This window comes from Fundulus heteroclitus, chromosome 24 (assembly GCF_011125445.2).
Source record: "Fundulus heteroclitus isolate FHET01 chromosome 24, MU-UCD_Fhet_4.1, whole genome shotgun sequence".
Classification (NCBI taxonomy): Eukaryota; Metazoa; Chordata; class Actinopteri; order Cyprinodontiformes; family Fundulidae; genus Fundulus; species Fundulus heteroclitus.
Window position 1 is genome coordinate 15,993,001 of NC_046384.1, and position 72,089 is coordinate 16,065,089.

At 40.2% G+C, this 72,089-nt stretch overlaps 1 protein-coding gene and 1 long non-coding RNA gene across 2 annotated transcripts; one reads left to right on the forward strand and one right to left on the reverse strand.

The window, feature by feature from the left end:
• Positions 1-7,089: 7,089 nt before the first annotated feature.
• Positions 7,090-48,772, forward strand: LOC110366702. Its single transcript, XR_002426904.2, has 3 exons — positions 7,090-7,353; positions 7,467-7,629; positions 48,463-48,772. It is a non-coding gene; the product is annotated as an uncharacterized LOC110366702 (long non-coding RNA).
• Positions 35,259-41,526, reverse strand: LOC105915934 (SLIT and NTRK-like protein 5). Its single transcript, XM_012850214.3, has 2 exons — positions 41,089-41,526; positions 35,259-39,724 (listed from the first exon to the last, which is right to left on the reverse strand). The coding sequence occupies exon 2, from the start codon at positions 39,663-39,665 to the stop codon at positions 37,053-37,055; it is 2,613 nt and encodes an 870-aa protein (XP_012705668.2). The 5' UTR covers positions 39,666-39,724; positions 41,089-41,526; the 3' UTR covers positions 35,259-37,052.
• Positions 48,773-72,089: the final 23,317 nt, after the last annotated feature.

Here is a 72,089-nt window from a genome sequence, read left to right on the forward strand (position 1 = left end):
GCAAATTTATTTATATAGCACAATTCAGTACAAGACGATACAAAGTGCTTTACATGATTAAGATATAGCAAAATAATAAAATGTAGATAGAAAATAGAATAAAAGCAAGTAGGGATAGAATGCAGTAACAAAAAAGAACATTAAAAACAGTAAAACTGTTGAACTAGAACAGTCAAAGGCAATTTTAAACAGATGTGTTTTTAATCTTGATTTAAAGGAACTCAGGCTTTACACACTTTTACAGTTTTCTGGAAGTTTGTTCCAGATCAGTGGAGCATAGGAACTAAATGCTGCTTCTCCGTGTTTGGTTCTGGTTCTAGGTATGCAGAGTAGGCTGGAGCCAGAAGACCTTAGTGGTCTGGATGGTTGATACACTGATAACAAGTCTGTGATGTATTTAGGTGCTAAGCCATTCAGAGATTTATAGACTAACTATTTTAAAGTCTATTCTCTGAGATACAGGGAGCCAGTGTAAGGACTTTAGAACTGGGGTTATGTGCTCTACTTTCTTAGTCTTAGTGAGGATGCGTCTCTGCTCCTACACCTGAATCAAACGGCTGAATTGCCTCCTCTGCGTGTCTTCAACTTCTGCAGAGGCCTGACAATGAGCCAGGCATTTGATTCAGGTTGGATCTAAAAGTTGCAGGACAGAAGCTCTCTGGGACTAGAAGTGGAGACTCTTTCCCTGGATTGTTTGTGCTTGACTAATTGTTGACCTTTAACCCAAGTTATACGTTTCTGCTATCCCTGCAGAGTTATTATCGGCCTCCTGACCACTTCTCTTATTATTGCTCTACTGGTATGGTAGGTTGACAGTCATGGCAGGTTTGTAAACGTGCCACGTTCCTTTCGATTATCAGATGACGGATTGAGCAGTGCTTCAAGAGCTATTAAAATGTGATAAAATGACAAAATACATTGAAGTCTGACGGCTTCTCTCTCTCCTTTATGTTCTACCCATGGATGATAAGTAAAGAGTTCAAATTGTCTCCTTGTTTGAGTGGGTGGGGAGGAGATGGAGGAAGAGCATAATGGCACAGGAAGGCTGTGTGGGCAAGACACGTGCTCAGCTGTGTGTGTGTGTGTGTGTGTGTGTGTGTGTGTGTGTGTGCGCGCTCGCTCCTCAGACAGTGAGGAACGGTGATGTGTGTTTGCAGAAAGTGTTTGCTTTAACTGCGAAAGTAACACCGATGATGTGAAAAAGACAAAAGGAGCAGGAAAAAAAAAAAAAAGATTCTGTCCTTTGAGCAAACATGGCATTTAATTAAAAAAATCTTAGTGTGAGTAAACCAATATGGCCTAGAAGGTTTTGATGGTCTATTTTTAGCCATCGCGTCCTACTGATATCTTTAAATACCAGACATGTGTATACTATCTCACTTGGACCAGATAGATATTTTTAAATAAAATACTATATGTGACATTTCCCCAAGGAGACTGCTTTTAAAAAGAGGACACTTTCTTTTTTTTTTCTGTCACAAAAAGTACTCACTCATTGTCTTTCACCCTAATTAAGCCATCTATCACTGGCTGACTGATATAAGAGAATAGTTCAGGGCAAAGGCACGAGGAGACGGTGGGGTTAAAGCCGGACAAAACTCCAAAATGGGCATCATTAAAACAAAAACAACCAGAGTTGTTTTTTTTTTTTTGTTTTTTTTTTATTTGTTTGTTTCGTTTTCCCCCCCCAAAAAAATCCATTGGGAGTATTTGTTGCCAATCAAAATGAAAGGAAGGAAAGAAATTAAGCAGGATATGATTGCCACGGTGCATGATTGTGGCATCACTTGTTTGCAGCAAGCCTTTTATTTTCCCGTCAATCATCCGCCTCAGAAGCTGCTCATGCATTATTTGTTTGGGACCCCTGCTGGGAATAAGCACTTAGATATATTCAATACACAGGGTCGAATACTCATACAACGAAACACATATATGAAGAAAAGCACATAACCTAACACACAGTGTGAGCTTTTGTAGTGAAAATCCTAAGGGAATTTACCTGCTTTTTTGTTTTTTTTCCCCCCTGAGAGACATTCATCACCACCTGCCACTGATCAGATCAAAGTAAACGAGAATAGATTGTGTAGAATTCAGTCCTCAGATTTGTCAAATTGCTATTTTCAACATCACCTCGTACCTCTTTTACCCTGTTGAAACCTGTCACTCACTATTACTTAGCGAAGGTGCAACTCAGCAGGAACGAGCGACGACGGAAACTTTTCCCTTTTTTTTTTTTTTTTTTTTTTATACTTATCCTGTCAAGACCTGAGCGTCATATCCACTAACCTGTCACCTGCCACTCACGGCTCAATCAGAGCTTCATTGATTGTTAGCATCGCTGGTGACGCGAGGCATCTGATATATTGGTAACGTGCTATGTATTCAGGTCACTGACAAGATGTTGAATGTTGTCTTTGTCCGTTTCTGTCACAGAATTTCTAGCAGAGCACAAGCGAAATATAGAAATGCATCACAGCAGCGCAGAATATAATTTTTAAAAAAAATAATTTTTCACCAATTCAGAGGGGAGAGGGAAAACTCATTTTCATTAGAGTATGAGTTTAAAGTGTGTTTCCAAATAATATTTATGATTATGGATTACAGCTAAAGAAGTTCAAGAGCTAAACAGCAGCTAAATTGTAGGTTCCCAGAATCTCTGAGCATAACATAAGAGTATTTATAACAAAGAAATCTTATGTCCATTTTTGACCTGCACACTCATGTGATTTGCTGTTTTGTTTTCCAACAGATAACCTCAGGAATGAGGAGGGTAAGCCACATTGGTTGTTTAGAATTTTTTTTTTTATCCAAGCATATAATTAAAAAGTTAAGTGGAAGGAAAATTTCTAGTACAAAAAGGTGAACACATACTTGGGATAACCACAACCTTGGGATTGGGAAGCAAAGCACATTCAAGAATTTTGGGACAACTCACGATGAGGGCCGCTGCTGGAGGTTTTATGCTAATGACAAATTCAGCAATAAAGAAAAGATTTCTTGCTTCATATGCTAACACTCCAGAGCTAGAATGACAGTGGAAAGCGCTGCTATATTGTCATCCAAGCAGTGTATGGGTCTGAGGAAAACCCTTAACCCCCAATTGCTCACTGGGCGCCGCACAGTGGCAGCCCACTGCTCCCCGAGGGGATGGTTTAAATGCAGAGGACAAGTTTCATTGGAATATATGTTGCAATGACAATAAAGATGATTGTTATTAATTATTATTATATTATTGCATATTTGCCTTGCATTGCTTTTTTGTATGGAGATACACCATACAAGATTAAGTTAATAACGACCCTAACGACTCCCTGTTGCAGAGGAGTGGACCAGTTTTGGTTCAATCTGCAGGCATGCAATTACTTTAACGACTCCCCATTACTAAGGTGGGTGAACCTGTTTCGGTTCAATATGCATGTTATCTAAGCCATTACAAGGCTTTTCTTGGGCAGTAGTATAAAGCTTGCAACTCCACATTACTCCAGACTTTTTGAATTGACAAAGCTTCTGGGATAGGAAGCGAAACGTCTTCAAACTTCGAAAAAAAAAAATTCCAGTTGTTTTGTTTACTTTTTTGGAAGTGGGTTTTTATGCACTTTTCATGTCTATCTCTCACAGCACAGCATCCGAATCAGCATTGTAAACAAAAGCCATTGCCCCAGAAAATGCCAACCTCATCCCACAATCCATTGCAAAGTCACGTGCCCTTTGGAGCCCCTATGAGATTCAATTTTCTCCACCTAAGAAGGGATGACAATGGGATGAGTAACAAAGTCAGCTCATGACTCTATGACCACATAGAAATTGCACTTAGGGCACCCAAATTGCTAACGCAATGATGTAGCCACACATTGAAAACAACAAAGTTGGCCTCTTGTATTCTGGTGCTGTACTGTGATGAATAAATATACCTCCTTTTCCACTGGTAAAACTCCTGCAACCATTCTGCACACTGTTTTTTTTTTTTTCTCAGCTGTGGGTCAACTAAAACACACCAACAGACCAGATATTGATCATGACCTTACTTGTTTTGCTCATATTGGTGGCAGCACACATTAACATCACTGTTGATTAATGATTCAATAAAGTGGGGGGTGTTACTTTTTCAGGTTTACTCAGGTTTATACATTGTCACACAGTGTTGAGACACTTTGTTTTTTTACATGAAAGCAACATTTTTAAAGAAGCAAAAAGTTTTTCACAGCATTTCATTAGAAATGTAATACTATTTTAAATGCATTTAAGTCCAATAATAAAACTTACGATCAAACAATTGAGTTTTGCGTGTAAGTGTCTCGTCCATATCAGATGTATCATGCGTTTTGAAGAAATTACTTCCTAAGTGTATGTGCATTTTTGGTGAACAAAATATCTAACTAGTAAGATAAGGTAAATTATCCTCTTTATAATTAACTGTTAACCAACTTTCTCAACAATGGGACTAAAGCACCAAATGTTCTTTTCTTGCTCTCACATTGAACCATTTAAGGTTTCATTACCAAGAACAATACCCCAGTTTTGCACTCATGCTAAAACTTATACTATAGACTGGATCTTTGATTTCCCTTTGGATTTCTGCTTTATTGGAGTGCAACACTATATGGGCTTCGAGCCATATGCACACCTATAACCATATTAAAGTAAATGTTCACTAGCCACCAGAGTGAGATTACACCAGCGAGCCCTTTTACTTTTACAGATCAGCACTTATGAGATGGTGTGGAACTGCAAACCGATGTAGGCAATGATCCGCAGACAATGTGCAAGGGGAGGGATAGACAGCGGGTGGGATAGAGGGAAGGAGGAGGCAAGGGGAAAGGTCACTTGTTCATCAATTTGTTACCCTGTAAGTAACGTCAGTGGTGTGTTAAAGCACAATACTGTAGCAGCAGGCATTTGTCTTCTGTCTCCCTCTATGTGTGCTGTCTCCACAGAAAGCCTACATAACATAGCTGAATACGCAAAAGGTTGTTCATCAGTCTAAACTGAAATAGTCTGAAGTTGACACACTATTTATAATACATTTTGACTTCAATCTTTGGATGCAAATATAGGTGCTTAAAGACAAAATGATAAGCAACAGAGTGTAGAAAAGTGTGGTTCAACACTTGATAAAGTTTCGGAAACTTTATCAAGGGTTTCTTGAGAGTTTGGCATTGCAGTCTTTATTATATCATTTCTATATCATTTCCTCACATTATAAGGACTTGGATCCTTTAGAGGTGCATAGCCACGTTATTTGACATCAGTAACTCACTCTGGTTGCATAGGTTTTTATGAAAGATTATCACGTCCTGCTGGCGTATTAGTTATCATTTTGCCGTCTTACGCTGTGTTTTTGCTCAATTTGTTGGCCCATTGTCATTCAAAAGCAGAGTTGTGAAGGTGGAGAAAAAAATGTCCAGTGAATTTTCAGAAGCATTGCAGAAACTTTCCATAAGTAGTCAAGCTGGGTAATTGTGAAAATATTCCAAATAATATCTGTGATGTAGCTAGACATAAATATTAAAATGGTTTTACCATCAAAGGCAGACATCCGTTACATTTCAACAGATTTATTTGTAACAAGATTTTATCCTATTTAACAATAAATTAATTGAGTGAACAAAAAAAATATGAATATCATTCAACCCTTTTTTTTTCAATTGTCAATCAATGCTATGGGATCATAAATAAATCCTTAAAGTTCCATAGCGACATTATTTGACTTTTTTAAATGTATACGTCAGTAGCTCACTCTGGTTGAATGCAAAGTTTTTTTTGAAAGATTATCACTCCTGCTGGTATATTAGTTATTATTTTGCCGTTTTGTGCTATGTTTTTACTTTTTTTGCTCAGTTTATTAGTAAATAAAGCCATTTGCGTTTACTTATAATAACGGAAGTACGATACTTCGCGTTCGCCGCACACTCGACAGTCTGAAGTAAAAACATTGTCAATAGATCGATCGGTTCTTACTTTGATGCTGTCTCCCGCTTTGCGTTTATGAATGGGAAATTAATTGCTCCATGATGTTCTGATATAAGGCTATTAGAGTTGCTGTTAGATCATTTTGTTTAATTAATGGTTGGTCTTTGATCACACTGAGTGGCCACTTTACCGCAAGAAATTTCAGAGAGTCAGACTTGTTCAGCATTGTTATTAATAGTGATTTATTAATTTTTATTTTTTTTATGATCATGCTTTCTTATTTTTCTGCGGTACTCCCGGTTGATGACGCCATGTCTGTTTATATCTGGCCATCGCGGCTGGTACCTGGGTTATTTTTAGGCTCAAAAAGGCCTATTTATACACTATCAGGATGGACGCTTGGTGTATATAACTTTATTTTAGCACGATCAAACGGTTTTTGGTCTTTTTTATAGCCATATGATGTGGCTATATACCTTTTAAGACAAACACTGATGCAAAGTGCGATTTAACTTATGTTATAAATAGTTCACCTTCTGAATAACAAAGCAACATTTTGTTTTCATTATTTCTTTAAAGTTTAACTTCATAAAGTATACTTTGAAAACAAACCAACGGCCATATTATGCGTAGATCACTCTGAGATGCATCAGGTCATAGGTCACAAAGTATTGCTAGGCACAGCTAATATTCCTTAAATCGTGACTATTTGTGTTTTTATCAGTGTTTTGTTAGATTTGTTCTTCATTGAGGTTTACCTGTATTCTGTTCATCTGCATAAAAAAACCCTAAGTCGTATTTTCAGAACACTGGTTAGATTTGTGGCTAATCTGGCCTAAGTTAAAGAAAAAAATACATTAGCAAAATACAATATGTAATTCTGATGCTAATGGTGAAGAAAATATAATGATGAATCCCCATTTTCTCCCTTTGAGCTCTCATACCTCAGCCACTAAATATATAAATTAAGTGTGGAGATTAAACGCAGTAAGAGTCCATCCAACTGGCCATGTTTTATATCATTATGCCTCACACTTGAAATATATCCTGTTGTAACAAAAGCTTATGTTATTGCAACCAGTGACAATAATAATATAGATTCAATATATTGTATAGCTCTACCTTAAAATCCAGGTGACCTGGTTGTTATAACTGTAGGTAAATCATATAGTTGTCCAGCCTGTTTTTTTTTTCTTTTTAAATGCTGTATTTTTTTAAACCATTTTGAATATTTTGTTTTCTGCTCTTTTGTTACCTATAATTCTTGGCATATCTGGATAACATCCTTTTGCAGATGTGCTGAAGACTTGAGATGAAGAGTGCTTAATATTTTGGACAAATGCTCAAGATATTCTCAAGAGTTTCTCTGCTCATATGAAAACTCTTCCATTTCACAGGCTCCTCAACTAAAACCAATTGTTTTCGTCGCTCTTCACCTTGCTTGTAAGTATATATTTTACTACTGTAATAAAATGCTGACCAGTAAAGTACCTCAATGCGAGGAATTTATATGCTCCTTTGAGATTTGCATGAAATTAAAAACTCACTTGTTACAGGATTGTCACTGACAATAGAGGCCATTAGAGCAATGCTTCTAAGAGGATATTTGATAATCTGGAAACCGTTATCTTTGCTGGATACACCAAGGCAGTATAAGACTCGGGGAGAATAAGCCATCCCATCTATTGTCTCCCACGGAGCAGGAGTGAAGGTTTTATGGTAAGCGAAAGCTGGAAATGATGTAGAGCAAATGGAGATTAACTTTCCAAAACGAGTGGGGAAAAAAAAATTCCTCCTATGTAGCATTTCATGTGTACTCGTACTTCAAATATATTCCTTCCTAGAGGAATTCCAAATTATAAAGGCAGAGGCTCCATCCGAATACCCGTAATAATAACTTCTAGCTTCTGTTCCTTGACCTTTCACAGGGTCAATAGTAAGAACTCTATTGTGGATAGGAAAGGAGCTTCGGACCGCTGTGCTGATTTCAGACAGCCTTTAACTCCGACGTCATTACGTGACAGAAACGCTCTTTGATGACGCAAGTCAAATCCGGTCCTACAGCCTTCTGAAAATGAACTACAAAGTGCTCACTCTCTTCTCTCTGGACATTTGTGTTGATTTCCATGAGGGGGCTGTGCTGATACGTTATGTCCCACAAAGGATTCTGGGATACCTTAATGCTTCGCAAAACTAGCCGCGGCCTGAGTCTTGGTTTCATATCACTTTTTAGACTTCCCTCATAAGGTACGTTCACATTGAATGCGAATTTGGCCACAATGTCGGAGTTTTGCGTGCTGTCGCTCGCCTAACATATCGCCGGCCGTCTGCATGGTGGGCGACAGCAATTGCACTGTGGGTAACAAGCCAGAAAACAGGTAACAAGCTTTCACTTACCTGCCACTCCAGTCTCCTCACTCTTTTGAAGGTTGGTCCTTTCTGCACTTGTCTCAGTCGTAATAATTGATGGAGTCATACAACTCAAGCCGACCGCAAACTGCCACTATCAGCTTTTCATCCATGTTGAATGAAAACTGCTTTATCTCCGCCGCAATCCTTCGTCACAGCCACATCAGTTCAGGATTGGTTGTTGTAATGCAACAGGACGCAAAAGATCAGAGTTTTCAACTCCAGCAACTGTCGCTTTGCATCCATCTCAGGTGTCGTGTTGCTCTGGCTTCGCTTTAATCTCCAAAATCGTGTCTGGTGTATTGCTAGAATCGGCGTCTGACACCTGACATAGCGTCATTTTGCGTTGCATCGCTACTGTGTTTCACCCGGGCTGCCTGATTTAGGTTCCTTCCTATAGATTGAAGTATATGTTTATGCATTTTGAACAAACATTTCCTAGAGATAACAACAAAATTCCCTTTCAAAGTACTTTATAGAATAATTTGCATTCTTTGTCAGTTTTGTTTTATTTATATATATATATATATATATATATATATATATATATATATATATATATATATATATATATATAGTTTTTTTTCTGTTCTGATGCTTTTCGATTGGTTTGATTTGTATATTAATAATTTTTTTAAGCTTATTTGTTATCTATAGCAGCTGTGTCATTGTGTGCAATTAACAGACATCTAAGGATTTTAAATATACAACTTAATCACACTTGATTTAGGCGCAACATCATGCTTACATCCAATTTCTGACGTGCCTATCTCCAGTTGTCATTGGACGAGAGGCAGGGTCAACCCTGGACATGTTGTCAGTCCATCTCAGAGACTCAGAACCACTCATATCTTAGCACTATTAACCTAACAGGATAGAACAGGGAGAACATGCAAACTCAATGCCAGAACCCCAGTCTGGGATTCAAACCCAGGACCTTCTAGCTGCAATTGTTACCACCTGCCCTACCATGCAGTCCATCTTAGATGATTAATTTTTTGCCATTTTTGATAGATTATTGGACTAATTGGTTTCTCGAAATGAAATTAAAAATCTCACTGTAATATTCTCATGCCGTTTAAAGTATGCCTTCAAAACAAATAAACACGCTCATCAAGCTTGATTTGATCTTTTAAGACTTTGTAGCTCAGCTGTGCTGGTATGCTTTCGCAGCATATTTGTGTCCGTATCAAAGCACTTTCAAGCAACTACCCATGCCATTTCAATGCTCATGCTCGACTTGGCTCGAATGGTGGAAGAAGGTTTGAATTGTCTCCGCGTATTTCGCCCGTAGCTGCTTCCCTCAACACCCTTTCAGAGTGAAATGGTGCATTTTAAAGAAGAGGTGAAATGGAATCCCTGGATGCAGTCTCAGAGGTAACATTGCCTGAAGAAAGAGAGGTCGGTGTAGCGAGTCCTTTGACATTGCTGTCACATTGAGTGAAAATCTCAGCTAAATGACTTGGATTCTGTGATTCTAGCTGTGTAGTCTTATACTAGCCAGGTGTTGTAGGCAATGAGCATGGAGATGAGTGATGGCCAATCTGATTAAATGTGACTCAGCCATATCTGCATTGGTAATAGAATGATAGACAGTACATTCTAGCAAATGGCGCTCTGTGGTGTCCCTATGTGACCAAGGAGACAGAGCGGCCTTGGTAATACTGGGGGAAAAGAATTTACGAATGCAAAGCCATTTAGAGCCTCTGCCTTTTAATTTCTTTTTAATTAAAGCTGATTGATGAAACATAATTGCATCATAATAAAGCAGTGTATGCAATATCCATATGAATAACTTCATCAGTTAAATAAATTAGGTGGGAGCTCGATTGATCCAATTTTACACATCAAGTTTGTTTCAAGGTCTTGGGAAGTTCTTTCGTTGAGGGAACTGGGAGCTGTTTAAAGCGTTTCTGACTCCACAGGGATGTCATTTGAAGATTAAAGGTTTGAAAATGACAACATTTGACTTTTTGGTTTACTTAAGTTGTGTAAAATGCTCTCCTTTCGCACTTCTTTACCACAGAGGCTATTTGCATCACACTGAAAATGTGCTAATATGTTTCTATTGAACATCTCTGACCTTTTTTAAGTGTTTTTGTTGCTTTGTCCTTGCATTCAAACTATTTTAGGAGCACCAAACCAATATTTCTAAAAGGTAACATATCTTGACATGCCACTATTGTTTCTTTGTGTGTGTGCGTGTGTGTTGGTAACCACACACACAATTATATATATATTTTCTTCTTCTTCTTAAAAGCCTGGATGTCATACACCCACCTCTATTCTAAACCCCAAACGTCCCTTGTTCTGAAATCTTTTCTTTCTTCTTGACAAATATCTATGGCAGCGTTGCTGGGACAATTGTTTTTTTTTTTGGATAATTTCCACTGTTTCTGTGTGGGTGAAGACATCTCTAGCTGTAATGTTGTTCTTTATTTGTGTGATTTGGCATATTTAAGGCCCTGTCCACATTTGGCCTTTAGCCACACCACTTTGGGTAGGGTTAAACATATTTATTTATTTATTTATTTATTTTTACTATAAATATATCTGTGTGTGAATCAAAAAGACTGTAATGTCAATGCTCAGCTGGCAGGTGACAGTAATCATTCCATTCATAGATTCAGAAGAAAAAGATCCCGAGTAAGGACTCTTTAGCTAAAGCAAGAGTGCATCAGTGGTCGCCATGATAAGTCCTGTCCGACTAGTGTAGTCAGCAAGGAAGGAGGTAGGAACATTAGCTTGTATGCTTTCCCTCACAGCAATTGTGCCTAGGAACTCCGCAATGCCCCTTACTGGTGCTAAGAAGCCTTAAGGTATCCCATAATCCTTTGCATGATGTGACGTATGTGCACAACCCCCCTCACGGAAATCACCGAAAGAAATCCAGAGAGAAGAGAGCGCACACTTTGTTCTTCATTTTCAGAAGGCTGTAGGCCCGGATTTGACTCACATCGTCCATCGTTTCCATCACATTGGTGTTAAAGGCTGCCTGAAATTTGCACAGCAGTCCGAAACTCCTTTCCTACCTATGTTTAACTGGACTTTAGCTTTCTTCTGTTACTGTTAATTTAAAACAAATAAATCCACCATAACAAATCCAAATTCCCTGTCATAATTTATAGTGTTCCAGATTCCCATATGTCTGAAATCACAAATCATAAAGGGATATCCCACTCTGGTCACTTGAACAGCTTGGAACAACGTTCAACAAAACCCATTTATGTGTTTGTGGTTAACCAGTTATAAAAATAAGTGAATAAGTTATAATTTTAACTAAAGCAAGACTAGTAATAATGTGGTGATGCTTTATTTGGTGAATTTGTTTGCCAGTAGTAATAGTCTTTCATTTCTGCCACTTTGTCTTTATTCCTATTTATTCTTCAGGTTAAAAAGATTCAATTCAAGGTAACATTGGACGTTGCTACTTTTTCACAAACGGCCCTAAACGTGAATTCAATTTTCAATTCAATTTTATTTATATAGCGCCAATTCATGAAACATGTCATCTCGAGGCACTTTACAAAGTCAAATTCAATCATATTATACAGATTGGTCAAAAATTTCCTATATAAGGGAACCAGTTGATTGCTTCAAAGTTCCGACAAGCAGCATTCACTCCTGGAGGAGCGTAGAGCTACAGGGAGAGTCGTCTGCATTGTCCATGGCTTTGCAGCAATCCCTCATACTGAGCAAGCATGAAGCGACAGTGGAAAGAAAAACCACCCATTAGCGGGAAGGAAAACCTCCAGCAGAACCGGGCTCAGTGTGAACGGTCATCTGCCTCGACCGACTGGGGGTTACAGAAGACAGAGCAGAGACACAACAAGAGAGACAAAAAAGCACAGAAGCAAACATTGATCCAGTAATCTGTTCTCCATTAGATGATACATAGTGGATGATCTGTCTTCCCTGGATGATGTCACAGTTAACAGAACAGCAGACCAGTTGTACCTACTATGAAGAAAAAAAGAGAGAGAGCAAAAAGTTAAAAGCTGAAATGACAACAGTCATCTCAATGTAATACAATGCAAAACCAGAGAACAGTAGACTGGAGAACAGTAGAAATCAGTAGAGTGAGAAAGATAGGCCCTGATGTCCTCCAGTAGCCTAAGCCTATAGCAGTATAACTATAGAGGTAGCTCAGGGTAACATGAGCCAGTCTAACTATAAGCTTTGTCAAAAAGGAAAGTTTTAAGATTAGTCTTAAAAGTAGACGGGGTGTCTGCCTCATGGACCAAAACTGGGAGTTGGTTCCACAGGAGAGGAGCCTGATAGCTAAAGGATCTGCCTCCCATTCTACTTTTAGAGACTCTAGGAACCACCAGCAGACCTGCGTATATATTCATATATTTATTAGGATACATTCTTGTGAAGTGAATGGAAAAAGGGAAAAAAATGTTTTTTAAATTAATACGTACATAAATTGGATGCATTAACTTTGGTTTGATCAAAGAAAATATAACAAAAAGCAATTGCAGTTAAATAGATTGAAGTTTGTGTTTCTTTTTATCTAACAAAATGTGGAAAAGCTGTTTAACAAAATTAAAAACATATGTTTTTTTGGTGTATGGAATATAAAATGTTACAAAATGTTAGACGAATGTTTGATAGAGAACTCTAATCCACCTTTAAAGGTGTGATTCAATTGCAAAAACTAACATCTCACTTGAATACACTGAAACAATAATCCACGAAGCTCTTCATGAGGAGGAGGGAGTTTATATGATTTGGATCTTGTGCAACATGCTCTGAGGATGTGGCGGCGGCCATCTTAATGAGTTCGGAGCTTATCACTGCTCACGAGAGAAACCAAATCAATCACTACCCTTGCACGGTGATGGGTATGTGGGAGGGAGAGCGGAGCGGGAGACAGAGAGAAGTAGAGATGTGACACGAGAGAAAGCTCCTCAGTCCTCCGGTGTTGTTTAGCACAACAGCCCATTGCCAGGGATTTTCCTGAGGGACACTTGTTTTAATAAAAAAACTGGGCCCATATTAAATTCTAATCCATTAGTCTGGCTGCCGAGCTCTGACAATGTTTTATCAAACCACTGGAATAGATGAATGTTTCTTCATTATCACAACTGGAGCGTTTCAGTAATTTTCCTCCAGTACTTTCTTAGACCAGGGATATGTTGGAGTTTACCGCACATCCTTATGTCGGTGCATGCTATATATGGGCTAATTTCTTTTCAAATGGTTTGCGTTGCAGCTTTGACTACATGGTGTATGTGCTAATATAAAGTACACTTCCTGTCAGTTTGTAAATTATATGTATCAGAACCTGTGAATAGAATATTGAGTCCTTACCAGGCTCTTCATTGTTTATTTCTAAGCTCAAGAACAAAGCAACTGGGTCAGGCTTATTAAGTGTGCTTGACAGGCTGTTCATTACTTTTGATTGCTAATCAGGAGAATGCAGTTGTGTTAACACAATGCAAAGGCAATAAGACAGCAGCAAATGACCTTAAAGTAGCAGTTGTTGTTACCGATCATCAATCTGAGTTGTTTTAAGGCTGCCGTATCATGCTTTTAAATCTTTCCATTTCGTTTTAAGCCTTTCAGCTGTGGTCTATATAAAGTGGAATGCATGATTACATGTTTGGCAACAACCAAACTAAAGCATATGAGTACACATCTTATTTCAAACGTAAAGCAAGGTAGTGGAAGGAAGGTTGATCTGTCGACGTTGCGCCATTAACTGCTCTGCATACCAAAGGATTCCAAAGTCAAATGTGAGACTATCTTTCTAACAGCGCAAGCTTTGACCAAAGAATAAAAACTAAGGAGTTGAAATAAACCCAGTCAAAATCCAGACCAATATATCTCAAATGCGCTAAGAGAGTGATCTCAGTTAAACTGGATCAATGTTGTAAATAAAGAGCAGAGAAATATTTTATAAGCCCTATAATGGAAATTTATAGAATCAAAAGGCAGTTGGTGTATATGTTTGTTTGTTTGCAGTATTCAAATACATGTATGGAGTAAAGTGAATTTAGATATGCAGGATAAGAGCTAAAGCTAGGCTTGACCTGGTGTAATCACTGCATCCTGGCTTTATCCGTTTCATGAAGGCTAAACCAGAATCAGGAGGTCTGGTCAAGCCAGCTATATCAAGCTAGGTTTAAGGAATTCAGGTAAACGCTGCTTTCTTCAAGAGACCCTGAGGTCAATTATAGATTCACTGATGCTGCAATGGATAAGTTGCATGTGCCAAATGTCACACCAAACAAGCAACGTTTTTTGATGGAGGCTTATGAGGAATTAAAGCGCATCATACTCAGAGAAAACCCTGCTGCTTTTATAAAGGAGCCACAATATTTATACAGAACAAATATGACTGGAATATGTTACTAATGCATGTTACCTGCAATGTTGTAGAATCCCTCCTTGATGTTTCATCCTTCCGTGGCCGGGGAAGGTTATGAAGATGCACGTATATCTCTTTAATGCCAAATACACAATTCTGAGGGTGTGGCAAATTGTGGCTTTGCTAAGATGTTCAGCATCACCTACTGCATGTAGCAACATACCACTAGTGAAAAATCTGAGCCCAGCACAGATCATCCGTGCAACAATCAAGGCATGGCTCTGTTTGGTGCAGTGCTGGATGTTGGGACCTAGCAGTCTGCACAGGTAGCGGGTGCCATCCCCAGAAAAGCGGCAACGCTCACACAGGCAATTGTTGGGAAAGGCCAACCGGTCGGACCTATCCCAATAAAGTCTTCCCCGTCTGAAGACCCTTCTCAAAGCAAGCACGTCATCAGCAAGCAAGGGTCAGGAGGTACGACCAGGTCAAGCCAGGTTTAAGTAATTCAGCTGAATGTGCATCCGCGACTTTCTCCAAGAAACCATCAGGTCGAGCACAGATTGACTGATGCTACAATGGATAATTTGCATGCGCCATATTTAAAACCAAACGAGCAGCGTCTTTTTATGAGCAACTGAAGTACATCATACTCAACAAAGGAAACACTGTCGCTATTATAAAGGACCAGACATGCGTTTAAAGCTACTTATATGGCAGACAGGTGTCACCCTAACTTTCAGCACCTATCAGATTCTGTGCCTCTAGAGGGCACTGTTTCGCTGACCCCTTTTCGTAACTCCTAAAAAAAAAACACGGTAGAGGGATGACACTTTTTCAGCTGGCTGACCAGATAAGGCACCAGGGTTAACTAAGCCTGGCTGTTACACGGGTCTGAAGCAGGCTAGCTGCACAGAACCACCATGGTAACCTATGTGCGACTGCGTTTGTCAAAGTGCGTCAAGTCATAATTCAGCCAGGACATCTGGAAAAGCCTAACCTCCTGAAAAATCCCTTAGATCAATAAGAGGTGCTTGCAACATAATCTTTCCATATGCCCTTGAACCTGGTCACATTTTGTTGAAACTTCACGAACACAAGTCATTTTCATGCATAAAACTGAAGAGTAGGTGGTTCTGACATTGTTGTTTCACAAATTAAAATTGTGGCATTTGTCTTCATCCCCTTTTGTTTTGTTTTTTTTATACCCCCAAAGGTTCAAATTAGCACATTACCCCAATTATGACAGATAATAGTTGCAGTATCATGCTCTGGGCCATGCTTTGATAATATAGAATCTGAGGCAATGCTTGAAAATTGCTTGTAATACACACTCTCCATCTTATCTGATGGAGACTGAGCTATTTTGTTGGAATTAAATGAAACTTCCAAGATACAACAAGGGGCTGATAAATAAGGTGTTTAATATGTAAGCCAAACAACATTTTTCTCTGTTCCTTGATTTTTATAGATAGCTGCAGGAGAGAAGTTAGATAAAAGTAAATGGAAGTTAAATGAATCATGTCAGCGCTTTAGTGACTTAAAATTTCATTCAATCAAAGTTTTGCCTCAATTGCTTGGTTCAACATTACCTGAACGTATTTAAGATTTATCAGAAAGCCTGGAACATGATGAATGCTGCTGCCCCGGGCTCTCCTTTCATTAACTGAGGGTCAGAACATTCATTTTGAAGCAGACTTGATAAGTGCAGACCTGGCAACTCCTCTCTCACCAGATTTGTTGGTTTCTGTTTTTCTTTTTTTACGGTAGTAAACAGAAGCAGATGCTCTTGTGAGCAAACACCAAAAGAGCCTTCATCTTCTTCTTTCTTCAGGGCAGATGACCATTAGAGTATTTTTTTGTTGATAATCTAGCTCTTAGTGTGATGAGAAGAGATGAAGAGCAGGACATCGATAACAGGAACTTGCAGTGGAGTGGATAATTAGCCTTATAAAGGAACAAAGGATCACCCACGCCACCATCAACCCCCCCCCCCCACACACACACACACACACACACCCGTCCTTGCTTTACAAACCATTCGTTCATGGGGAAAACAGGTTTAGGCATTGGGTGCCGAACCATCAGCTGCAAAAGGTGACACATGGACACCAGGCAGAAATGCTCATCTATCAGTCTGACAGCAAAGGCTTCCACTGTAACTGATGAAGAAATATATATGTATATATATATATATATATATATATATATATATATATATATATATATATATATATATATATATATATATATAATATTTATTTATTTTTTTGATGGGAGTGCCACTTCGGAAGTCGGTGTCAGTATTGCTTTTCACATTGCTTATGCTTATATTCATAATAAATTTAGTAAGTGTGCTGACTTGGAAGATATAAGGATATAAGGCAAAGGAACAATTGTTCAGCATGTTCCCCTTATTAACTTCATACATGATTAGATTTGGAATATTATATCAAATAACTTTGTTTCACGTAAATGCTGCTATTAATTTTAGTTATTTGAAACATGTTTGCATTTTTTATGCAAATGTTCTGTCCATTATGGGGTTTATTGAGGTGTTCTCAAATAATTGTCCTGACACGGAAATAGCGTTATATCTGCACCTAAGCTTTATGTCTGCACCTAACCTTGCGACTGAACAGTTACTTTACATGTTTCTAATATACCAAGTGGTTGCTTAATGAGTTGCATTTTTCATGTCCTTACTCATCTTATTTTACCCTTTAAGGGACAGTTCATAACTTTTAGAAGAGGGTTTTGAAACTCTATTTGCATCTGGACTCTGCTCCAACAGCGATATGCTAACCTGTAGTTAGAGTGCAAACAAGGCAACAGCCAATTTGACATTATGTTTTGGATCATTTTTCTGGTTCATAATCAAAGTGCGACTTAGGATGAATTCATTAACTAGTTTTCTGAGAGTGCATGATTACAATTTTTACAGCAAGTCATCTAGACCCAGAAGCAGCCCAGCCCCCAAAAAAAGTCGATCAGTCAGCTGCAGCTGCTGCCAGCATCCTCACTAAGACTAAGAAAGTAGAGCACATCATCCCAGTTCTAAAGTCCTTACACTGGCTCCCTGTATCTCAGAGAATAGACTTTAAAATCATCCCGTTATTCTATTAATCCCTGAATGACTTAGCACCTAAATACATCACGGACTTGTTATCAGTGTATCAACCCCCTAGACCACTAAGGTATTCTGGCTCAAATCTACTCTCCATACCTAGAACCATAACCAAACACGGAAAAGCAGAATTGAGTTTTTATGCTCCTCTTATCTGGAACAAACTCCTGGAACACTATAAAAGTGCTGAAACCCTGAATTCCTGTCAGTCAAGGTTAAATAGCAGTTTGTTTAGAGTTGCCTTTGAATGTTAATGTTGAAGTTTATAGTCCAACTTGTCTTACATGACTGCACCAACTATTCCACTGTAATGTTTTTGTTTACTGTGTGATGCTTTCCTTTTTTTTTTTGTTCATGTAAAGCACTTTTAATTGTCTCGTTACTGAAATGTGCTTTATAAATAAACTTGCCCAGCAGTCCCAACCTATAACAATAGCACCGCCGTGCTTCACTCTGTACGGTGTTCTTGTTCTGAAACGAGTGGGTTGGTTTTCTTGTACAGCAGATGTAACAAGATGCAGACCTTGCAAAAAAGTTGCAACGGTCCACAGTGCACAGCTACTTTTTGAGCCAAAAAGTAGGTCCTTCACAAAAACAAAAAATTGTGAAATAGTTTTGAATAATGTCTTTTGAATAATTCATTGTGACAGAAAAGAAAATGTAAAAAAACAAAAAAATTCCACCACAGGCTTCTTAATAACAAAGATATTTTTTTGTTGTTGTTACTAGTCCCTACTTGTACATTATATATGAAAACATGAGCAGCACACATAGCTTCATACTTTTAGTAGTACAGTATTTACAAGAACATATATTGTTGAAATGATTTGTGATTTTGCAGGCAGGCTCGCATAAATAGAGGAACAGATGAAAATCAAAATTTTCTGATAGATCGTTTAAAATGTATCAAATTTCATGAGTCTATTTTCCCAAATTTATGTTACAAGCCGCTTCCATTCTTTTTGTGAAGCTTTAAGCAGCTTCATATTCGGGCGCCTCAGTATTTGATGATATATGCACTCTTGCAGGCTTCTCATTCTGGTTTGGAGAAAATCCTATGCCGCAACAAATGCCTGTAATCTTTATACAAAAAAAAAAAATAGGTTCAACCAGCAGGAAATGGCATCTACTACCAATTTGGGCACCAGCTTTATTTTTTTTTACCAGCAGATTTTGCAAATTAATAAGGTAACTAGAACTAGCGCACGTTGTTTGGCTCATAACGCTTAATTAAAACTGCAGAAGTATCTGTTTTTCATTGTCGACAGTAAAAAAAGGACAAATCTCTGTAAAAGACACATAGAATGGGGAGGCAAGGATAGACCGATAAGATGTGGGGACACGATTATTGAAAACACAAAATAGAGGATCTTGCAAAAGTAATCACAAACTCATTTTTTTAAACTTTCTAACATTCGAACTGCAAACTTAAATGTGTTTTTTGGTTATTTAGCACTTAAGATGAAGCAATATTCTTTACTATTTTAACAAATAGAAATATTTAAAAAAAAAATGTGCCGTGTATTTGTATATATTTTGCTAAACGATCTCCAGGGTTAACAATGCTGAAGGTCCATGGGCTTAAATTAAAAATCTGTGGCAGAAAAATAACTCCGCACATCACCTTGAACACACCATCTCCACAGTGAAACATGACGGGTGGCAGAATCATGCTGGTGTTCGTAAATTTTTTCAGCAGGGTTGGGTAAACTGATTAGAGCCAATGGGAGCTGAATGTAGAAAATTCCTGGAAAAAAAAACTGTTAGAGGTTTGAGTTGTTCCTGTGGGTCACCACTTGGGAGGAAAACAACCCTAAACGTGCAGCCAGAGCTACAATGGAATGGCTTAGTATGAAGCATTATTTGTATTGATGGCCCAATCAAAGCCCAGATCTAAGTGAGACTGAAAATTGACGGAAAGGTCTGATTAAAAAATGTTTGTAGATGCTCGAGGTCCAATCTGGCTCATCTGTAAACTGATATTCCCACCTGAGCTGTGGATCTCTGCAGCTCCTCCACAATTAGAATTGGTTTTCTTCTGAAATAAACATAAATAAACTCACTCCACACTTATCAGATTATTATTTGCAAAATACTAAAAGCCACGTGCCTGCTTCCTCCAGCTCAACATTTATACACTATTTTCTCTTGGTAAGGAGATAACTTTGAAGTAGTTGTTGCAACGTGACTAAATGCATGCAAGTTCAAGGTGTGAGCGGGTGGTCTACGCAGAACCGCAAGAAGGTGAAAGCCCCCGATTCAAAGCAGGGAGGCGTGTTGAAAGGCAGTTGCATATGAAGAGACAAATCTATAAAATCAAGGTTAAACCACCAGCAAAGACCTGCGTTTATGACGGGAGCACCCAGAACGGATGCTCAACTTAAACTGCCATCAGGGCCAGAGAGCCTCATTGACATTCAGAGGACATCAAGGATAGAAAGCGAAGATGATCAGATACTTAAAATATTAACGGGGGCCTCTTTTCAGGCATTGTCCTCCTTTACTTATTCCTGATGAATCTCACCAGCCAGCGATCCAGACATGAAGCATCACCTTTGTTGTCCAATATGAAAAGGCCTTTTCATCATTAACATTTTCGCCAGGAGATGCGGTGTGATTAGTTTCATTGATGAGCTGTTGCATCAAAGACAAGAAAAAAAGAATTAGAACCAGAGAAAGAAAAGAAAAGAAAAAATGGGGAGAGGTAGCTTCACCAGGAATCAAAAAGCTCCAGCCACGGTGGGCCTCGTGTTTATGCCAGCCTTTTTCCCCGACTTTAATTATTAGCACATAAGTAATCTCAGAGGCACAAATTGATTATTTGAATTTTCGCATTAACTCGGAACCTACAGGGACCTCAATTTCCACCGCATCGGAACGTTATCCTCGTTTAAAATCAGGTTTTATTTAAAACCTATTACCAGGTTTCCAAAGCGCGCGGACGGCTAAGGCGCAGTAGTATGTAATTATCTTCGTATGAATTATTAATTTCATTACACTGTGACTGAATAAATGTAGCAGGTTCAGTTAAGCACTTTGACGGTGACAGCGGAAACATTACATTTTGTAACACCAAAGCCGGTGTTTCAAAGGCATCTATTATTCATGGCATTTATTTATTTAGTAAGTTAGAATATTCTCCCTATTGACCTGATGGAGATGTACTCGTAGATTATTGTCAGATTTTTGTGCTGTTTTCCCACATATGGGTAAGCAGTGTTTTGCACTCTGGCACGCCTGTTCGTCAAGTCCCCTTTTACCGTGATGCCCTTAAACGCAATCCGGTTAAACCCATTTGCCTTGAGTGTTCACCTGTGTCTAATTTGAGCTTAGTTTGAATGCAGCTGTTCTGCGAAGGCCTCTTGGGCGTGGGGTGAACGTTACCGAACAAACTCAAGCCACGGACGTCTCGCTGAGCACTGCTAAGTTTATCGTCCCGAAAAAGTTGGAAACAGTACATGGCTCAATTGCAGAAACTGCTGAGACATGCAGGTCCAGCCACATGGCAAGCCAATCAAGCGGAGCACCAATCAGAGACGCAGCCCAGAAGTCTCTGTTGACTCTGGAGGAGCTGCAGAGCTTCCTTGCGCAGGGGGTAAAACCTGTCGAGACTACATTTTTTTTTTTTTTTTTTTTTTTTTTTTTTTTTTTTTTTTTTTTAGATCACCCAAATTGCTGTGGAATGTTTTAAGCCGTATGTGAAATTCTACGTGTGCTGAAAAACTAACACACTAAACACACCATCCCTACAATGAAACAGGGTGGTGGCAGCATCATGCTGTGGGGGGTTGCTTTTCTGCAGCAGGGTCATGAAAACTGATCAGAGTTGATGGGGAATGTGGACGACCAAATTTAGCAGGGGGGGGGGGCAGGGGGGGGCCAATGTTTTTTCACAAGGGCACAAAACAAAAGACTGGGGGGGGGGGGGGACTTAACAGGTCAACATTTCATCGTTTAATATATTAAGTAAGCCAAAGAGCCAATTGTAGCTCTGGAACTGCAGGTTGCAGATCCCTGATCTTTTCTCAATACAGCGGGAGCTTAACGTGAAACAGCTTAATTTTTAATTATTGTTATTTTTTTGTTTTATATTTATTTTTTAATCATTTAGTTATTTTATTATTGGGTAAAAACAAACACAAAAAATACAACTGATCCAAATGACCAGTCAGTCACGGTATCTTTGTCAGCATTTATCATCCTAAGAAATTTAATATCATGTTTTTAGTACAGGGGCCATAACAGGAACAGTTTTACAGGGGCACAGGCCCCTGTTGGCCCCTGTCTAAAACCGCCCCTGGACGGACGGCAAAAAAAAAAAAAAAAAACTTGTAGAAGGGTCCAAAAGATTTGTGTCTGGGGCAGAGGTTTACTTTCCAGCAGGACCCTGACCCTGACCCTAAACATACAGCCGAAGCTACAATGGAATGGTTTTCAAATGGCCTAGTCAAAGTTTAGACTTGGATCTAACGAATAATGTCTGGGACGACAACCAGTCTGATTGAGCTTTAGATATTTTGCAAGTATCGTCAACAACTTTAGCCTTTAGATGTAAAAGGCTGGCGGAGGCATGGTTTAAAAGACTTGGAACGTGAACTGGTGCCACAGGGAGGCGGACGCATACAAGCACGGCGTTGTGTTACTCTGTTACACAAAATAGCAATAAAATACATTAAACGTTTTGGTTGTGAACGCAAAAAAAAAGCAAAAAAAAAAAGGTTAAAGAGGTATCATTATTATTGCAAGGAATTGTAAACTCTGGGCAGTTTTTGGACATTTTCTTTAGTGTAACTGTGACTGGAATTTACTCATGCCCCATTGGCAAATGGATCCTTTACAAAGCACAAAGGTCATACGCTGTAATCATCAGATTAAAAACCGGCCAGCTGTAAACTGCCCAATCGTGGAGCCATTAGCCGTTAACATCCTGTCAGCAGAAGGCAGGGAAGCAGTTTGAATTTGAATTGACTAATCTCTACGGTGTCTTAAACAGTAGGGAAACTAGAGGAAAAAGAAAAAAAAAAAAAGCTTAACCGTTGGTGATTTGTCTTTAACTCCAGTTAAAACTAGCACAGTTGTGCTGAAAGAGTCAAAATTTAAAGCTTTAACATTTAAAATTGGACGGACCTTTTACAGCTGGCCAATTAAAGCCCTTCTCTTCTTCCCCACCCAACAGAGGGAGACGGGATCCTTTTATGTGGCTAGGGTTATAGCTACCGAAAGATGAAATTGTTTGCACCCTTGGAATGCATTTTTACTACCAGTCACAGCATAAACCCATTTATATTGCCTTTTGAGCCATTTTTCATGTAACAAAGCTGCAGCGTCGGCTCCAAAGAAGACAAAGAAAAAGAGGCTCGAAGGTGTCCCTCAAAAAATGTCCCCAACAGAATGAAAAAATCTTTTTTTTTTCCCGAGCCGAGATGACGCCGTCTCCAGTCAGATTGATTCCTCCCTGCTAATGGGTTAATTCTGGCATAATTCAATAAGCGCCTTCTCCCATGATACCTTACACATTTATGTGGAGTCTATAATAACGTCCTGACAGTTAGAGGAGTCGGGAATCTCTGGTGGTTTAATTTGGTTCTAATTCCTCCTGTTAACACACTTTAACAGGGCAAATGAGATCTAATACACGCCGCCGACTTGTTCCTGCCGTTTGCATCATTTGGCTTTTGATCAGGTGCGGCGCAGTCACCTGGGGGCAGGAAGGGTGGAAATGCAGGATTCTTTAATATGAAGTTTCAGTTTTGAACCTGTGGATTTTTTTGCGGGCTGAAGATGGGAGGTTAATTGCTTGTGATGCGGAGTAGAAAATGGATTATATCAGGTTACGCTCGGGTGTTCGAGAGCGTAAAAAGAGGAAGCATGGGAAATTCGATGAAAATGATGACTCCGACAAAAAAAAAAAAAAAGATGTTCAACCTTGGAAAACGGAGCTAGTTTAAACATCTAGTCGTCTATTTGTGACGCGAAATTTGGATACATTTCTCATATGAAGAGAATATAATCAAAAAGTAGATCAACTTTTTTTTTTTAAATCTCTGAATGAACCACTTAAATAACATGTTTGGGATCCAGTTTGTTGATTTCGTCTTAGGTGTTATGATTCTTATTGGAACTTACAGGGGTTTTCAAAAGTGTGCACATGCCTGTTAAAACAACACATTTTTATAGTGTAAAAAAAACAGTTGTGCTGCTAGCTAATTTCAACACTTTCCACACATGAATTATGCTGTTTATCTTTTATATATTAGCTGGAAAACAACCAAAAGTGTTAATCGCTAGATTCCATAAATATGCCTTGAATAACACTTAATGAAGCACCTTTTCAATTTTAGCCCAGCGGTCTATCACTTTTTCACATCTTGACTTGGCATTAATTTCCCACTACTTTGCCAAAGTTTCCAAGTCGACCAGATTGTTAAGGACACCTCTTGTTTGAAAAGCAACAGGGTTATTGAAGCTTTTAACTTGTTATATTATCATTAAAAAGTATTTTTTTTTCACTTGAATTGTACTTGATCGACATAACACTGTGTGGAAAAAAAAGAAGATGTTTAAGCATTCTTTACACCACAATAACCAGATAATTCAACATGGCTGTGTATACACTGTTGAAAGCCAGTTAGAATGAAAGAAATGTGCCGGGTTCGAATTTACATGCCTTGCATATAAATGAATAAATTTCTGGGCAATTATCGCCCACTCTCCTTCAATGAGTAATGTGTGTGTGTGTGTGTGTGAGTGAGTGTGTGTGTGTACACAGATTGCTGTTTAAAATTAATTTGTTATTGCCAGCAATTATTGTCACCGCTGGCAAAAGCAAATAAGTTGTTTCAACGGAGACGTCGGTGGTAAGATCCACTTGGGTCCCAGTCACAGTTCCAGTTGTATTAAAGATTCTGAACGAGCTGTTCTCCTGTCTTTCCCACTTTATTTATATATATATATATATATATATATATATATATATATATATATATATATATATATATATATAATAAATATGGAATAGTCACCATTAGAAATGGTCATTATTTTTTCTACCCTGAAACAGAAATTAATGACTTGATGATTAAAAGTTCCAGACATTTTGGTCAACAATTTAAAAAAAAAAAAAAAAAACATTTTAAAGATACAATAAAGTAATGGCTTTTCCCCCCAAACAAAGGCAAAACAGAGCCAGGTAATGAACTATAGATTTCTACTGCAGGTTTTGTATAAAACACAAAGATTTTAGAAAAAAAAATGCACTGAAGGAGCGAACAAATAATGATTCGTGTGTGTTTTACTTGATGACATCACATGAGGCTGAGAAATAAAGCTGGTTAGCTGGTTTTAGTAAAGACTGACAGACACGGGGCTTTTGACAGATTTTGAGAGACATTTCAAAGCACTCAAACTCTATTCTGTCAGCTTTTTCAAGCCTTTCTTCAAAACTCATCCCTCAAAGCAGCGATACTTGCTCTTAAACCCAGGACTATAATAGCCTTAATGATGCAATATTATTGTTTTATACTGCTTTGATCTTGGTTCTGTGCTGACATATCTTTGGAAGGCGACCTAGAGTTTCTGAAAAGGCTTGCTATCAAGAACATATATTCTTTTTATTCCAATTATTATTGATTACACTGTTCACAAATACTCGGGGAGAAGCTACGCAATGTTCTCTCTTATCGCTTCAACTATTCGCTGCAGCCAGAAAAAAAAACACATGTTTAAAAGGACAAATTTGTTAAGATCATGTGAACAAAAACTGAAAAAAGAAAAAGACAATATAGCAATGGGCGATGTGAAAAATCCCTGATTAGTTGTCTTTTGCCTTGTGTGATGTCACCAGGTGCTTTTTGGTGGGAGCTTGCTTTTGGGGGGTCGGTTTTATTTTAAATAAATGTTTTAGAGCAAACATAAATAAAAGTCTGACCATGCTATGTTGCTGTGTAAGTGAAAGACTACAGCTGACATGCAAGGCAGATTTCACAGAAAAGTCTGGCTAATAGTTTTAACAGATCATGCGACTGCTTTAAAAGATGAATGCATTTTAAGGCTTTTTCTTTTGCATGTTTAGAATTCTGAATGTGAGAATTACACAAAGATTTAATGAAATGGAACAAATACAGTAATATATATATATATATATATATATATATATATATATATATATATATATATATATATATATATATATATATATATATATATATATATTGCATTTTAAAGTGAAGTTATTTCCCTGTTGACCAACTTAACACACTTCCTGGTTCTAGAAAGATGGGAAAAAAAGAACATTCCCTGCATGTTCGACTACAAAGCTAACGGAAGATGACCTGTTAAACGAATAAATGCCTCATGTTGCTTTTTTTTTTTCTCCGTTTTTGTTTGTTTTTTCGTACTCATCATTCACCCACTTTTTTTTTCTTTTTTTTTACACCAGTATGACTCTCTGCTTTTCATACGCGAGGCCTACACACACACAGACACAGAGATTCGCAGGTACACAGAGAACATCATAAGTAGCTGACGTCAGTAATGCTGTAAGAGCTCTCAGAGCCCTTCCACAGTAGCCTTTTTTTTTTTTTTTTTTTTTTTTTTTTAACAAGCACACCCACACTCTGCCAAGTTCAGCTTCGCCCATTGTCCAAACACAAGCAAACTGTCACTCGGAGCGCTCCGGGAGGACGACGTGGTTGGAAAAAACAATAGTTTTCCCGTCGAGGCCAGTCCATTTGGAGCGGTTAGAGTTGGTGCCAAACTTCATCCTTTTTAGCGGCTCCATATCTCATGAGCTGAAATCAAATAAGACTGTGGGATTCTGGAATTGTCTTTTTCTTTCTTGTCAGTGCTATTTTCAATGGACACATTAGTATGTCTCTCTCTCTCTCTTTCTCTCTCTCTCTCTCTCTCACGAGTGAGAAAATTAGTTTTTCTACCTCCCACCATTTCATTATCTGAGCGATCTCCCAGCGCACAGCCTAATTCCTTTAGCGAGGCCCCGGTTTTTCTGCAGACTCCTCGCCGCGCTTTCAAAGCCAAGGAGATAGAAACAAAATGGGGACAGGATAGAGAGGGAGAGGGCAATGGATATATAAAGAAAGAAGCAAGTGGAATTTTACAGTAAATCAAAGGGCTGGTGAAAAGGATACAAAGGCGTACGTGTGCACCGAAGACCCTCAAAGATGCAAACCACCCACACGCCAAGCCTTATCTTCTTTCTTCAAGCTATCCCACTTTGGAGACACAAGCACGCCGCTAAAGAGCCAAATTTACCAGCGACAATACAGTCTAATTGTGAACCAAACTCAGACTGAGTAAACACGTTTCCGCTTTGAAGATAACTGGGTTGAACCTGACGGGCAAATAATCTTGTTCCACACAGCACGGAGTCTTTCAAAGGGGGAAAAAAAAAAAAAAACAATCACTGGTGAAAGAGACGTGAGGACTGCTTACTTAAAAAGGAAGTAATTGCAAAGCAGGAATTAATGCAGTCTATATCAGACTTGACTTGTCACTTTGATTTGGCCACAACAAGATATTTAGGCTAACATCACAGATGCAGATTGGGGTATTTGGACACCAAATGAATCCACCGGGTACATTGGAAATGTGTTTTGATCTTTATTGTTACTTGATAACAAAATGTGAGACTGGATTTGATAATCTAATTGAGTTTAGCTTACATAACCATTATTAATTACCCCATCTAAAACATTCTGACGCAACCTCCAAATGAAAATCATCATTCATGCTAATATTGATATTTTGCAGTATATTTTGCGGTCAGGTATTTGTTTAGCTTTGGAACCTGACTCTATTCAATTTAAGTATTGAGCTGAAAAGCTTGATTTTGACAGAATATAGATGATAATGTAAAATGTTTTTCAGAAAAAAACAAAACAAAAACTTAGGGGATTTGTTTTATCTTACATAGTCCTTAGCCCAGTGCAAATATAGCATTGGGCTAAGGACTAGCTAAACTCAGAAGGTTCTTCCATTTTTTTTTTTAACATAAGGTTCATATACAGTCTTGAAATATATCAGATTAAATTATCGTTTTCCAAGTTGAGTATAGAGAACTGAAAATTATTGATGGAAAATGGTTTGTTTCCCGACTTTTTATCTATAAACGGTTTTATATTTTGTATGACATTTGTTTTTTGATTTGCTCTCTTCCAAATTAAGCTTTTTTTGTACCCAACTTTTCAATCATTTTAGTTGTTGAGTTCCTGGCAGATGTAGCACTCATAACCCACATTCCATCAACGTTTTTTATAGGCATTATGAAATATCACGTTAGAAAAGGTTGACTTAAACGGCAGAGCTCGAAAGAAATACTTACATTTCTTAAAGCTTTTATGCCACCTTGAGGTGGATTTTTAGCGAAAAAGAGTCACCTTGGAAAACGGGAGGTGGGGACATTTGCCGAAGGAGTTCTGATGTGGCGAACGTTTAGCATACATGACTGATCAGCTATTTTTGCTGTCTGCATCCTTCAGGATATAGAATTGTATTTCTTTCTCAACATCGTCAGACTACCTGTAACATCGCCAGTACTAGTTGACATGAAAGGACAATGGCAACTTGCCCGATAACAACGCTTTTCCGAGAACCTTTCGCCTTGCTTTTAGACGTGTGGTCCATGCTAGTTTGCAATCTCTACTTCCTGCTTATTACCGTCATGTGTAACCTCAACTTCTGACAAGTACATTTTCTGTAGCCTGATTAATTGACTCCATACCAGTGAATTAACTTTTCTGCGACATTTTAAAAGTTTGCTCAAAATCCACATGACAATTGGAAGGAAGCATTGCTATATTCAAATGACAAAAAAAAGAGCAAAACGCTTTGACCCTCTAGATGAATATTGTAAAGGGCCATCTGTGGCCCTTGCAATGGTTTTGTGTGTCAGTGGACCAAACTACAAAAACAGTGAAAACTTTGCAAAGCAATTTGATGCAGATGGATACCTTTATATTTATTTATCACAGACAAACAGTAATTCTTTGAATTTAGAATATTGGACACAGCAAGATTTATTCAACTTTTTTTGTTTTCATTAAACTAAAAAGAGTGGCCAACATACCATTCCTGTTTGTTGTTTTTTTTTAGAAAAGAACAAAAATGTTTTTGATACCAAATTAGTAGAAAACTGTCAATTAAAAACATTTTGGAAACTTTTTTTTGTGTTTTGGAAGTTTAATGATTTACAGATTCCTTTCTCTGAAGAAATGTATATTTCTTCATTTCATTATAATATTGCATATTTATATAATTGTTGACCAAAGTAAAATATATGTTTTGCTTTTTTTAATGATCTTTTATACCCATAAACACTTTGATGAATTTGGCCTTTGTGGCATAAAAAACATGGGATTCTACATCATCTTAGATCAGGATTTCAAACTTTACCCATGGTTCTAAAGGGACTAATTTGAATGCCATAAAAAGCTATTACCCCTCTTTTTCATTTAAAATAAATGTATTACAGATCGCAAACTATCCTTTAAAGAACCTGTATTAGGAGTAGGATAATAAATACCTGATTTTAAAAATCTAAGTGCTGTAGATTTTCAAACATTGCTTAAACAATTTGGTCCAGATGTTAAGAGGTAGTGGTAAATGGCTAGAGGTGAAGTTAAGGTTGAACTTAATACTATGACCCTTTTTTCAAAGTGCATATTCCACCACTTTTGGGAATTTCTGGACTGGACACAGACTGCTATCATTTTGACTTGAAAATGAGCCCATTAACTACCAAGGACCAAATGTACTCTTAAGCCCCCCCGTGGAGTGTTGTTGGTGGCCATTGCAATCAACTATTTTATTTTATTAATTAAAAAAGGAAAGATAATGTCTTATGTGCGTCGTCTGTGTAATTTTGTGCGTTGTCACCAAAAATGTCATCATGGTAACACATAATGACAATAAAGATTCTTGATTCTTGAGATTGTTTTTAATGGCTCAAAATATACCCAGAGTACAACGAAAGCCAAATCTTTATATAAATGTCCTTTGGCCTTTTGTACCCCCTGTAGTCAACTTGCAAAAGCACGACAAAAAAAAAAAAAACATCTAATAAAGTCGACAAAATCTGCATACCTCCTGCCTTAGCAGCTGCTGTTCAGCATTGAAATCAATGACACATACAAGGCAGGGCAGGACGTGGCGCGGTTCCAAGCAAATACAAGCATACAGTAGAAGCCCTGAGCCTGGATGGGCTCTACTGAAATGACTTGACAGTCTAAAGGAAGCCATACATCAACCTGTTGTTTTTTTTTTGGCCAGGCGGCACCGGGCTCGGCTGGGGAGTCAGTAATGCTATGGTTGCCATTTATCAAACGACAGGGTTACTGCGGCTCCGGATCAGCGGGCGCAGCCGCCATAAACAAACAAACAAAACGGGGGAGGCCTGATGAATACGGCTGTGCTGCCCAATGGGAACTGAAAAAGGAGGGCAGGCTGAGCGGGAGGAGGTTGTCGGGGAGGCTGGAGAAGTGGGCTGGCGGTACAAAGTGGAAACCGTGACACAAAGAAACAAAACAAAACGAAGTGGAACATAAAACGACATTGTTCGTAATATGAGCAGGCACTGTTATAAAGATATTTGTTCAAACATTTCTGCCCATACCTTGATATTACTACGGACATAAGTATGCAACAATGCAAGAAACTGGAAACAGACACTTGTGCATTTGAAACGATCGCTCCCATGGCAATCGCCATCAGTTTTGCATGAAGGGTTTCCATCTCTATATTAACTTCGTCGTCCATTCGGACTGCACTAAAAGGTTAAGGCGGGATTGCAGGAATTCAATTACGTCCATCTGCATTGATTTAGCAAAGGGAAAAATCATGAGCACCGTGTGCTCTACACGCTATTTACTGTCCTATATTTAATATCATTTAAAGGCAAGAACGGCGTTGGGACAGCTTGATTTCCAAAGCTTTGTAAACGAAGCCAGTTTATTCCCGTGATCATCGGTTTTACACAATTTTGATAAATAGAACAGCCCATCCTGTTGTTTAAAATAAAACAAAGGAATAACGATAAATGTTGAGTATTGCTGAAACACAAAAGACACATTGTTCCTTTATCCATACTCTACAGTTGGACATTGATTAAAACATTAAAAAAAAGCAAAGATAAAAAAAGAACTCATACATGAACTCATACATGAAATGCATTATAAAATTATAAGTAGTAATTTATATAATTTAAAAAAATCCACTCATTTTATACTAACTTCTAAAGCTACATTGTTTTACTTAATTCAACAAACCAATCTTATAATACTAAAAATAATGGAGAACTGTGTTATACAAAACTGCTGAGGAGCTGAAGTTATAGTGTTGTATTAAAGTACCATATTTTCTGGTAGATGCAGGTGAATTTGAATTACTTTACCCTGGAATTAAAGTGGTAACGTTTCAGTAAACTCTAGTGACTGGCAGATAATTTCAGTTTTGATGCTTCAGTAAAATAGTATATTTTTCATAACAGCCAGGAAACTGAATTTATAACGTCATTAAAGTAACATACTATCTCGAACAGCGGGGGGAACCTGTCTCGTTCTATCCAAACTGAGAAATGTAATTTTACGATGCCGGGGTCAAATACCATTTGTCTGGAACTGATGGGGACTTGAACCGGCGGAGCTTTGTCAAAATGATTCCTTCCACCAATCACAACAAAGGCAACAAGTACATTCCACATTGATTGTGGCTGTCGCATTTTTCAAAGCGTGTCCTACACATGGCACAGAACGACCTTCAACAGCATAAGGAGAGTGTATCGACAACAGCAATTTTTTAATTGGCAGAAGGCATGATGGCGAGATGCGATGGCAAATCAATCAAAAGTGGAAAAAGCTGAGTAGCCCACGGAAGTGGGAGAGGACATAAATTTGTCAAACTGACAGTCCTGATAAATCAGCGGCATCAAATAAGGACCTATTTTCTTAAAGCCGAGTTTAAAGCCCGCCCTCTTTATTCTGCATTCACTGGAAAATACAAGCATTTCACTTAAACCTAAAGTGCTTGAAAAATATGCTTGAACAGAATTCACTGTGACCAAGTCCTTGACTGTCCCTATGTATGTTAAGAGCTTTACCGTGGCGTTTTATGTTAAAACGCTTCATCCATAATGCATTTTGGCCATAAAGCAGCCCAGTGCCCCGACATAACGATTCCCACTTTGGATTTAAGATCACAGGAACAAACAAAAGTGCAGATGATTGGGGTTACACAGAAAGCAGAGGCTGGAGGAGGAAGGAGAACTGATCAGTAATTATGGCAACGTGAGGTAGGAGAGGAGGCGTTGGCAGCGATGGGGGGTAGAAATCGGTTGAGTGCTGATGAACATTTGAGCATTTCTACATGCCTGAAGGAATTCCATTAACCACTCTGATTAAAGTAATCATTGGAGCCATCGGTGCCTGTCAGATGCCATCCCTGCCCTCTCAATTACCCAGATCTCCTTGAACTCAATTGCTCACATCATCATAGAGACCGGGTGGCAACAGGAAAGCTAGGCGACACCGAGGAGCGAGGCACCATTGGCCGGGAAAGGGAAAGGGGCAGCGGTAGGTGAAGCTTCGCTCGAGCATATGGAAAATGTCCACCCTCTGGATCTCACAGCGTGCGGGGGGCAGACACGTTATTAGCGTGATTATCATTTACACGTTTGGTTGCAGTGTCTGGTGTTGAACCAAGGGCTAAAAACAAGAAAGCTGAAAAGTTGAATTGAGAATTATCTCCAACTGAATTACCGAGGTCTGAATTGTGACTAACATGCAGCAAAATATACTGATATATGACATTTGTCAATTGAAAGAGCAGAAAAACATAAGAATAGAATCATCAGAAACAGTAAAATACACGAAAAATCCCACAAAACCTCCCAACTGAAGAGCTGTTACTATAAACTTGTATAGCTGCAGAAATTGCCACCGATCCGTTGACCCTCTCATAATATGGAAGATTTTAATGGTGCAGTTACACATTTAACTGTTAAATCCGTTGCCATGTTTACAGTCCCACATTCTTTTGAAGTACTTTTGACATAAAAATGTTACACAAATGAATTAAATAGGAAATAAAAATTAATTAGATAATGCGCCATTTTCATTTTGTCACCCATGAGACAAAATATGAGCACCTTTGTAAACAATCCAGTTGGTAGAACCCCAGTAGAACCATAATTTGACAATTAAATCGGCACAATATAGGTACAAATGAAGTTTGCTGGGGAAAACTGATGACTGATGATTACTAGTTAGCTTCCTGAGGCTGCAAAAGGAAATTCTCCCTTTTTTTCCCCATTCAATCTACTTGGCACCTGAAAACCAAAATAAATTAAGCTAAAAAAATATCCCATCTGTACTATAAAGTTATTTTGAAACAGGTGCAATATGCATCAAAATTGAGTAAACGTGATTGTAAAAAGGGGACCTTGAGCTCAGTTTTGCCCCCAGCCCTTATAGCTGGTTAACACAGCCCTGCACATGGTGGCATCAAGCTGATTTTATTTACCATAAACATGCACTTCTGCCAACACCATCTGAGAAGCCACGAAATATGATTCTGAGCAAAACCATCCAAATCAGTTCCAGGAAGAAAAAAAAAAAAAAAGTTTTTATTTTAATTAGCTCTTTTTTTAGAACACTGTTCGAAAATAATTGCTGGGCAAGTTCAACTCCACGCACTGAAAATAGCAGAAGTGATGAGCCAACACTTGGTGCAGCTTGGACAGGTTTCATGCGCTGTGCCACTCTGCTTCCGCATTGATTAGCTCTCAAATGGTGCGAAAGCAGAGAGCGTACGAGAACGCCGGCTGCCCATCAACCCGTCTCTCCCCGTTCTCCCGTCTGAGAGGGGCCTCGGATGGAGCTGCCGCGCTGATGAGCTCTCTCTGCTGCGTTTGGAGCGAAGGGGAGGGGAGGCTTTCACCTCCCGGCGTCCACACCTGCATCGCAGGCCTGCCTTGCATCAGATTCTGCACAATGAGCTTCTGTCAGAAATTATCAGGGATGTTGGTCAGCATGGGTGGGGGGGGGGGATGCAAGACCATCTGGAATGTTTCACCTCGCCGCCTCCTCTGAATACCGAAGCTCACCACAGACGCTCGAAGATTTTTTCTGATCAATTTCGGTTTTCATCAGGTCTAACATGCTAACTGGAATTTCTACCAACTGGATGTTTAACGCACGTGTATTGCACTGGCGCTGTAAGCTGGGTCATGGCAGAAATAAACCACTCATTCTGGGATACATGGATATGCGTGCCCACACACACACACGCGCACACAGATGACAGACCTATTTGGAACACACGATTAAATGATTTCATCAATGTGCTCGAATAATTTATCATCCGACATGAAAAAAAAAAAAAAAAAATCTATAACTCAAGGATATTAACACATAATAATACCAAACCCCACACAGCCATCTGCGCCACATTTTTAAACACTTGCCGCTGCGCTGCTCAGGTGCAAAGTGTTTTGCAATATAAGCGTCGCCAAAAATAAATAGAATTGCGTGTCAGAAACTATGAGCACCCCACAGGCCACCAATGCCAGGCGAGTGCACACACTCCTTGGCTATGATTCACATCTCCCTGCAACATGTATGACACATCCACAGTTACACTCGGTTCCAGGACTCCTCATCTCCCAAATGGTTGCCTTCTGCTCTCATTCTGAGCTTCTCTGAAAACGACGAGGACCCAGAGCCTTACATTTTTTTTTTTTTTTTTTTTTTTTTTTTAACAAGGAGAGGAGCAGGCACCATGATGGGCTTTGGTAGTGGAAAAAAAAATGTAAACAGTTATATAACAGCTCTTTTGCACACTGAGAAGGTTTAATTATAAATTCATTTAATTCCAAATAATTCCCTGTGAGTTGAGAATTAGTCGGCAGGCCTCCTCTCCGGAAAGATGCCGTCTGTCTCTGCTGAGGGAGCGTTTGAATTCCTAAATGGTGACGCTCGCTGCACACTGAAAATGGTGGCACAGGGGCAGTCTCTTGCATTTTTATGGACCCTGCTTTGCATTTTTCAAGGAAGGGGACGGACTGTGGATTAGCCGAACACAAAGTGAAACAAACACTTCAAATGCTGCCGAAAAACAAATAGATAAATACTACTTTGAGGTCAAGACCTGTACTGAAAAGCTGTGCTGTTAATTGAACCCAGTGCTGTTAATTGCAGTTTTGCTCTTTTCGTGTGGAACCTTTTCTGTGCATAGAAAAAAGAACAACCTGTCTGAAACGGGACGTCGCATGCCGCATCAATTCATGCATGAATCAAATCTTACTCTAAAAAAGATAGGCACTCCTAATCTTTCAGTTTTTTGTAAACTTTAGCCACTAAAACAACACATCTGCTATGGACATTAACAGCAGTTAAGAGTCTAAGCAACCTGCTAAAAATATTGTAGATATGCAGAACATTAAAGCATGACATTGGTCATGCTTCAATGCCATCCAAGCAGCTTGTTTTTTTATTATTAAAATATTGCATACTCTGACACTTTCGTGATGATTGTCATTCAATATAATATGTAGCTCTACTCAAGGGTTTGTTTCTAGGGATGAAATGTGAACGTATGACTCTGATAAGTCAGCCTCCGCCAACAGAATGTCACCTGTCGTGTTTGATTTGATCAGTGGTCATAATGTGTCATATCCGACCAGACTCAACCGGCCCAAACAGGGATCAGAACCACAATCATCTGAAAAAGGGTTTAAGATAAACATCGTACTAAAATATCTACAGTTCAGTTAATTATATTTAAAATTTGAGCTTTCTTATGACTATCTTAGCAATTCTTTAAAACTACCTAAAGTAAGCACATGTGCAGAAATCGACCAAGAGGGCTAACTGAGCAACAAATCCAAGTACCTTAGCCTGAACGCTGTCAAAGTTGATACCCACTGGCTTTGCAGGAGCTCCAAGCCGGCTCCATTCATGTTTATATAAATGACCTCCTTGTCGGCTGGCAGGCAGTAATGTAAATGCAGTTGTCATGGTATAATTGCGAAGGTTTAATGCTCATTGATTGAATCCCCATCGATTCTAGTCCTGTCTGAGGCACTGGCTGCCCCTTCGTCTAAAGCACACACTGTATCATCAGTCGCCTCTTCTTAGCCAAGATATAATGTCGCCTGGTTTACCACATTAAAGGTTACACTGAACCCAACTCAGATGGTCTTCTTCGTATCAACCAAACACTTTACTTTTTCCTCAAAAGCACAACATGTGAACCTGACATCCTTTTTTTTTTATTTGATGACAATAACATAGTTTGGTCAATATAGTGCAATAAGTGCAAAGCAATCAAAACAAAGAAACTAGTAAGGGATAGAGAATCTGCCAATGCTTGTATAAAAATAGGTGTTACATTGATTAAAATATCATTATTTCACAACATAATGAATAATTCAAATATCATTTATGAATTTAGGTTTGATAACATATCATTTCTAAATATTAAGAATGAATACTCATATTCATTTTTAATATAATAATCTTCTTTATGAGAGCTCAACGAAGGCAAACCCGCCTTCCAATTTCAAAAAGTGCAGAAAGCATACAAAGACACATTTTTTTTCTCGTTTTTCTGAAATCTTCAAATGACGCAGTCTGTTTTTGAACAACTGGGGGGTGTGCCACTTTCAAAAATAAAAAAAAAGCCACTGTTACAATGCAGAGCTACAGTAAATGAAACTACAAACATAAGCCTTTTTTTTCCGGAGGATCATGGAATATGATGACACAGGTAATATCTGATGTAGAATCAAAGATTTTTTTTTTTTTTAAAAGACATGGCAGATTATATCAATAAATACTTACTTACAGACTACAGCAGAAAATAGTCCTACACAGTTCTTATCATCTGCTGTACAAGTGTTTCTTTTCTCTTTTTTGTGTCCAGGAGGGATTTTATAAACATGTTTTCTCTTCTGATTCACAATATACCTTTTTTTTATGTATGGTTATATTCCTGAAAATGAAGTTGGATAGGATTTACCAGTAGTTACATTTTGTGTTATTCCATCTTCACCATAAAAAAATAAAATTTGCATCATCAGTGGAGTTTGTTCGTCTACGTGTCAGAAAGCTGTATCTGTTTTTCGTGCTGTCGTGTTTCAGAAAGAATTGATTGTTCGGCACACCCCGTCCTACCTCGCTCCCTTCTGTGTTTCTGTGCCAAGGCACCCTATATGAAACTGAGCCACTGTTTCAGGAAGGAGCAACAGAGAGTGTGTCTCATTAGCATTAGCAACTGTGTTGCTCAGAACTGACTAAAGGTGGTCTGTTTCTCCAGGACCTCGAGGTAATCCGGCTCAGACTGCAGTTTAGCTTTTAGCTCCAAATATTCGTTCCTGTTGGGCTCCACATAAACAGTACTGGGTGCTGTGCCGTAGAGCACTGTTTCTCTTATCCTGTCCGGGTGCAAGAACTGCCGTCTGACATCGAAATTCGGGTTGTACGTGTACGACACAGGCCCAGTGTACTTGTACTCTAAATTGGCTGCTGGGATGGATGGGATGGACTGGTGCGGGGATTGCTTATCGGGTTCCAGAATGCCCCGGAAAAAGTGGTCTGCATCCTGGACGGGGGAGGGGTTGTCGCGAGGCTCGATGGTGCTGACGCTGTATGCAGGACTCCTCAATGTGCTACTATCCCTTTCCTCATCCTGGGTACTCCTGTATGTCACCTTGAGCTCGTGCAGGTCTCGGTAATCCTCCACCGTATTTCCTTCCCGCGACCTGTAAATGGGATTCTTGCACATGTGGCCCATAGGGTGGGGAATATACTCGTAAACGTGACCGGCAGGGGCTTTGACTTTAGGGCCAGAGCGATTGCTGTAGAGGCTGTATTGCAGGTTAAAAGAGCTCACGTCAGAGTTGTTGGTGCTAGTGCGGTCGCTTTGAGACTTTTTGCGCCTTTTCATCACCACAACGAAGAGTCCCGCCGCCACAAAGACAGACATGATGAAAACGAGCAAGAGGCTGAGGATGAGGACGGAGAGGGGAACAGTGCTCCTGGGGGTGTTGAACTTCTGGGGGGCATCAGTTGTGACAACATGGTCGTCCATGGGCTCCTCGGTGGGGGGAGTTGGTGAGATGTAAGCGACGGTGTAGTCCGGGCACAGCTGCTCAGACTGGATTGAACGCAGATCGATCCCAGTGTGGCGTTTGGGCGTCTTGCACAGGACCTCATTAACCACCGTGCCTGCACTGAGCTGCTCAAGCCATATCTTCATCCCCACTATGTCGCAAGAACAGTCCCAGAGGTTATCAAACAGATCAATCTGCACAAGCAACTTGAGCTGATCTAAAACACCGCTTACAGGGAGGTTTTGGAATTTGTTGCTACGCAGATTAAGACGAGACAGGGAAAGGCTGGAAAAGATGCCCATGGGTAAAGTTTTAAGGTGGTTGTTGTTGAGAAAAAGCAGCTGGAGATTAGGCAGGTAGCGAAAAGTGCCAGCCTCCACCTCCTTGATTTCGTTATACTCTAAATAAAGGAACTGCAAGTTCTGCAAGCCAAAAAACATCTCTCCTGTAAGCCTGTCCATGAGATTACCATTTAAATACAGCCGACGCAGGTTTGTTAAATCCCCAAAAGCCCTGTCATGGATCACACTTATCTTGTTGTTTCCCAGGTGAAGCAAATCCAATCCAGTGGCATCGACAAAATCAGATCTTCGCACCACAGCGATGTAATTTCCAGTGAGATACATTTTTTTAGGGTTGTATGGCTTGGGTTTAAGATCAGAAATGCTTACAATCTTTCTCTCTTGGCAGTTGACATTTAACCCAATTTCAGAAATCTGCAGATTACATGTGCAGGCAGTGGGGCAGTCCAAAGGCACAGGAGATTTGGTCTGAAAAGCAATGATGGGGCCATAGTTATACGGGTTACCGCCCGGTAACCGAGAGGTGGGCTTTACCCTAATTCTTGGGCCCTTGGTAGGTCTGCTGGAGTACCTAAGAATAGGTGAAGAGGTGGGAGAGGCTGTGACAGCAGCAGGTGTGGTCTGATAATATCCATTGGTGCTGCTGGGTGGTGCAGGCCTGACTGTGTCCTCTATGGGTCTCCGCGGGCACAGCTCCTGCTTGGACACCTCATCCAGGTCTCTGCCATGCAGCCTGAAAGGCGTCTCGCACACTACCTCCCCAACCAGAGCCGTGTAGGCTATGCTTTCCAGCCAAGCCTTGAGAGCAATGAGCTCACAGGAGCAGTTCCACGGATTTTCCTCCAGTTGTAATTCCACAACTTTGTCCATGTGCTCCAGGAGGCCAATGTAGGGGAACATTTTTAACCGGTTCCCCCTAAGGTCCAAGTGCGTAAGGGGGACATTCCGGAATATATTCGGGGGAAGGGCAGAGAGCAAGTTATCATTCAAAATCATCACTGTTAGTTGGTGTAGTCTGCTCAAGGCATTGGGCTCTATAGTTGTGATGTAATTATAATCAATTTGTAGGTATTCCAAAGATTCCAGCCCTGTAAAAGTGTCGTCCCTCAGAAGGTCAATCTTGTTATTATTCAGGTGCAACCTTTTTAATCCCTGGAGTCCGTTAAAGGCACCTGACTCAATCTCGGAGATATCATTGTTCCCCAAGTGCAGGATGGTCACCCCGGTGTAATTGATGAAATCGTTGACTGACAGCTTCTTCAGAAGGTTCCCTGTCAGCAGGAGGTGGTACATCGGGAACTGAACCGGGCTGATCTCTGTCAGTCTGACAATCCCCCGGTCCTCGCAGCTCACCGTCAGGATCCCCTCCTTCTCGTCGCACGTGCACAAGCTCCGGCAGATCTCCCCATAATTGTCATACATCTCGACCAATCTCGGAGATGATGCAATCAGAAGGATTATTTTTAGGATCCAGATATGCATTTTGTCCTGGGAGAGGATGTCCCGGCTCACTCGAGTGTGGTGCCAGTGTGAGGTGTCATCTAGGGAAGGGGGGGGGGGGGGGATATGGGGTAGAAGAGAATAGAAAAAGGAGGGGTTCTTTTTTTATATGGCACAGGAAATGCATGAGACGTGCAAACATTTATAAAACTGCATAGCTGCCTTCTAAATGAACTGAGCCCCTGTGAGTATTCATGGCACACAGTCAAAAACAAGTGGGCCTATTGAGGGTTGCTCGGCATGCAGATGTGCAGCAAGTTCAGTGCTTGATAACTAAAGACATGGATGATAGGTATGCAAGTTGTAGGATTGCTTAATTCCAATCCATCTTGCAAATCGAAAAATAACACTTCACAACTGGATTTTCAGAAGCAGGAAAAAAAAATACCAACCACCCTTCTCTAAAATACCTACACAGGAATCTTCCATCGTTTTCTAGTGAGGAATCCTCTCTTCCCCCTCCCCCCCACCCCCAGCAAACTGTGGCCAAACTGTCTGGATTCTTTTCCTTTTCCCGGCTGGGAGCAAACTGCTACAGGAGGACACAGAATTTCATTCGAGAGCAGTATCATTAAATCGATTCTTAGTTAGGGGGGGGGGGGGGGGCGGCGGCGGAAAAGAAAAGGGCAGAAAATGAAAACAAAAAGACGGATCTCTCTCCAAAGGAATCGATCGACAAACAAAATAAAAAAAACAAACAACACACACAAAAAAAAAAAAAACAGGCACTGTTAATCTTGGAGAGGGAAAGGAAAGGAAAAAAAAAAAAAAACGGCCTAGGCGACAGAACCTCCTTTTGCCTACAGGCAGAAATGATCTAGAGAAGTTGATCAAAGACGAAGACGGTGCGAGGGGCTGTTGATCTCCGGTAAGTAACCAGAAGATGAGGCGGCATTGCATCTGCTGCTTCAGAGGGGGCTACATATTGTTTCCCCTTTTTGCTCCGCGAGCACGCGCAATTACACGTGCACACGGACATTTTAGACTATGTATACCCCCCCCACCCACCCCCCACCCCCGCGCGCAAAACTGTCTTGTTTAAGAAATCCAGCACTGCAATTATTTTCTTTAAAGTCACGTTTCATCCAAATAGTTGTGTTTATTGCGGGCGCGCCTGTAAGATGATAATGTTTATTATGTTTATTATTAATAACTAGAGAGGCATTTTTGCAAAGGTAAGGGGGCAGCGGCGCACACACCTTTTTTCCAAACAGTGTCTTAAATCGGATCAACTTCGCTAATGCAGTAGAGGGCAGAGAGAGGGTGGCTGTGGTGGGAGGGGGTGGGCAGACAGAGATTTCAGCACCTTGGACAGATCCCCGTGAAAAACAATTCCGACCTACCATAGGCAGCCTCGAAATTCAAGCATATGTATGATTAAATACATGAATCATAGACATCTTACCGTGCTGATGCCTCCGAACGCCAAGGCATCCCGAAAATCACGGTCCCCTCTCTCCAAGCTCAGTGGAAAACATTTATTTGTCTTTTCTCGTTCTCCTATGATTTCACCCGTCCTTCACTCGATGCAAAAGCGGATGAAATCAAAAATGGGGGTGAAAAAAAAGGAAAATAAAATAAATAAATAAAAAAAAAAAACAAGTCAAGTCTCCTCCGCGTTAGGCTCCATACAGCAGGCGCACGTTAAGAGTGGCGTCTGATCCGGGAGGAGGAGGAGGCGGAGGAGGAAGAGGAGAGGGGGGGGGGGAGATCTCATTCAAGCCAGCGCGGCTCCCGAGTCCGTCCGGCCGAAATCAGCGGCGTCATCTCGGAAGAGAAGCCAGAACCAAAGTTCAGACATGGCTGAGAACACAGCGCGGTAATCCCACATCTCATCTCATCTCATCGCATCACACCGGGTTTGCCGCATGCATTTTTAAAAACCGTGACTTCCCTCCAAGTGCGCACCGACTTGAAGCAGAGGACAAAATGCGCCTCTTTATTTCCGCCGTCAGAGCGTCCAAAGCGAGCGCAGATCAGCGAATATGCTCTTCCAGCTTTCTCCCCGTAATGCAAGAATCCCGATCCCCCCGTCCTCTCTCTTTCCGTCTCTGTCTCTCTCTTGCTTTCTCTCTCTCTCTTGCTTTCTCTCTCTCTCTCTCTCTCTCTCTCTCTCTCTCTCTCTCTCTCTCTCTCTCTCTCTCTCTCTCTCTCTCTCTGCAGCTCTGCATCGGTCATGCGATATCCAGCGTTGCTGCTGTGCACAAGCTTGATCTTCCCACCAAAACCACCCCCCCCCCCCCCCCCCCCCCCCAACTAGTGGAACTTGATCTCAGGCTGGCGCAAAGCAAAAGCGGTATACATGTTCTACATCTACGGGGAATGATCCAAAAAGAAAAAAAAAAGGAAAATGCGCTGACGCTCAGTGCGGGAACGGAAAGCAATTTAATGCAGGCAATAGTCTTAAAAAGGGTGTATGGTAATGTAGAGGAGGGTGGGTGGGAGAAAGACAGGAGAAGGTTGGTTGTGGGGGAAGGAGGAGGCTTGAAGAAGACCCGCAGAGGGCAGCACGATGATGAAAAAAGACATTCTTTGCAGCAGCAACAAGCGTCTAAGAGCCGCAGCTGGGCGCACCAAGCTGTTTTATTCATTATGAATGGCTCTCATCCACTCAGAGCTCTTTTTTGTGATGGTCGGGGAACTCGCTTTGCCTTGGAATGAGTTCAGAAAACGTCCTCCCCTGACCTATATCACCTTTAACTAACTCATAAGACTCCTCCCCGTTGAACTTTTCAACATTTTGCTACATTTCAGCAAAAAAACAAAACTGCTGTGTATTGTGTTTGGATTCAATGTGATCAACCGATAAAAAAGTATTAACCGATAAAGAGTCTAATTGTGAAGTGGAAGGAAAGTTAAAAATGTCAGAAAAAGACAGCCTGAGTAGGAGAAGTATCTCTCTGAGATGACTCTGAAGGAGCTTCAGAAATTCACAGCTCTGCTGAGAAAATCAGTTCACAGCTGTTAGTTGTAAAGTCAACCATTCTAGCCTTAATTGACAGTGGCAGAAAATAAGCCATCGTTGAAAGAAGACATAAAAAGTCTAGTTTAGAGTTTGCAACACACCACGTAGAGGACAGAGATAAAAAAAAACAACAACAATAAAAACATGAAACAGGGGTGACTGCCTTCAGCAGGAACAGGGAAGTTGATCAGAGTTGATGAGAAGTGGGATGGAGCTAAATACAGGGCAATCCTGGAGGAAAAGCTAGTAGAGCAGGGGTGTCCAATATGCATTATTGACCCTTAACAATTTTGTGTGGCACCCTGATCCAAGCGTGCGACAAAACGTGCCTATGACGACAGGCCATTGATGCAGGTGGGCACATTTTGAAATTTTAGGGAAAGATCTTTACTGAAAAATGAAAATCTTCTTTAAAGGGAAAATGGTTAACCATAAAAAAACGTTTTTTTGTTTTTCTCCTTTTTTTTTCTTAGCTTCACGATATGTGAAAATTTCCTGCAACTCCAAAAAAAAACCTGAAAAACAAACATATCAACATTTAGGTTTAGACCAGAAAAACAGAAAAAAAAAATCAACTCCCAAAAAAAAAAAAAAAATTATAGTTTTTATTTTAATAAGAACATAAGTTATTCGGTCACTAGATACAAAGCTGGGAATTAAAAAAAACAAAAATAAAATAAAATAAAATAAACATATCCCACCCCAAAAGACTTGCAGCTATTATTGCAGCCAAGTTGGTTCTACAATGCAAAGTCTCCGGAGGGCTAAATATGCCACACTTTTCAGATTTTTAACCATTGTTTTATGTCACAATTATGTGCTACTTAGTATTTGTTTCTCATTACATCCCAGTAAAAATACAGACATTTGAGGCAGTATTGTAACAAAATGTGAAAAAGTTCAACTGGTGTGAGCACACTTGCAAAGCACTGTACCAAAGTTGAGCCAGAACCATTTCAAATCCATACGGATTAAACCTATAGTGCTTGCAAACACAAATTTACAAGAGATCTACATCCAGAGAATTGAATTTACTGTAGGATTAAGCTTAATCCAGTTTTGCACCAAATACTCCAGCCCACTAATGCTGCCATGCAGCTGCAAGATCTCCATTTTTTTCCTTCTGTTTTTTTTTTTCTTTTTTACAAATTCATGGTTCATTTACCCCTCCCCCTCCCCCGCTCCCACCACACATTACCAAAGGAATATAAGTCGAGTCAAAAGCCGACGCTGCCCTTTCACCCTCTCTCGCTGCAGAGAGACATGAAACTTTAGAAGCACTTATAACTAAAGCCCGAACGGAAAATCAAATTAAATCGAGGCATATGGTGGGCCGCCCATGTCCAAAGAGATTTCCCACTTAGTATTGTGCAATAATAATTCAACTCTTGGTGCTCTCCGTCTTTAGCATGCGGGGAGCGACAATAAGCGGATGTGGCATCCATGCTGGCTTTTTTCAAAATTAGCCGTGGAGGACGCATTGAATTATCTTAAAGTCTTGTTGCTCTGTAATCGTATTAAGAGCGGTCTATCCTTTGGGGATTGGTAAATCGGTATCAGACTGGGACACAGCAATGGTTACTCCCTCGCTGTAGAGGAAGGAGCGCCCCTAAGAGGCTTTGTGGCATCAAAGCGAAGGGTGTAGATGCCCTGAATCATATTTTGTTGCCTTTCTGCTGATGCGGAGGGTAGATAGCCCCTACATTAAGTGGTTCTCGGATCGGCATAGCAAGTTGGACAAACTTTGCCAACTTTGACTTAGCTGGATCAAAGTCTATTAATGTCAGGGAACATTTTGCACAATGCACGCAAACACAAACATGTCGAGGTGCCCAGAAACGATGTGAATCTCTTCTCCGCACAAGCCTAATGGGCTCATACAAACACGAGAGCCATTACCGTAGATCAACCGCACAAAGCACACAATATTCTAATCAGGTCTTGGACAAATAAGTAAGTTATTAAATGCAAATGAAAGTTCACGCTGTAGTGAGCTTAACATGGATCTTTTGCTGGATCTTAATGGATTTTAAACATGATAGAAACGACCTTTCTCCTTTGAACTCATTAGCGCAGCAGCTGTGGAGTGTTGTAAAAGCATATTTCATCGATAGCTATTTTTACTTAAATGGTCAAACAATTTGCCACATATTTGCTATGTGGGAATTATTTGACATTTTAGGCATTTCTTTATAGGAAGTTTTAAAATCCAGGGGTTATATGGTGAGGTTGTTAGTAGTAAGTGTCTTACCCGCTATAGGTGACACTGAGTGACCTCTATTTGCAGAAAGATTCAACTGAATTGTTAGTCAGAGTGAGGCCAGTTCCAAAGGGAGTGTCTCCAATTTATTAACCCATTTTACAACAAGTGTTTTATTGGTCATTTTCAACAAATCCATCAGAATTTAGGTAATGCGGTATAAAAGCTGAGAAATGATTATTCACCAGCTGAGATTAAAGTTTTTGCAGCTCTAACAAGCTTTCAGCTCAGTTCTGACTCCTTTTTAGCTAGTTGGAAGTTAGAAAACAAGTAGTATTTGCTTATGGTTGCATAGCGTGAGCATGCTAACTGCTGTTAGCAATAAAATAATAAGATATTCCTAAGCATCAAAATGCAAATGCTAAATAGTATTCATTAAGATGCTCCATCAAAAATGTAAGCAAAGAGTTTAGTCCTCAAACTTTCATTAAATTTTATATGTAGGGCGGCCAAGTTCAAATTAAACTCTGTATTTAGCTGACAACTCCCAACTTTCCAAGTCACAATTCCAACATTAGAGGACATTTTAGTTCATTCTTTGGACTTCAAAGCAGAAATTATGATTGCAGTGTACAAATCAAATGCCTCATTACATACTGCACATAACCCCACCTCCTAACTTTCGTTGTAAAAGAGAAACAAAGGCTTTTACTGTCAAGGAATTGATCTGACGCTGCCTGTCAATAAACCGTTGAGCCTCGGCAGTAACTGACCAATCAGCGATCACCATTTGTCCCAAAGTGATATGCCCCTTACCTGCCCAAGTTGCTCCCTCTTAACCCCCAACAAAATCCCAGAAGGTTACATTACGAACGCGTTGCAGTCAGATTGATTTTGTTAAAAAAGCTAACCTCAACAGCAAAAATGATTAAACATTAGTAGGGAAAGTAAAATTCAGACACGCGATAGAGGGTGTTTATTCCTTTCCCGAAACCTACAAGGTGTCTACTAAAATGTAAAACATGGATTTGCGGCTGAGCCTCATGAACAGCTGTACACAACTGTGATTAACAGAGAACTAACGCAGGTTCGTCAGTATGAATGTAACTAGATTTTTGTTCATAAACATTGCATGGATAATGGTTTAAATTAAGGGGTGATGATTAACTCTAGTTCTACTGTGTTTTATGTGTACTGGGTATGAGTATGTTGCAACCACTGGTTGCCTAAGTTTTTTGTTGTCAGTTATGATCAGTGAGCATGACTTGGATTTTGCACAAAGTGTTTAATATGTGCAAAATAAAGAATTCCACTGTAAACTCTTGCCTATCCTTACCCAGCATTATAAATGCTGCCCGACTCTTAGTCTCCAATATCACTGCTGCACTTTATCCGGAAACTTACTGCATATTTGTTTACATTGCAACTGTCTACTGTTAAATCACTGCTGCACTTTATCCGGAAATCAATTGGAATTTATCCTGTAAATTACTGCAATTTATTACTGCATTTTAATCCAGTACTGTAAATTCACAACAACGAATCCTGTAGAGTTACTGCAATTTCTCTGAGCTGCATGAAAACGAAATTTCGTTCTGTATGCACTCTGTGCATACAAAATGACAATAAAGAAAGTCTAAGTCTAAGCCATTGATAACTTGATGGAAGTATGGAAACATCTACTGCAGTCTGCAGTAAGTAGCTTTAAAGGTAAGCTTTAAAGGAGCAATAAGTCAGATATTTACTGTACAATCAACCTAAATCCTTCTTATGTATCACCTGGCATGCAAGTACCATTCCCTATAAACAATCGGTCCTCTCCATCAACAATAGTCCGGTTTTTCTCCTTTCAAACCTAGAGGTATGGTCCTTAACTACTTTGGCTCAATATTTAGCCCGTTTTTACTTCCTGGTTCCTGAGACAATCCTATGAGTGTTCCCAGTGTTCCCAACAAATAGTGCAGCACTTGATATTTTATCTTGGCAAAAGAGTAGCAGCCTGCAAACATGAAAGCCAGTAAGAGAAGCGGACCAGCATTAGAACAGAATACAACATTATATACCTATGCGGTGGAAGTAAAAGTTCACAACAGCAACACATTGTTTAAAAGTGGCAGACTGTTGTACCGATTTGAGCCACAAGGTATCAGAATTACTTATTGCTCCTTTAATTATTTGTTTCCTGCAATTTTTGCTTTAATGTTTATACATAAGGCAAAAATGCCTCTTTTAAGAGGTAATGGCGGTGAAGCTTCACTATCACCACCATATATATATATATATATATATATATATATATATATATATATATATATATATTTATTTATTTTTTTTTTCTAACCTTCTTTTGACTACAGACAAAGAAGAATAAAAAAATCATGAAATCATGTTTTGTCTGACAGGAATTAAGGCTTTGTGAGCAGACTTTATTTTGCTGATAGACGAGGAGCCAAAAGACATAGACATTTTGACATATTAATGAAAGGTCTGATGATCGGTTGCTGTTTTCAGCTGAAAATTGTGTATTTAGATTAAATATTTGACCTAATTTTATCCTGTCTGACTTTGTCATCCAGTGTGCTGTGCTTTTGCAGTGTATGTATGTATATATATGTATATATGTATATATATATATATATATATATATATATATATATATATATATATATATATATATATATATATATAAAACTTATTTAGTGATTGTCCTTTTCTAGTTGAGTCATAAACCACCTTTTAAAAACAGATTTCTGGTGCTTGTGCCAAGGTATATTCTGTGGACTTTGGATGTTTTTTTCAATAGTTTGCTGTCAAACTCAGTACTGTGGCCCAATATTGTACAGCCTGTTCTTAAGAATTGCAAATGGACTTTTAAGGTTTTGTAGCAAATGCATTCTTCAGTTGAAAAAAAACTAAGTTCCTAACGGATGTGCAGGTTTGAATGTTGAGACAGAAATCCCTCTTGCAGCTGTAAATATTTATCAGGAAATTATTTATACTTCAGACAGATGCTCTGTCGCTCTGATATAAACCTAAACCAGATACCATACATCTTCACAGAGCTGTGTCTGTAATGTTTCTTAGCCATCCATACAAGCTTGACGAGGTTCATGGTCCCGGGTTGTGTCCAGAAAACTCTCATAGATAGGTGCTCAGAGGGCATCCTGATCAGATAACCGATCCAGATCTACTGACTCCTTGTGATGTGGAGAAGCAGCAGCTCTACTTTGAGCTACGCCCGAATGAAGGAGCTACACTCTGTATCTCTAAGGCAGCCGCCCTATTAAAGGAGATCTCTTTGGCCACTTTGTATTTGGGATCTTGTTCTTTTGGTCATGTTGATGAGGACTGCTGAGTGTCTGAACTAGATATAGTAATTAATGGGAAACCTCTGCGTCTGGCCAAATGTCCCTCCTCAGTTAAAGGGCTGGTTTGGGTGATGATATGCAGCTCTACTAAGTTGACTTCTCTCTGATTGGCTACAACCATATTTGGAAAACCAGTCAAACGTGACTCCTCACACCACTTTCCCCCCCCTCCATCCACAGCTCCCTTCAACCCCCCATTACAAATCCATTCTGGCTATACGGCCGGTTGAAGTGTTTGTGTTGCAGGTTGTCAACTTTTAAACCGGCGGCGTGATTCAAACAAAGAGGGACCGAAATACAAAACCACACAGGCCGCGTCACAGCGGGGGAGCTCGCAGCGGCTGCTTGTGCAGCTGGGAGACGGAACCACTGCGGTACCGTGGCCAGCTTCCAGCTCCACAGCATCACAGGAATACGCAGCTGGGATCCAGCGCTTCACCGCGGCGCCTCAGTGGAGAACATGCTGACAGCACGGTTACCTTGTGCAGCTGTGACGGTCGCAGTTCAGTTACAAACACACCTTTCTTACATTTCAGAGCATTTATACATTAAATAAACCTGCGGGTAATGACAGCGAAGTGGTCACCACCTTTCGTGTTGGTGCAGAAGTTGTTTTTTTTTTTTTTATCCGTTTATTGGAAAACCCAGACTTGAATTCCTCCACAGGAAACAGTCTTCAGTAAAGTCTTGTGTGATTCCCTCATCTTTCGGGAGTGAGTGGAGACTCCATCCACTTTTGAGCACCCCCGAATGTTTCAGCTACCCTTTTTGATAACTGCTGTGAAGCTGCTGTCTGCTGTCTGCTCTGCCTTCCTCTTCTCAGGTCAGCCAGTGAATCAGCTGGAGGGAGGAGGGGAGAAGGAAGGCTGTTTGCTTGATGGTGTGCTCTGATTGGAGAATATGAATACGTAGAAAGACAACCCGTTTTCTGATCTGACCGTTTTTGAGCAAAGCAACACAGCGGGCTGTTCCTGAGCAGGTGGTTTGGTGTGCGGTTTTGACATTAACACGACCTCATCAGTGCACAACAGACTATATTATACTCCCAAAACCTCAGAAAAAGTAATTTGTAGTCATGGCCTCTTTAACACATTTAACCTAGCTGAGCCAGAGAAATAGTTTTACAGATATCAGCTGATATCTCCGACGTGGGAACGAAGGAATTTGAGAAGAGTCTCAAATAAGGGTTGCATCAGTTTCTTATAGATCAGCAAGGACACGCCCCTGCAAGAGCGGTACACCCCTTACATATTGTATGTAGAAGACGTGTCACCACTGGGATTTATGTCAGACTGCGAAATAGCATAGACTCCAAGGTTTTTCCACATGCATGCTACCCTGAGATGACTGGCCATTAGTTTATGTATGCCACATCTGTGACGTCCACGGTGTCTGTGAATTATCTGCTATTTTCCCAATAACTGCTTTCAACAGCTCCAGCAACCTGTAGTTTCATATATCTAACAGTATCATCACTGGCAATTTTCTGCAGCGAAGGCCCTAAATACCGCTAAATACTTTACAAGTTGGGGTTTATTGATTTATCAGATGGATCACATTCCTTTCAAATCACTAGGTTAAAAGGTTAGAGGACAGCTTCGTTCAATGGAAGAAAATCTATAAAGAAATGAGAGGTGAATTGAGACTTTTGCACATAACTATATATTTGAAGAAAACAGGATCAGTAATCCTTGTTCAAACTGCAGTTGCATTCAGCAACAGTCCCTTGCAACTTCTCACGGCCCCAATCTTAAATGTACTATTGGGATTTGATAAACCAACACGAAGTAGTGCGTAAAGCGAACGGAGATGCATGGTTTAATTTTTTGAAAGAAAAATTTGCAAAGTATCGAAAACAATTCATATTCAGACCCCCTAGAACCTAACAATTGTGTCCACTCATCAAAGCTAAATAAGGCTAGCTCAGTCAGATTGAGTGGAAAGTGTGAATGGCAATGTTTAGGTCCCTCTGCACACTCTAGCGATTTTTTTTTCCCCCCGACATGTTTCAGATTTCTATGCATGCCGCACTTTTCAGATCTTTATAACTTTTAATAAAAAGTTATAAGCCCTGTAATTTCCTCCCACTCCACAAACATGCGCTACTTGTGTTGTTTTATGCCATTTGCATGCTTTTCGTTTACCTTCTCAGTTAAAGACAAGCCTCCCCGTTTAGCTTTCTGTAATTGAAAACTTTCCCTCCATCCTTGGAACATTTCAGCTCTCCGTGCTAACGGAACATAAATTCTTTTGTCAGCAGAGAGTTTGACATGAAATGCGCTATGATTAACTTGAGAGGTTTCATCTGACTTGTCTGTCTCGAGGCCAATTGATGCCGCAAGCAATTTCCGTCCTAACCCGGTAGGTCTCGAGCAGGTCTTTGAGGCCAGAATCCATTCAAAACGCTGATAATCGGGGAATTAAAAAACAATTTCGGGTCTGACAGAGCAATCCAACTGGCACATCTCCTCCGCTGATAACAAGATGCGGCGCAGAAATTGCTTTACATAAACAAGCCTGGATGTAGTTTTTGGCCCCCGTAATGGAATGAAGGCTAATGAGACAAGCAACGATGGATAGGACAGAAAAGTGAAAGTGTTTTGTTGCTCCGTGCCGATGTCACTCCACCAATCATGCCTCTAAGTAATTCCGTTCATGCAGTGCTGCGTTTAATGCATCTGTCATAAAAGATACAACAGAAAGCATTAGCTGTATCTCCATTTGACTATTGTATTTAACATATACAAACACTTATTAACTGAAACAAGCCTTGGGTTTTTTATTAAAAGCAGCCTCACAGCATGATGATATTACAGACTGTAATACGCTTATGTAATCATCGTGAATGCAGTTTTTAATCAATTACAAAGTGGCTCGGCATAATGGCGCAAAAGATAATGATGCTGGATCCAGAAAGGTAGAGTTCACATGCAATAAGCATCCCAGAAAGGACTGTTTGTCAAATGGAGTTTAAATGAATGATTATATTTGGATTTGTCCCGCTAACAACAACGATCCATCTCGTATTCCTTACACACCGTAAGACGCTGTTCTAAACGTGTGGTGGATTTGAGGTAGATGGACAACAGTAAGCTGCGGTTAAGTTCATTTATTGTGAATAGAATTCATTCATTCATGTTTTATCCCTGGGAGTGATACATTCCTATAAGTAATATAGATTTTCAATTTATAAGTAATATAGATTTTTCAAAATTTATATTAATACATGTCTTGTGTCCTCCACATTTGTAAATTAAATTTTTTGTTTGTTTTTAAAGCGTATTATTACGTTTTCTGCTCAAAGCGGTTAAAGTAAACTAATACCCACTTCCCAGTCCCGACAGTAGATGGCGCAAGTTTAAAAACAATAGTCTAACCTACTGGATCTAGCTAGCTACCTGAAAGAGCACCTGCTAGCTAACCATTATTAATAAAACTTTTATTTATCAATAAAACTTTTGAAATGATTTCCCCCCCCCTCTGTTTTTTTTTTCAAATCGCACACTGATCTTGCGTCTCCATTCTAAGGCACCAAACTCTGTTATCGAATCAGAAACTGCCTCCACCAGTGAGAGAAGGGAAAATGGAATGGCCTTGCTGGAGCCCTGAGTTCAAGATCAAGATGGTGACCGGCATGATGGGGGCGTGTCGCGCCGTTGTGGTCTTGCACGTTTCTCCCATGCATTCTCAGGCCCCTGTTTTGTAAATGACCGGCGAAATCTCCAGTGCATCTTGGTTTTTCAAACTTCAAACGACTCCGAGCAACAGTCAGGAGCAGATGAAGCTGTCTGGCGACGGTGGAAGGGTTCCGGCAAGCTTTTCGTGGATGCAACCCGCGTGCTCAACACTGCTGCTCTATCAGGAAATTGAATTTCCCTTACAAACGTAACACCATTTATTCGGAAATAAGCTGACTTCCCAACAGTGTAGGATGCTTTGTAAAGAAGCGCCATGACAAAGAAATAACTAACAGACTAAACAAAAATTCTATCAATGAAAAAAAAAAACACCAAAAAAACAAAATCATTAATTTTCATGGCATTGAGCAAAACTGTAACACATCACCTGAGAACCCAATACTTTCCATTATTTTAATGGTTGGACAAAAGTTAGCTCCTCAAAGCTTCTCCAGGTAATAAATCTTTCATTTTACCCACAAATGCATTAAAGCTGAAGAGACATTAAGGGCAGCAATTTGATCTGAAGTCAACGAGGAAGGGAGATCATTTTAAAAGTGTGAAATAGGGTTGACAAGGATCAGAAGGTTAAAAACGTTTCCTGGGATTCCATTGTCAGATATGATCATATCTGACCAGGTTTAACACTAGACTCTTAGAAACATCCAATTAGAACTTGTACAGCAATCCCGTGCCGTTACTTACTCGTGCAAATGTAATCATCCTGCAGCACTTTGTGTTCCTCTCTGCTTTCTCCTCATCAAGTCACGACTTAGGAGGTCCAGCGGCGTTGCCCGTTGCTGTCAGATTGTCCGTCTTGGTTGTAGTTGTAGTGATGTGATTAGCTCAGCTCTAACCTCTCGCACGCAAGAGCGTCTTGTCACCAAGCAGCCCGAAAATATCCCCGATGGATTTTTAGATTCCGACATATAGCCACCTCCCATCCCACGCTACACCTTCAGGTTTGGAGAGTGTAATGTTTTTGTTTTTTTTTCTTATCTACCAAGTCATTTGACATCATTGGTCTTTCTCTTGTTGAAATGTTGTGGAGGGGAAGAAAAATAAGACAAAAGAAGAAAAACAAAACAACAGAATCTATTCAGTTAAGACCCAGTCCTGATTGGTCGAGCGTGACCTTGCGTCGATTCCTTTCTCAGAAGCTGCCGGGCTTCCCAGGCAGCTCAGTTCTAACACCCAGGAAGGACTTTTTCTAAGAAGAACCGAAGAACCAGCAAGAAGTGTCACTGTGTGGCAGATTTGCAAATAAAAAGACTCAATTAAAACCTCTGCTGTACCTTTGCTTAGATCGTCATGTCACATCCTGGTTCACATCAAGCTTATGTTATTTGAGAGATATTAATTCACATGATCTCCCTTACAGCCCTGCTCATCCGTTCAACCTATCTGAACTCATCTAAGGACTTCCTCGCTTCATCTACAAAGAACAATGCTCTTTGAGATCAGGCAACCTCTCAAAGAGAATATAGCTGTATCAAATATTAGCAGTTTGTTAAAAAAAAAAAAGGAGCTAAAAAAAAATGCTGTCATTACGCCACCCGGTTTACAGAGTATCGAGCCTGATACATTGTCTGTGGTCCATAGACTCATGAAGCAGCAATCTTGCTTTCAGGCCATTTCTTTTAGGTCAGGCATTCTGTTTGTAACCTAATCGGCACGTGTCGTTTTTCTACGGTGGGGGCTCCTCGCCAATACCTTGGCTTTAAATAACCACCGTCTAATTGTTACAGTACTCGGCGGGTAACTGTAGACGCAGTTTTCCATTTCCCTCCACGTCTGTTTGCGTTTTTGTTTGCGTTTTAAAAGGCATCGATGTCATGTGGCGGAGCAGCTGAAGGATTTCTGCACTAACTCCTGCCTGTTTTTGCTCTCTCAAATAAAAGTTTACTTCCGAAACAATGAACGGAAGAACCGTTTTCGCTCCGTTTTTCGGATAGAAATGCAATATAATCGGCACGCACGGGATTTGCTGCCTTCGTCCTTAAATAGCGGCTGCCTGTTTGTTCACAAAATGAACAAACACATCTGCACTGATTGAACTCGATTGGATTAATTAATACAAAATCAACAGTGTGCATATCATTGCTGGAGGGCCGGTTTGTTTCCTATCACCAAACCTTTTCTTTTTTCTTTTTTTTTTTTTGCATAATTATGTGCTCACCAACGCTTACCTTTCCCTGGTCCGGTTCAGGCACCTCAGTTTCTTTGGTTTTTTCCCATGTGCCTGTAACCTTCCTGCTACAGGTGAAGCTCAATAAGCTTCTAATCCATCTTCATCACAATAAGAGATTCCTGAAATCTGTGCCCTTCTCCTGTAGAGAATTACCTTGATGGCTGGGTGAGATCATTAGTCTCTGCAGGAAATTCTGAATCTTACCTTTTTGTCGTTTTTAGGTCACAGAAATGGTTAGTTGGCTAGTCTGCTGTCACTGACGATGAAATAATTTGTTGCCACATGTGATGTATATTTCTTTTCCAGACGCCGTTGACGATTCTATGCAAAACGCTCCACATTTGCCCCGGTCACAAAGGTCGATGTCCGTCACATTTCGCATTTCTCACGAAGGCTCAGCCTCTAATCAAAGCAGGTCGAGCTGAAGCTTGCGCTTCCATCACAGCTCGAGATGATGTAGAGCTCCCACTGAAGAACAGGAGCACAGCTGCTCTGACAGCCGTGATTGATGGTCAAAGCAGCACAGGGGGGTTTCGCAGGGAGCCCCTGCCTTTGTCCCCCCCCCATCCCCCCACCCCCCCATACCTTGGCCCGAGCCAAGCGGGACTTGGTTAATTTAAAAGTGTCGAATCCGTAACGGGCAGACTTAGCCAGGAGCCTTAATGAAACGAGCTGCTGACAACGCGATAAGTGCATCCTCGGCGTATCTGCGAGTGGATCAGATTGACTTATCAGCTCCCGTCGCAGTGGGGGAACAAAAGCAGTGAACCATAACCAAGTCAAGCGCGTTCATTTAACCGTAGTCAGCAAGCTGGAAAAAGGCTTTTAAGGTTATGGTGCACTCAAGAGTTGGATGCTCTGGTAATAAAATAACCCTGCTGGGAGTTCAGCTAACTAGTCGGTTTGGCTTATTATTTACTTCGCTCTCAAAGGGTGAAACCAGGGATCAGCGTAATGTCTTGGATTTGCACTCAAGCAGACACAGCATGAACACTAAATCACTAATTGCACGCTGTTGTTCCTTCATAGGGTAGTGAAGGAGGGGTTGGGGTTACGTGCAACACGCTCCTGCACGTTTTTTTGTTTTTTTTTCTGCTTGCAAACAAGACAAACAGGAAAGTGCACTACTATTTTTGACTATCAATCATTTAAAATAAAGAAATTAAATATTCCTACACAAAAACTGCTCCTCCGTGTTGTAGTTGATTTATATAAGCTTGATATGGGTTTTTTTGTCAGAAATGCTGGGCCATTTTTTTAGACTGGAAATACAAAGAAAGCCAGAAATGAGTACCTGCAGTCACTGTGGAGTTTATCTACAAAGGGAAATGAGATTTCCCTCCCGATCAACTCTTGTCCGTGATAGTTTGCTTACTTTAAGTGTGACAGGGCTGATAACCTAGCAAAATTACCGTAAGCTTGGGACATTTTAAAATGTCTCTGTTTCACACAGAAAGGTTGATTGCCATTGTTCAAGGAAAATGTAGATCATTACTGAAAAAACGGCAGACTTGAACAGATGGTGGACGATACTTTGATATAAGCGGACAAAGAAAACTGTAAAATACACTGAAAAGCAAAAAAAGAGTTAATTTGAATAAAGTTAAGCCCGAAAAATTGTTCTGTGCACATATTTCCCGAGGTCGGGAAAAGGCAAAGACAGCATCATGCTTTGGGGAAGGGGTTCAGAATTGATGGAGCTAAACACAAGCCCCATCCATGAAAGGTGATGCTGGATGAATCCCGGGTAGTGGTTAAAGTCTTTATCTGGATCATCAGCCGTTTTGATATCAACCAAAGATAGCCAGAATCAAACCAAAATGCAAATTGTGAGCAATGTATTTAATTAAAAAAGCTTTTTAAAGCAACTGGGGTCTGTTAAAAAAAAAGAAGAAAAAAATGTGATCCCAATCTTCTCAATAGACGTTTTTCAGACCATGTTTAAGTTCATGCATGCCACTGTTTAATGTCTGAACTTCTGAAGGCCTCCTTAAAACTTTAATTTAAGTTTTTTTTAGCTATTCAGAAGGGAACTTGATTTGCTTTGTGTCAGTTTTTTTGACAGAGAGCAGAATTCATGGTTCCATCCATTGCGACCTGCAAGCCATGTCCTGAAGAGATAAGAAACCCCCAACCATCGTACTACCACTACCACATTTGACTTTAGCAATGATGCTCTATCTCTGACGGATCGTGTGCTGTTTGATGGGGAACTCTTCCATGGGTGCCCTTTATTGCCAGGTCTCGTTGAATTATGAACTGAGGGATGTGAGGCCTGCAGTGCTTTTGATGCTATTCTATGTTCTTTTTGGACCTGCTGCTGAGATGTAGACAAACTGTTGGACTGATTTTGGTAAGCCGGACACTCCAGGAAGAGTTCAACATCAACCATCTTATGGATTTGTGGAGAAAGGCTCTCACTGTGATTTGTTGATGTCCAAAAGGCTTTAAAGAAGGCTTTGTAATTCTTTTTGCAGGCTGGCTTTTTCCTCATCTGTTCTTGATATTCTTCAGATCAAGGAATCTGTTTCGTTTTGAGATCTTCTATTCTACTTGGTGTTGTCAAACGGCTTCCGTTTAAGTGATTTCCCGTCAGGAGGTCCGGCAATCAATCAGGCTTTGGGGTGCTGCAAGTCAGCCTGAACTCTGCTTTCCAAATACTTAACAACAGAGAGGGGGAATTTGTTTTTCACAAAGGATCAGACTGGTTTTTGGGTAGCTTTATTCCCCCCTACAATAAATGGAAACATTGTTTGAAAACTGCATTTTGTATTGAGTTATTATTGTCTGATATTAAATTTTTTTTATGAAAGATTTCTGTGCAAGAAAAAACAAAAAACGGCCTTCTTTTCGAGGATATTTTTTTAATAAAACTTTATTGAACAGTTTTCTAGAAACAATTACGTTCACCATGACTTCTGCAAACAGTGTGCTGCTGTGTGAAGTCTCTTTCTGTTATCTGCACATGCTCGTCGCTTTGAACCGTTTATTAGTAGTATGAACAGCACCCTAAAAAAAATAAAAAATCAGATTTGATCAAAAAATCGGAATAGAGCCTCAAGACATGCTATGTGAAAGTAGCCTTTTTTCTTTTGATCCTGTGATATAAAGATGCAGTCTTTTGCTGAATGATTTCAAGTTATACATTTTATATTTTATTTTTACTGCAATTGTAAATGAAGACATTGTAAAGGGTTATGCTATAATGACATTTTTGTTTGGCAAATGTTAAAAGGTAGCTTTATTCAAACGTGAATATTTGAACTTATAGGTGAATTTCACTAAATGTGATGTAGACTAATCTGAGCAAACTCAATTGATCAACATCTCAACTGAAGCAGAGCTAATTTGAACTAAACTAACTAAAGGTTGCAACCTGATGTGAAAAACATCTGAAATCCTAAACCTGATGGTAAATGAAAACAAACTATAAGGTTTGAAACTTCACTACTTAACAAAAAAAGGTCACAGTATTTTGAATTTAATGTTATCTGTTGTCCATTGTCTTTTGTCCAACTTTTCAATAATAAGCTGATCAATTAAGACCTATTCCTTGGTCTGTGGTCTCTTTACAACTTTCTTACACACAGTGATTCAATTGTTGCCCCAGTGGACGAACTTAGCTGAACTTTTCTGGTCTAAAGGATATTAGTAAGCGCTTCTACTTTTTATTTCCCTGTAATTACCTCATTTAAGTGTTACACGATCCCTCATGTCTCCAACAAGTATGCTCTTGTTGAAGAACCGAATTTCTAATTTCAAGAACAGTTTTCAAATGTTAGGTCTTTAAGAAATGAGGTAACAGGTCAACAAAAAAAACACCTTGACAAATATCTTTGTGACGTTGGACATGGTTGGTACAAAAACTGCCAAAAGTTTAGATATACTGTACACGTCATTAGGTAGAAAACATTTGGACCAATCTGTCTGTACGATGTGAATGAGACAACGTGTTGGGAGTTGGCACTACACAAATAAAACTGAATAGAATAAAAAAAAAAGAAAAAAAAATGAAATCCTAGATTGTGAGAAGCAACAGGAGTCAATGAATTTTACATCGGGTTGTGCAATCCTTTTGGGGAAAATGGAATGCAAATTAGTTCGTAACCTTTAGAGCAATTCTGCCAACAATGAGACAAACAAACAAACGCCGTCAACCTCATAACCTCGTTGGCAGGTGGAGCACGTGCTCGCTAAATAACGCAATAAAACCCGCGGAGCGAGTGGCATCTTGTATTAATCATCCTACCAACCGGGAAAATACCTTCAATTAACCCGGCAAAAAAAACCAAACAAACAAAAAAGAAAAAACTAGAAAGCAGCCCACCGTCAACACATCATTAATTTGATGTGATCCTCTCAATCAAGTCACAAGAAGGAAACCCCTTCCCTCTGCTTCTGGTTTTGTCGGCACCGCTCTGGAATACTGTTGTAAAAATCTAGAAACGGAAACACAAGCTGGAAGCCTTTTGATTAAAAAAAAAAAAAAAAAAAGTGTCTCCACATAAGCTGGGACAGTTTTTTATATCCAAACTGTCGCTGGATTCTAAGCTGAGCTCAAAGATGGAAAGATGGAGGTAAGGCTCACAAAGGCGGCAACGATGCAAGAAAATTACATTTAAAGGAAGATTATATGCCTTGATTCGAGGAATACATGTAGTTTCCCACAAAGCAGTCATTTAATGCAGGCTAGGCTTTGACTAGGCCATTCCGACAACAGGAACCTGGCTTGATTAAAGTCATTCTGCTGTGGCTCTGGCTGTGTGTTTAGGGTGACTCTCCTGCTGACGGGTCAACCTCTGTCCCAATCTCAGGTCTTTAGCAGCCTCTAACAGGCTTTCCTCCAGGATTATGTTGGATTTCGTTCCATCCGTCTTCCTTTAAACCCTGACCAGCTTCCCTGTTCCAGCTGAAGAACAGCATCCCCACAGCATGCGCCCCAGTTTCTAGGGGCTATTCAGAAATCGTTCAATGTTTATCTCTACTCCGGTTTTCCAAAAGGCAATCTTTAATTTCCTTTAATTTGTAGCATGATTTTGCATGTGCACTTCTTCCTCTCTTAAAGGCTGAACCAACATGCTTTAAATGTTTGTGTTTTGTGAAATCAGGAATGCAGGACGAGCAGGGGAGAGTGACAGCAGTGTGGATGTTAGGAGCCACTGTCGCTACCAAACATCTTGCGGTGGATGGCAGAGTTTCACACTTGGACTAAGCCATGAAATCACCAAAAATCTGCAAAGAAAGACAGTGCCAGAGAGACTCAATAACCAGTAAAGGCAACCGCAGTGTTTGGCAAACAAAAAAAATTATTAGGAGATAAAAACAAAATACAGTTAACATGCAGGATTTGATGCTGTAGGGTTAAGGGCATTGCGTTGCTAATTTTATTTAGTTTATTTTTTTATATAATGGCTTAAATTAGATTATTTTTTCCAAGTGCTATAACTGGGAAAAAAAATAAATAAATAGTGATTTGAAAATTGCCCCAATTCACATTTTCAAACAATCGAGAGGCCATGGAGTCACATTTTGGACTTGCTGGGAACTCCCAGCAAGTTTGGATAACAGCCTTAAAAAAAAAAAAAAAAAATAAAAAGACATCCAGCCTTGCACTTACTTGCTCTAATTTCAAACTGTAAGGATAGTTTGACAGTTAAAATGATACAAACTTTGCTTTAAGTAGAAAACATATTGCTTTTAAGTAAGATTTCCCTTTAATAGTGTAACGTTCAGACTTGAGCAGCAAAACCTTTTCCTTTTTGTCAGTCTGCTGAGTCTCCCTCTAAGCGCTTTGAATAAACTGCTTGATATTTCGTCAAATCTCTGTCGCTCATCCTGCCACCGTCTCTTCTACCACGGTGACATTTTATTTTTATTTTTTTTGTGATACTCCTTCTTCTCTTCCTTTTGTTTTTTTTTTGTTTTTTGTTGTTTTTTTTGCAGGCGCCGCGTGAAGCACCGGAGGCTTCGCAGCAACCAGTGAAGGTTAAAAGATTGTGCAGCGGCTGGGCAGGCCCTGACAGACCGGGCACTGGATCAGTCAGTGGATTTGGGGGCCGGTGGCTAAAGCTTCCTTCCCCCCCGAGGTTCACTGACGGGGCGGCCTGCTTCATACTAGACCCAAGCTGTATGTGTGTGTGTGTGTGTGTGTGTGTGTGTGTGTGTGTGTGTGTGTGTGTCAGTCTGTCTGGATCCAGGATTTGTCCTGCCCCCAGTAGACACCCAGTGGCCTAGATGGAGAGTTCAACAAACTGAAGACTTCTTTGGCCCAGAAAGATAAATGGCACCCAGTCAGGCCTACCGTGACTTGCTTCCCCATTTACTCCTGACCCAACATGCCGCATTTCAAGGCCCCCGGCTCTCTGCCTTACTCGTGGTTCAGGAGGCTCTCCTTATTGCACCTGTTGTCTGTGCTCCTTCTAAATGCGACACAGAGGTCCCTCTGGTGCCGGGTGTTTTGTCCGACGTGCACCTAGCAAATGTGTTCACGCGTCTCGTCAAATTCCCCACATGTTTTGTTGGGATTTGATTTGCCAGATCAGGGGCACGTTATTGCGAAGTGAAATAAAAAAAAATAATAAAAAATGTACGCTTTGATCTAAACCGGTCCTTTTGTCGCTTTATGATTAGCATCACTGTCAGACTGGGTGGCGAACCCCTGCCTCAGTCTGAAGTCGTTTGCAAGCTCTAACAGGTTTTCTCCCCCGTGTTAAGCTCTGTCCATCTTCCCCTCGGCTCTGACCAGCGTCCCCGCTCCTGCTGTCAGAAAGCGTCCCGGCAGCACGATGACGCAACCGCCGTGTCTTACAGGAGGGAAAGTGTCTTCCTGGGCGATGTGCATCGTTAGTTTTCCATTACACACAACACAGAGTGCAGGGAGGCTAAAAAGTTTGATAGCAGAGCGTTTGTCCCTGTCGACTGTCGCCCAGACTTTTTTTTTATTGCTCTCTTTTAGCAATGGCTTCCTTCGAACCATTTTATAATACAGGCCAGATATGTGCCATACTTGAGTAGGTTGTCCAAGCATGAGCTGTGGTTCTCTGCAGCTCCTCCAGAGTCACCATGGCCATCTCTAATCCTCTTTTAAGTAACTCTCTCTCTTCCTTGTTTGCCAGTTTAGTTGGTCGTCAGGGGTTTGGTAGTTTTGCTGGTGTGCCGTATTGTTTCCATTTTCAGACGGAACAGACTAAGATGTTCAAAGCTTAGGGGATTATATTTGGAACCCATTCTTGATTTACATCCATCCACATTTTCATCCTGGACCTGTCTGCTGTGTTCTTTGGTCTTAAAAACAGTTTTGTTTAACTGTGACTTGGTTTCTTTCATATATTGGTGTTATATTCAAAGGCTATTTTATGATATCATTATTATTTCATTCAAAATTAGGAATATATAGGAGTAAACGGAAATTTAGGCATCTAGGTTTTGAATGAGAGGGAAAAAAATGTCTATAAGATTCATCGTACTCATATATATTTGGGTCCTTAACCATCATCATGACATTTCTGTGTTGGCATGTTCTTATCCTGCATGCGTGGGTTTTCACCTGACGCTCCAGTTTCCTCCCACAGACGAAAAAAAAAACAAAAACAAAAAAAAAAATGCATGCTGGTTTACTTGGTTACTTTACATTGCCCTGAGGCATGAGTGTGTGTTGCTTGTAGGACTTGTGTGTGTTTCAGTGTTGGCTGTGTGAAGGACTGGACAGGTGTACCTCACCAGCAGTCGACAGTGGACCCCGTTGACTGCTGGGATACGCTCCAGCTCCCCCGCAGCTCTAACCAGGATGGAGCTGGTACTGAAAACGAGTGTGAAGCGGATCGTTTTCTGCTTTCAGTGACCGAACACCTCCATCCAATGTAGTTTAATTGAAGCCAGATCTCCACTGGGTCTGGTCTACTGGGTATCCTTAAAATGTGGTAGTGATTTAGCTAGGTAAACGTCCGTCCTGTCAGTGTGATCTGCATTTTGCTTTTCTTTTCTCCCCGGACTCCTACTGATGAGTGTGAGGCAACCAGCACCTCTCCATTAACATGAAACCACTGTCTTCATTTTCATACCTCCGCATCTTACAAAAAAAAAATGGTGAGCTTTTTTGGAAGTGGGTAATTTAAGAAAGGATCTGAAGGGAGGCTGTGGCTCACTTGGAGCATTTGAGCGGCGGTTCATTCGACGTGCAGAGGGGGAAACAAAGCAAGAACGCGTGTTTGAACTGAAAGATGGCGGAACTATTTGTAGCTGTGGGACTGGAGGCAATTTGTTTGATAGAGACGTGCCACCGAGGGAAGCTTTTCATTAAGTCGCTGGAGTTGAGAAGAGGGAAGCAGTTCTTTGTTCTTTATATTAATTCACCGTTAAAAACACCAACGATAGATGTGAATTCTACTTCCTTGAGTTTTTGGCAGCGTGATGCAGGTTGAACTCTTGTTCCTTGAAATTGCCGGAATGTGTTCTACGTCGGAGAAAGCTTTGAGGGAGACATGTCTTGTAGTTTATGATATGAACATTTAATGCTAGTTAAAAGGCCAGGTTGACGCCGTTTAGGTGTTTTGTTTAGAACCAAGATGGGTCTGTAGGCTTTATGACAAAAGGCAAAATGACTTGACTTGAGACTTTATGGCTCGAAAGCTGAAGCTGTTGATTTTCAGTTCTGTGCCTCGACCAGTTTTCCATTAACTTGTTTAATAGTAGTTTTCATATCTTTAAAGTAAAGTCCAGATATTATATTTGGGTTTAGTTTGAAGACAAAGTGAGCTGTTGTAAATGCTGCTGTGGTTCAGTTCTTTTGGAAACGGTTACATATTTCTGCCTCACCTCTAGGCCTGTCACGATAACAAATTTTACTGGATGATAATTTTTTCCTAAAACGTATTGCTATAAATCATATTACTGTCATTTGGAGACCTTTTTCAGCTAACATGATAATGGCATAGTACACAAGCATATCCTCTCGACCTACCGGCTCAGTTGTGTCATTTGGTTTTTATACAAAAAACTACAACCCTGCAGCAGTCGTGTTTGGCTTTGACACCAGTTTAATTTAATTTTCAAAGTAGCATTTCTCTGGCTCTCCTTCATCAGGGTCTTTTAGCATGTGCCTACCTGTCACAAGCTCCGACTCCCGTCTGGCTGAGCGTTGTTTATTTTAAATGGCTCAATGTTTGAGAGAAACGTAAAACGTTCGGCAAAGTTCCCGTCTGGAATAAAACCTCCCGGTCAACTAACCTAGCGTGCTAGCTTTTATTAGCTAAACGCGAGTAGCTGTTATTAGCTCACGCATGTTCTGCGAGCCACCAGACCACTACCGCCAGGATTCCCTCATTTTCTGGTTAGATTTAACCCCTCCTACACTGAAGAAACGAGAAAGGAGGGGTGAGAAACAGATGCAGCGTACTAAAAACTTTTTTCTATCCCACCGTCTCACAGTTTTGATCATTGAATCAACGCTTCATTTCCAGATTTAAATGATAGACCTTCTTTTATCTTATGGAATAAATCTTTAAAAAAAAATAATAGTGTTTGAGAGAGAGAATGTTGTGAAATCTTCGACAGTTTACTATAATAGAGGGGTGGGGGGTGGGGGGCTGAAGGAGGTATTGGCTCAAAATGGGTTTTATGCAAGAACCGGCCCTGGCAGTGTCCTACCTTGATAAATTAACTAAAGTTGAGAGAATACACTGTGATCCCAGTTTGACAGATTGGTTAAACTCTCATCTGGACTTAACAGCTAACAGCTACTCAGAAATAGTTGACTTCCAATTGAAATGCAACATGTACTTACACCTTTAAAATGAGTTTGGACCACTAAGCAACAGTCAAGCCCCCTTTTCCCCCAATGAAAGACACTCCTGACAGCGTCTCTGGATCTTGAGTGACTGAATACATGGGGGTTTTGGCTCTTGAAGCGCTGACTCCAGCTGCAGACCCAACTCTGTGAATCCCTGTGAAAGTAGCCTAGCTGTTCCGTGATATTCCTATTTTATGAGACGCCTCTGTACTGTATGAATAGACGGGGAGCTTTAGAGGCAAGTGGCAGTGTGGTTGAAAGCTCCGAAGCCCACTGTGAGCAAGTCTGCAGATGGCATTTAGAGCTCAGGGTGGGGCATACGGTTGGCACACTTTAAAGGGCGATGGAGAAGAACGTCGTTGTACTTTATATGTACTAGACACTGACTAAACACCAGGAGTTTGCCCAGCTCTCTAACCAGCTGCTCTTTCTTTGTATCTACTGCCTCATACAGATCTCCTGTTATATCCCGGGCAAACGGCCGAGCTGTCGTTTTGGTAGGAGACCGGAGGATTTGCGAGACATATCAGTTGTTTCCACATTGTTTTGGAAATTTGCCTCTAGTTTGTTGGTCTGCACAAATGTGCTGAAATCAGTTTAGAGATTTTTAACAAAACAGTGATGTGAAAAGGTGTTCGCCCCCTTCCTGATTTCTGATTTTGTTTTTTCCATGTTTGTCACACTTAACCGTTTCAGAGTATCAAACAAATTTCAGTATTAGTCAAAGACGACGCACGCAAACACAAAAAGCAGTTTTTAAACAAAGGCTTTTGTTATTATGGGAGAACAAAATCCAAATTTACATGGACCCAAGTGAAAAGTTGGTTGCCTCTTAAACCTAAAAATTGGTTGACCCACCCTTGTATCAGCAACAGCTGCAACCAAGCGTTTGTGATAATTTCCAATTAGTTTTTTTACAGCGTTGTGGATAAATTTTGGCCCACTCATCTTTGCAAAATAGTTATTCAGCCAAATTGGCGGGCTTTTTGAGCATGAATGGCCTTTTTAAGGTCATGCAACAAGATCTCAATAGGATTCAGGTGTCAGGACTTGGACTAGGCCGTTCCATTTTTGCCCAGTCTTTTTCTTATGGGGAAGGCATACACTCTGACCTAAACAAGCGAGGCCTGCAGTTCTTTCGATATTGTTTTTGGGACTTTTGGGACCTCTTGGATGAGTCGTTGCTGTGTTCTTGTAATTTTGGTCGGCCAGCCACTCTATGGAAGGTTCACCACTGATCCATGTTTTTGCCATTTGGATAATGGTTCTCACTGTGGTTCACTTGAGTCCTAAAGCTTCAGAAATGGCTTTGTAACCCTTCCCAGATAGATCTCATTTGTACCTAAATTTCTTTGGTTCCTGGCATGATGTTGAGCTTTTAAGGATCTTTTGTTGTTCTTCACTTTTCCACGCAGGACCTATTTAAGCAATTTCTTGATTAAGAACTGGTGTGGCAGCAATCAGGTCTGGGCAATCGCTTTTTCACACAGTGCCATGTAGGTTTGGATTTCCCCTAATAATTAAACCTTAATTTAAAACCAGCATCTTGTGATTAGTCATATTGTTTTTCACTAATATTTACATTTGTTTAATGTTCTGAAGCACGTTTGCCGAACCTGCAAAAAAATAAATAAAATATCAGGAATGGGGCAAGCACTTTTCCACGCTACTGTTGTGTAGAATATTTTGTGCTAATCTAAAAATATTGTTAATAATATTGTTGAAACTCCAATATCTGACCCAGAGCCAAGGGCTCCCTCTAGATCCTAGGAATCTTAAAAAAAAAAAAAAAGCTTTTGGTCCCCAGGGTGACCCAAACTTAATTTAAATCTGTTTTTACCTCCTAATCAAAGAACGTCCAGGATGAAATGCAATCATTTCTTGTTAGTCAGTTTGGATGTCTCAAAATCTTTTTTTATTGAATTTATAAATTTGCTCTACGTTCGCACCCCGACTTTCCCCATCTTCTCTCAGAACAATAACGGGAATTGGCAAAATGCACAGTGTAGCGTTTATCCGCTCGGGAGTGCGTCGCCTTGGAGCAGCCATAGAAGACGTATGTCTCATTTGGTCCCCATTGAGAGGACACAATCAGGTCTGAGCAGCTGCTTAATCTGGAAGCCAGGCTGAGGATGGGGGCTGTCATGATGTTCCAACATGTGCAACCGGTTTCACTATTTGATGTTTCACAAAATGGGTTTCACAGGCCAAGCAGGAGAAATATACAATCATTTGTGCAACGCAGTTGGGAAATCAGAACAATGTAAGACAATTACAGTTAACACAAAGCGTGGTTCTTTACTGGTTTGTAATGTTAAGTGATTTGGTTACAGGTGCATCTCTCAATGATTTTTTAATGCAGTGTTAGGTTTTGAGCCTGTTATGGTTATTGCTGAAAAAGCTGGCTGTTTTCACAGTGCTTTTTCATAGCATATTAATGGAATGTTGAGTGGAAGGAAACAATCTGGTTAGAATACAATGTGCAAAAGCAACAAAGCTTAAACATCATTAGCTATATTTACGTGCTCAGAATGTCACCATCGTATTAAAATGTATTTGTACACAAACTCAATTAATCCAGTCATAATGTCTGTGTATATGCACCTGGCTTTATTCAGAATAAAACCACTCTGACATGCGCAGCTATCAAATTTACCCCTTTAATGAGGTTGGGAAGATTCACCAGATGTGAACTGGGTACTTTAAGAGTCACCACAGACTCTACATCAATGCAGTAATTCATGCAAAAGTAGCTCCATACTTTTCAGCAGGCTGACATGACTATTTAAAAGAATCCATTAGAATTTTTTTTAGTAATTATTTTTGGAATTTCATGGTTTCATTAGATGTAAGCCACAATCAGCTAAATTAACATGGTTAGGCTTAGAGTATTTGTAAACTCCAGCTGGTATGTCACAACTTCAATTATAAATTGAGCTTTTTAAATTGAGTTTTTAGTGATTTTCTAATTTGCACCTGTGAGGGATTTTTAAAGGGGATCCTTGTAAATATTTTCCTGTAATGTGAGAGTGCCACTGGTATAAAGCTTTTAACAAAAGCTTTGGTGATTTTTATTTAATTTGAAATCTGTGGCCATCCGTTTTTGAACTGGCATAACGTTGACAAACTAGCAGTCCAACTCGTCTTCTCTTTTTTTTATCAAACTCACACAGATGGGAACTTGGCTCCTGCTGCCTGACACGTTTCAAGACGGTACATCAAAGATCTTGCATACATATTAGGTAAAAAGAGATAAAAATCAGCTTACTTTCAAATATTACCCCAAGCAATCCCTTGTTAATGATGTATGCTTATGTAACGATTGCTTATTCTTCATAACTACCAGTAGAGGCAATCTAAATGGCAACCAGCTGTATGGGAGGCATGTCAGTTTTTGGAGTGGTTGTGTGTTGCTGTGGGGCTGGGTCCCTAACCCTAACCACTCTTTCAAATACTAAAACTTAACCCTATGTTGAGTGTTGAATGAGCATAATCAACAAATGCCAACGATCATATTGGAAGCACTCAGCCACCATCTAACAGTCTAAATGTTCCTATTACCATACCAAACACTTATTGTATGTGTACTCTGTTGGCTTTATCCTGTTTAACAATCTTTATTTAATTTATCATCTTCCTAACAGTGAAAAAAATAAAATAAAAATAAATTGGTGTAACTAAATTAATTTAGGTAACAGGAGGAAATTGAAAACGGGTCGAACCTGGGTGTAACAGGGTCAGAACACAGAAGTGGTTCAGTAGACCCAAAAGAAAGCATCTTCCAAGCTTTACCCATTCATCGGACCTAAATCCTGTTAAAAAAAACTCATTGGGATGAGAGCAGAAGAGTGGACAAAAGACTCTGGACAATTTAAAGACTAGGCTTATTAAATGTAACCTGACCCTAGCCAGATTGATATTGCTCCGTCTAGCTTCACTCACATCCATCTGGGACCTCTCCCATACAGAGTGATTTCTCCAACCACTTTTATTGTCCAGCCAATCAGGACGCAGTACTGGAGTTTCATAGATGTGACATAGTGGAGAAGCGACCGTGAGACTGATTCAGACAGCAATGGCGGCTCGCATCGAGGAAGCAAGCGTTAACATTGATGCTGCTATTTCTTCCGTGTTGTCCAATCTACCTAGTATTGTTTCATTAAAAGAACATCAGAGAACGGGTCTGAAGGCTTTTGTTGGTGGAAATGATGTTTTCGCCCCTCTCTCATGACCGGATTTAGCAAGTTTTGTTTTCCGGGTGGCGCCCGTGGCGGAGCGGTTAGCGCGAACCATGTTAGGAGGCCTTTAGTCCTCGGCCCGGGATCGACTCCGACCCACGGCGCTTTGCCGCCTGTCTTCCCCCCTCTTCCTGTCAGCTCACTGTCAATAAAATGCGTGCCACTAGAGCCACAAACACTCTCACAGCGTCACGGGTTAGCTTCGGTGTGAGTGGTTGAAATAGCACGTTGATAAAGATGACAGACAAGTGGCTTATCCAATCATATGCAAGGATTTTTGATAAGGCCCAGCCTTCAAATAAGCTAGGCAGAGCGAAATACATCTTGCTAGGGTCAGGTTAGATTAAATGTACTCAGTTTAAAAACTTGTATTTTTATTTATTTTTTTCTATTTTAGGGTGAGATTATGCACCTACATTAAACAATGTAGTAATTTCCCGACAGCAGTAACAGTTCTCACCTAGAAAATGGAATCCACCGTTTAGGGTCCCAAGCCCTAGTGATACCCTCCATCTCTATCCATGCCAGAACCTCGGACAGCGCCGGGAGTCTCCCGCCCCCCCGTCGAACCCACCATTCACAAGCTTCATATTTCAGCCTCACCCGGCAGGGCACACCGTTAACCATTGAGTTATCGCAGAGAGACGAAACCATTACCCAGACAGAGAGCTAAATGAACTGTTTCGTTTCTGTTTTGAATTGTTAATTGAAACAGAAGAAAGCAGAAGCACATCTGTTTCCCGGTTTGGACGCGCCGACAGTCGATGGCTGCCGTTGTGTTTCTTTTCACGGGAAAGAAGACGGCGAGAGTGGAGGTGTTCCTTCCTCCATAGGTAATTGCATATTGATCCAAGTCACTGAAGATCTAAACTGTGACGGTGTGTTCAGTTTTATCTTGAAACGAGCTCGTCTGTGTTTTTCTTCCTCCACCTCTTACACTCGACAGTGGCCCCGAGAGCGAAGAGAAATGATATTCAGCTAATTACGTTTTTTTTTTTCGCAGAGCTGTCCCTCTTCCCTCAACTCCAGCTCGCAGGTCTCCGTCGTTATGGACTTGACAATTATTCTATAATTAAACGGCGGAGGCCTTTCTGTTCCACTGTTTGCAAAGTCATTCACTCGTTCTGTGCGGGAGAGTTTTTAAATTACCAAGTCACTCCTCTTTTCTCCGCCTTCCGCACCTCGCTCCCTCGCCCTGTCTTTCAGGCTTCAGACGCTGTCTGTCCAATGATCCAGAAAGAGCCTTCAATGTCTTCCCCCCGCTGATGAATTAAAAGTGTTCCTTTGGCGGTTGCGGCCTTGGTTGGGGGATTCAAAGGCAACCGGCAAATAAAAAGATCTGTTCTCTGAGGAGGGAGGAAAGGATTTTTTCTAGTTGGAGTACACATTTTCAGCAATAGGAAATTATTAACAACTCGAAGGCTACCGCATCTTGAGGCCAGCTTTTTTTTTTTTTTCTTTTTTTTTTTTTTTTAATATGGGACAATTCACTTTGAATCCTTGTGGATCCAAAAAGAAATGAATGTATCTCTGCAGCTCCACGTTTTGTAGCAGCAGTCGCTGGCAGATTTCATACAGTCCTATCAGCAAAGGAGGAGACGGACAAAATAAAAGGGAGTTCTTTTCAAATTCAGATATCCTTTTTTAGTTCTGCCAAAAAAAAGAAAGAAAAAAAAAAAAAAAAAAAAAAAAAAAAAAAAAAAAAAAGGAAAGAAAAAAAGCCAGCCCTGTCTGAATTGAATAATTTAAATTCTGTGTTTTATCTCCCTACACTCTCTGGGGTCTGGTTCACACTACGCTTGCATGTGTGATTCAGTTCGAGGTGTTGCATCACAAAGCTTCGGAGTGTGGATGAGCAGACGCGCGCGTGTGTGTGTATCCCTGCCATTTGGAGGCGGTTCTCACAAAACATCTTATCTTACCACTCGCACGGCGCTAACAGTTAGCGGCTTCGGGTCGCCTCCTGAATGAGGTATTCACCGCAAAAAGCTGGCGCTAGTTTTGTGAGGACGAAAGGAGCAGGTTGGGTCCTGAAACTAATTGTTTTAAGTAGCGCGCCATGCTTTGTGCATCTTGTTGAAACACAAAACTAAAGGGAGTTGTGTTGTCCCATGTAATTCTCACACCCCCCCCCAAAAAAAAAAAATACAGAAGGTGAGCAAACAAACCAAAAATGAACTGCAAATATAAAATTTGAATAAATACTTCCTCACCCAGTGAGTATTCAGTTGGAATTTTTAAAAGCTTCACATCCGGTTCCGGGTCTGTTAAGCCCTTTAAGCCCATTTTTTTTTTTCATTTTATGCCTTCCTAATTATATCCCATAGCTATAGAAATCGGGGTTCTCAAACCGCTGCCATCAAGGACCGGTCAATTTTGACTTTTACACCTCCTTCTGCTTTAATACACCGGAATCAGAAGTTTAGGTCATTAGGACTTTAGAACATTTCCAGGATTAAGGGACTAATGTCTCAGCAGGACCTGGAAAAAGTAATCCATGCATTTATCTTTAGTCCAATTGATTACTGCAACGGTGTTTTCAGAGGTCTGATAAAAAATGTCGATCAGATAGCTGCAGCTGATCCAGAACGCTGCTGCCCGCGTCCTCGCTAAGATGAAGAAAGTAGAGCACATCACCCCAGTTCTAAAGTCCTTACACTGGCTCCCTGTATCTCAGAGAATCGGCTTTGAAATACTTATGTTAGCAAAAATAATTAAAATTGTATTCTTCACCTGAAGGATGTTACCTAGCATATAAAAGACTTTAGTTACCAGCTAGAATGAGGTTGGCTATCAGCTAACGTCTCTGAGCCGCCAAAATGAAAAGCTGGTTTAAAGTGTCAGAAAAGCTGATTTGAAGTAGGGCTGGACGATATAGGAAAAAAGCATATCGATAAATAGAAATCCTATTGATCGATATCGATAATTATCAACAATTTCAAAACATACATTTTAAGTGCAGCCCTGGCCATTTTATGCTGCTGCTTATTGCCCCATTTTTATATACAGAACGCACAAACACTGAATTCACACTCGATGCTTTATTCAACCAACTTTTTAACCAAAAATGCAAGTATTTAAAAAATTAAAAAGAACGCATGCTCTCTTAACTCTTTGAAGGGGGCGGAGCTTGGGGGCGGAGCTTGGGGGGGCGGAGAGTTCCTGGGTCTGCGTTTGTGATTGGTTGAGAGTACGTAATGGCTGTTATATCAACCTACATGATAGACTAGAATGCAAAAGGAAAGAAAACTGTTCTATTGAACTTTTTATTGACCCTTTTTTTTTCTATCGATATCCATCTATCGATCAATACATATCAATATTGAATTATCGTCCAGCCCTAATTTAAAGCCAGTCAAAAAATAAAAGTGCAACTTTATCTTACCCGCATGTGTAGTTGCAGCTTGAAATAAACCAGCTTGTTAAATCGCCTCTGGCTTCAAGCAGCTGTCTTTGATGTTAAGTCGGAATTGGCTGACGTAAAAGTCACTTGAGTAAAATTGACTTAATTTGCATATTGGATCATGAGCCTATAATTGTAATGGAGGATATAGGAGAATAGAACAACATGGTAAAGGCAAAGCGTGAGGTAGGCTTGGGACCAGCACAAGTCTGAATTGGTTTTTAATCTTATGTTCCACTGAGGAGCCTACAACAGCCCAGCCAAATTAATCTCCCCCTGTCTGTGGTTCATAAATCTGTGTGAAGGTTCTTCTCATCACTACTTGTTAAACCTTAAAATTGAATTGCTCCTACTTATAGGATTCTTTCTCACTGTCTTGACTGCAGGAAGCCATTTGGCAGCCGTATTTGCCTCTTGGCCTGTGTCCCCGATGCAATATCATCCTTTGACAGCGTTGGGTTTAGCTATGTCTATGTAGGTTTTAAGGTGTTGTTTTGTTTTTGAAACTAAATCCACGTACTAAGTGTCAAAATCTGACAAGTGTCAAACATATATATTTTTTTTTTCTAAATGTACC

Excerpts from the sequence above, each read along its gene's own strand:
- LOC105915934 (XM_012850214.3), bottom strand. The coding sequence starts at position 39,665 with ATGCATATCTGGATCCTAAAAATAATCCTTCTGATTGCATCATCTCCG.